General features: G+C 44.7%; 5 protein-coding genes and 2 pseudogenes across 8 annotated transcripts in view; 3 read left to right on the top strand and 4 right to left on the bottom strand.

Annotated features, from left to right (window-relative positions):
* Positions 1-1,637, bottom strand: part of LOC125540174 (uncharacterized) — a 2,541-nt gene extending 904 nt beyond the window's left edge. For both annotated transcript variants that reach the window (XM_048703762.2, XM_048703763.2), the window contains exons 1-5: positions 1,396-1,637; positions 1,023-1,135; positions 903-944; positions 127-294; positions 1-46 (exon numbers count right to left, since the gene is read on the bottom strand). The exon at positions 1-46 is cut by the window's left edge and continues 131 nt beyond it. In XM_048703762.2, the coding sequence (XP_048559719.1) occupies positions 1-46; positions 127-294; positions 903-944; positions 1,023-1,135; positions 1,396-1,573 (547 nt within the window). In that variant the 5' untranslated portion in view covers positions 1,574-1,637. The remainder of the gene's footprint in view (positions 47-126; positions 295-902; positions 945-1,022; positions 1,136-1,395) is intronic.
* Positions 1,638-5,780: 4,143 nt separating this feature from the next.
* LOC125540172 (uncharacterized) lies at positions 5,781-9,770 on the top strand. 2 transcript variants are annotated; one of them, XM_087545224.1, is made up of 3 exons: positions 5,882-6,045; positions 6,521-8,757; positions 9,247-9,770. In XM_087545224.1, exon 2 carries the CDS (start codon positions 6,769-6,771, stop codon positions 8,482-8,484), a length of 1,716 nt encoding a protein of 571 aa, XP_087401350.1. In that variant the 5' UTR covers positions 5,882-6,045; positions 6,521-6,768; the 3' UTR covers positions 8,485-8,757; positions 9,247-9,770. The 2 variants fall into 2 exon arrangements, with proteins under 2 accessions (XP_087401349.1, XP_087401350.1); XM_087545223.1 differs by having other exon boundaries at positions 5,781-8,757.
* A 12,641-nt stretch (positions 9,771-22,411) lies between these two features.
* On the top strand, positions 22,412-25,616 carry LOC125540173 (uncharacterized; annotated as a pseudogene).
* A 5,234-nt stretch (positions 25,617-30,850) lies between these two features.
* Positions 30,851-33,529, top strand: LOC125540170 (glucomannan 4-beta-mannosyltransferase 1-like). Its single transcript, XM_048703758.2, has 2 exons — positions 30,851-31,476; positions 31,951-33,529. Exons 1-2 carry the CDS (start codon positions 31,174-31,176, stop codon positions 33,229-33,231), a joined length of 1,584 nt encoding a protein of 527 aa, XP_048559715.1. The 5' UTR covers positions 30,851-31,173; the 3' UTR covers positions 33,232-33,529.
* LOC125540171 (histidine--tRNA ligase, chloroplastic/mitochondrial) lies at positions 33,378-37,032 on the bottom strand. The gene is made up of 9 exons (XM_048703759.2): positions 36,495-37,032; positions 36,152-36,281; positions 35,974-36,066; positions 35,752-35,826; positions 34,963-35,080; positions 34,622-34,764; positions 34,405-34,533; positions 33,921-34,081; positions 33,378-33,828 (listed from the first exon to the last, which is right to left on the bottom strand). Exons 1-9 carry the CDS (start codon positions 36,938-36,940, stop codon positions 33,690-33,692), a joined length of 1,434 nt encoding a protein of 477 aa, XP_048559716.1. The 5' UTR covers positions 36,941-37,032; the 3' UTR covers positions 33,378-33,689.
* Positions 37,033-38,092: 1,060 nt separating this feature from the next.
* LOC125540169 (uncharacterized) lies at positions 38,093-41,024 on the bottom strand. 2 transcript variants are annotated; one of them, XM_087545222.1, is made up of 2 exons: positions 40,133-40,312; positions 38,093-40,052 (listed from the first exon to the last, which is right to left on the bottom strand). In XM_087545222.1, exons 1-2 carry the CDS (start codon positions 40,171-40,173, stop codon positions 38,279-38,281), a joined length of 1,815 nt encoding a protein of 604 aa, XP_087401348.1. In that variant the 5' UTR covers positions 40,174-40,312; the 3' UTR covers positions 38,093-38,278. The 2 variants fall into 2 exon arrangements, with proteins under 2 accessions (XP_087401348.1, XP_048559713.1); XM_048703756.2 differs by having other exon boundaries at positions 38,093-41,024.
* A 29,796-nt stretch (positions 41,025-70,820) lies between these two features.
* LOC147987314 (uncharacterized) overlaps positions 70,821-70,940 on the bottom strand; it is an 897-nt pseudogene continuing 777 nt past the window's right edge.

Here is a 70,940-nt window from a genome sequence, read left to right as displayed (position 1 = left end):
CCCACATTACCTCCATCACAAGTTCATCATGCCGGCAGGGTATTCCCTGAAAAGAAGTAACATATATGAAAAATGGCGCTCAAAGTTGTTCAGAAATAGTATAAGAAACAAGGAGCTTATACTTACCAAGCTTAATTCAATTATTGATTTATATTCCGGTTTTCCAACAAGTAGTTCCTGCCCAGGACGGCGCCACTTCAAGATCATTTCAGTGAGTTGTTTGTTAACACCAGTATCAACATTAATGGCGCTGGACTTGTCATCAAAAGTTTGAAATTCCTTCAGCCAAACAACCTGATAAAAGAGACAACCAAAGATAAGCAGGTTCAGGGGCAAGGAGAAACAATTAATTAAAAAGCATGCAATGTTTTAATTAGGAGAACTTAAGACATTGTAACAAAATTCGGTAGGTGCATCTCCATTGTAAATATGTACCCCTTTTCAAGCCCTCCTTTGTCAAAACTCTGCAGTGTAATTCAGAAAAGATTGGTGTTCTAAGGTAAAGCATTGTAATTTTGGAAATAAAGCTCAGTGACTTTATTCACTTCTTAACTAGTAGCGCCACGTCAAGGCCCAATAAATTGGTTCAAAGACACCCACCACCAGGTTGGGTGCATATCATCTACAAATCACCTTGCAGCCGTCATGTGACCATTTAGCAAAACAAATTTTGGAGCATCATGCTACATGGATTACAGACCCAGGGAAGTTTTCATCCTGTTAATTAGTAAAGAGCGGAATTGTGTTTATATGCCCCCGTCAACACAAACAGAAAAAAAATGTCAATCATAAACGATGCAAGGTTCCTAATCGAATCGATTTGGCGATAAGCATACAAAGAACGAAATAAGAAGCCGTGACAAATAAGAAGGGAAGGGAAGGGAAGGAAAGGAAAGACTCACCCGCCTTGCCCTATAATAGTTAGCAAATTTTACCCACATACTCTGGAGACAAGGATGAAATATAGGTTAGTTATTAGTATCGACGACTAGAGGAAGCCAAGCACATCAGTAATAATTAACCTGCATTGCATCTGGTAAGTAGAGGTAAATCCCACAGAAATTGAAAACCGCAAAGCCGGATGGCGTCTCTAGCAGCACCAAGAGCACCCCATTGTTGTTCGCAAAGTCATCGCCTATACCAACACACCAAAATTAAGCAAGCTGGATTAAGGAAGGGAAACAAAAACCTCATCCAGATATCAAAAGCGTGAAGCCTAGATCCGAGGTGAAAGGTCCTCCACGAACCCTAACACGCCGATCTATGGAGGGCAAGATGTGGGATCGGATGCATAGTAATTTGTTCCCTAGACGGAAAAACCTTTCTGCCGCCACGGTTTCCATTGGGGCAGATTGAGATAGAGGATAAGATAATGACGGCGGGCTGGTTGCTCACCTATACTTGCGGCTAGCTCCCCAAAAGTACCGGGTATAATCTTCCGTCGACGCGCCGGAGGAGGACGACGACCCGCCGGAGAAGGATCCGGCGCCGGAGTGGCAGGCCCGCGGCGCCGCACGACGGGAGGAGGCATTGGGATTTGCTGCCGCGTGAATGGGGGAACCGCCAATACCATATACTCCAACAAAATTCCACTGCCCGACAGCGGCCTAACGAAGCCCAGTGAATGGAGGGGGCAATTGGGCCAGCTAAGGTAGGGGGCTATACCAACATGAGAGGAAACTTCCGAAATCACTAATTAAGGAGTACTTGTTGCAAAGAACACTCCACTTTCCCATGTCGCGACAAGTGGCGCACATGCAGCGCGCCACTTGTCGCAACATGGGAGTTTTCCCTTTTTTTCGTAGATCCGCTTATTCAAAACGTTTTATCTCTTAAACCGTGCGTCCAAATCTTGAACCGTTTTCACCATTGGATTTCTCGCGTCGAGATCTTCAAAACTAGATCCCATGTTGATAGGTTTTGAAAAACCTTTTTTCACGAAAAAACCGGACAAAAAAACAGGGCGAAAAAACCGAACCGGGAGCACGGTTTTTTTCCCTTTCCGAAAGAGGCACGCCCATGCCTCTCGCGAAATCACAACCGTGCCTCTCGTGGAAGCAAAACCGTGACTCTCGTGGAAGGAAAAAAAATAGAAAACGCGTTTTTTTCCGTTTCCGAGAGGCACGGCCTTGACTCTCGCGAAAACAAAACCGTGACTCTCGCGAAAGAAAAAAAACAGAAAACACGTATTTTTTTCTCTTTCCAAGAGGCACGGCCGTGACTTTCGCGTAAGCACAACCGTGCCTCTCGCGGAAGCAAACCCGTGACTCTCATGAAAGAAAAAAAAAACCAGAAAACGCGTTTTGTTTTTCTCTTTCCGAGAGGCACGGCCGTGACTCTCGCGAAAGCACAACCATGCCTCTCGCGGAAGCAAAACCGTGACTCTCACGAAAGAAAAATAAATAGAAAACACGTTTTTTTTTCGTTTCCGAAAGGCACGGCCGTGACTCTCGATAAAGCACAACCGTGCCTCTCACGGAAGAAAAACCGTGACTTTTGCGAAAGGAAAAAAAGAAAACGCGTTTTTTCGTGCAAAAAGTTTTTTTTTCGAAAAATATTTTTGATCGAAAAGTTAAGAAAGACTGGGAGAAAACCAAAACGTCGAAAAAACCGTTTAAAAAGCCGAAAACGCGTGCGGGAAAATAAAAAACAAAATCCGAAGGAAACGTCCAGAGCGCGACACGTGGCGAATGGCTAAGAGCGCGCCAAGTGGCGCTGATCGTTGCAAGGCTCCCGAAGGAGAAGGAGCGCTCGTTAACTAGTTGCTCCCGGAAACTTCCACCCCGTGAAGGAAAAACCAGGCATTGCACCTTCCCCGCCTAAAACAAAGGCATTGCACCTTCCTCGGTTTCGAAACAGTGTACTTTTTTTTAACATAAATTACATGATTCCTAATTAAAAAATCTTCATGCATGTTTTTTTCATCGTACACCAAAAAACAAGTCCTCAAAATGTCTTTACTTTTTTTCCTATTTCTGTAAGAGAAAAGATTCATCATGAGGAAAACTAGATAATATCTCCGCACATTGTTGTGGAAATTAATAGCCATAAATTTGTCACCAATAAAATTAGAAAATATGAGAATAATGCCCCTCTACATTCTCGTCATATATGAACGGTACATACCTAGCAGTAAATGGAAGTTGGCTGCACATTGTAGTACATCGTGACCTTGTGACTTCAGCGGGAGGAGGGGAGGAGGCGGGCTTGTTTTGTTGTTGAAAAAATTCATGCCTAATAATAAATGGGCTATTGCTTCTGGAGGAACGTCACCGAAATTGCTCCAAAAGTTGCAAAACATTATCCATCGATGCCACCTATAAGTGATAAAAATGTTTCACTCCGCCTGGGCGGCCCATGCAGTAGGAACCTTCTATACTACGTTATGCACGCTGGCAGAAAACAAAGTGCGCCTGTTTGGACCAGCCCATGTCCGGGTGGCCTGTTTTTAAATTTTGTTTTTTTCGTCTTTGTTTTTCCTACTCTAAATAATTTGGCACTTCAAAAAGTTCCGAAAATTAAAAAAATAGAAATTTGAAATAAAATATTTCATAATTCATAATTTTTTGTCGATTCAGAAACATTTGACGATTTTCTAAAAAAATCACAATTTTGAAAACAAATGTTCGGCAAGTTTAAAAATGGTCATGATTTTTTAAAAGTTTGTGTATTAAACAATGTTCATAAAATTGAATAAACAATCACCAAATCAAAAAATGTTCATCAATTGAAAAATAATCTAAAATGTAAAAACTGATCGTGACTTACAAAATAGGTTATTCATTCGTAAAATGTTCAGTGATTCAAAAAATGATAATGCATTCTAGAAAATGTTTGTTAAATCAAAAAAATATTCGTTAATTTAAAAAATTGTTCCACCAATTTCCAAAAAATGCTCGTTAATTCAAGAAAATTGTTTTAAAAATTTGCTAATACAATAAAAAAGTTCATGAATTATGATTATAGAAAATGTTCACGAGTTTAGAAAAATGTTCATGATTTTCAAAAATTGTTCACAATTTCATGAATATGAGAGTGATAGTGTATCTTGCTGTTGCAGCAAAATGTGATCATGGTCGTTGGAGATTATGAATTTTTTTTCTCCCGTTGTAACGCATTGGCCGTTTTGCTAGTAAAACTTAATGATGTGAAGGCTTTATATGTGCTTGATGACATTGATGACTCATCTCCTACATAAAGGTATATAAAGGATTGCATGTAATTGATGGCGTGGACGACTAGGTGTCATGTGTGACGAGGTCGGATTTGTGCATGTCGAAAGAAATAGAACTAAATAATGGGGATAAACTATTTAGGCATATGCAACATAACCATGTTTATGTAGGTGTGGCCTTTTAAGTTTTTTACACCAATTTAACCGAAGAGTCTTACCATGCTCTCCTTCGATGATCGGTGACAGTGAGAACACAAACTACAAATATTGGAGAAGACAAGGAAAACCGGAGGCTAGGGACACGGTTCCCATCATACCAAAGGCCACATGCTTCATTTCTGCATTGAAAAACTACAGAAAGATGAATTCTAGTGGATGTGTCGTATTCATAGGCTCCAAAACGATTTTATGCCGGGCTTCATAATTTTTTGAGGATTGTGCGTGAACACAGAGTTTCATAACTCAAAACTCCATATTTTGTGGACCCACATGTAAGTGTCTTTATTTGTTCGTCAGTATTTACTGTTCGGCACATTCTTATTTCGTCTTGCCCGAGAAGGACTCACGAGGAGGGCTTGGACACTACATGGCTTAGGCGAGGTGGTCGTGGAGAAAAATAGTGGGTGGGGAAGAGAAAGATGGATGAGCATGGCTGCGTGGTGGCGAGCGGGGAACTCGATTTGAAAAAATGTGACCCACGGAACACTAGCATCCCAGTCATTAACTATAAGAAATGTCAATTTATATAACCATGCTCTGGCGGGAAAAACGGTTCGAAAAGAACACTCTAACAGGAAACAAAGGGGGATAGGGCGCAGATGGACAAGACACACAGGGCTGCCCACTAATGGGCATTTTGTTTTCATGGAAACTGCACATGCGAAAGTTGTACTCGTGGCTGTGCCATTGGTAGGAGAATGAGAGGGATGGAGAGGGAGAAGAAAGAAATGGCTAAAGTTTCACAGAAATTTTTGTCTGTAGTTATTTTTTTCAGCTTGCAAACTAACCCAGAATTTTTATAAAATTTTAAAATATAAGATTTTTCCGATAGGCTTTCTTTACATTGTAAGATAGACTAGCAAAATTTCTGTGAGCTACTTTGCTACACTCTAATTCATGCACGCCTCAACTCAAGAAAAAAAATCAGGCACACCTAAGTCTCTATGGATTATACAGCTATCGTGCCAGTTTGTGTTAGCGCTAGCTTCAAGTGGCATATTGACATGGTGATCTTGTAAGTTTGGGTTTGTTGCATAATTTTGTTTGGCTTGCAATAAAGCCAGGTTTCATCTGTTTGCTAAATTACAAGATCATGTTTACAAGCTGCCAGTGCTGAAAGAGCAGAATTTTCCTGGGACATAACTAAGAAGTAAGGCCTGGTGTTCATTGGTCATGCTGTTGATCAGGCAGTATAAATAATATACCATGTTGCACCAACAAAACAAGCAAATCAGAGTGGCGCAGCGGAAGCGTGGTGGGCCCATAACCCACAGGTCCCAGGATCGAAACCTGGCTCTGATAATTTGTTGCTTCGTTTTTTGTTTATCTATTTATTTTTTTGCTCTGCAAGTCTGCATCATCGGGAATTAGCTCTGAAAAAATTTAGAAGCGCCCATCGGAGTAGCAGAGTGAGCCAAATGCAGAACTTGCACCGTTGAATAAAGCTTGCCATCCTCCGTAAAGAAAAGAGAATACTGAATCATGAAGTGCCTGTCTAGGCCAGAGGAAGGATCCAACGGCACAGATTCATCTCCCCCAGGCCTCCCTCCTCTCCCGTCCAGACTCCAGACTCGTCAGCCGACTCCGGGGCCGCTCGCCGGCGGCCAGACCCACCGGTCCTGCCTCCTGCGCCCCCGTCCTCATTGACGAAGGTGAGCTGCTCCTCCCGCGCTTTCCGCTCCTCTTCGTCGCCGCTGCCGAGCGCGGTCGGCATTGATTGCAACCCGCAGCACTTGCGCGCCGAGCTCGGCTGGAGACGGCCAGCAATGCCAACCGCCCGTCTGTCCTCCGTCTTCGCCTCCTCCTTCAAGGCTTCTTTACGGAAGCCACGAGCTCCCGTCGCCGCTTTGGCTGCTGCCACGGAGCGTGTGCGCGCGGGAACGCTGAGCCAGGAGGACGCGCACCACCTGTTCGACGAATTGCTTGGCCAAGCCGCCGCCGTCCCGGAACGCGGGCTCAACAACTTTCTTGCCGCACTCGCCCGTGCTCCACCCTCAGCTGCCTGCCGCGATGGCCCCGGCCTTGCCATCGCCCTCTTCAACCGCATGTCCCGAGGCACTGGTGCACGGGTGGTGTCGCCCACGCTCTGTACCTATTCCATCCTCATGGACTTCTGCTGCCGCGCAGGCCGCCCGGACTTGGTGCTTGCCTTCTTCGCTCGCCTCATCAGGTTGGGGCTGCGCTTGGAGGTCATCTCCTTCAGCAATCTCCTCAAGGGGCTCTGCCAGGCCAAGCATACAAATGAGGCGGTGGACTTGCTGCTCCACCGGACACCTGAACTGGACTGTGTGCCTAATGTCTTCTCCTACAGCATCGTAATCAACGGCTGTTTTAAACAAGGTGAAGTAGACAAAGCGTGCAATCTCTTCCATGGGATGATCCAACTGGGAGTTCAACCTAATGTGGTCATCTACACCTCAATTATCAACGCACTAAGCAAGTGCGGAGCCATGGACAAGGCAGAAGTGGTCCTTCAGCAAATGGTTGATCAAGGCATTGAACCCAACATCAGGACATATACTAGCCTGGCACATGGATATTCCGCTTCGGGTCAGTGGAAGGCGGCAGTTAGAGTATTCAAGGAAATGGTAAGTGTTGGTGTTCTACCAAATGCTGTCACTTTGAACTCATTTATGGATTCACTTTGCAAGCATAGAAGGACAACGGAAGCTAGAGTTATTTTTGACTCCATGGCTGCAAAGGGCCAAAAACCTGATATCGTCTCCTACTCTACTATGCTTAGTGGGTATGCGAAAGAAGGATGCTTCGATGATATGACTTGTCTCTTCAATTCGATGCTACAGAATGGTGTTGTACCTAACCACCATATTTTCAACATACTGATCAATGCATATGCTAAACGTGGACTGATGGATGAGGCTATGCACATGTTCGAAGTAATGAGGCAACAAGGAGTAAACCCAGATGTATTTAGCTATCAAATTATAATGGATTCACTTTGCAAAATGGGCAGGATGGATGCTGCTTTGGACAAATTTAATCAGATGGTCAATCAAGGAGTTTCACCTGACATAGTTGTTTACCGATGCCTAGTTCTGGGTTCTTGCTCTCATGGTGATTTTGTGAAAGCCAAGGAATTGATTTCTGAAGCAGTTAATAGAGGTCTGTGTTCTAACAGTGTGTTCTTCTATCCTGTAATAAACGACCTGTGCAAAGAAGGAAAGGTGAAGGAGGCACAGGATATGTTTGACTTCATTCTAGGTATTGGTCAGCGGGCTGATGTTATTATGTACAATTCACTGATGGATGGATATTGCCTTGTTGGCAAGGTGGAGGAAGCACTGAGAGTACTTGATGCTATGAAGTCTGCTGGCCTCCAACCTACTGCTGTTACGTATGGTATACTTCTTAATGGCTACTGTAAAATTGGAAGGATCGCCGCTGGATTGAGTCTTTTCATGGAAATGTCACTCAGCGGGGTTAAGCCCACTACTATTATGTACAACATTATACTTGATGGGCTGTTTTGCTCTGGGAGAACAGTTTGTGCAAAGGAAAAATTCCATACGATGAATGAAAGTGGCATACCAGTGGGCGTTGACACATACAACATAGTTCTTAGTGGACTTTGTAAAAACAATTGCACTGATGAAGCAATAGAGCTGTTCAAGGAATTACGTGCTAAGAACGTGAAGATTAATGTCATGATACTCAATACTATGATTTCTGCAATGTTTAAAACTAGGAGAATTGAAGAAGCCAAGGATTTGTTTGATACTATATCAGCCATTGGGTTGGTGCCTTCTGTTGTGACTTACAGTGTAATGATGACGAATTTCATAAAAGAAGGGTTGCTGGCAGATGCTGATGATATGTTTTTAGCAATGGAGAAGGCTGGCTGTGCTCCCAACTTCAGTCTGCTAAATCAAGTGGTCAGGGCGTTGCTGGAAAAAGGTGCAGTTGTGAAGGCTGCAACTTATCTCGCTAAACTTGATGCTAAACAGCTGTCAGTTGAAGCTTCAACGATTTCGTTAATAGTATCTCTCTTCTCAGGGGAAGGGAAACTAAGGGAGCACGTAGAGTTGCTTCCAGTAAAGTACCAGCCTCCTGAGAGTTCGACTGACAATTGAAAGAGTATACTTGAAACTTGCTACTGAAAAACGAGGTGGTAAATTGAAATAACAAGCCTGACTCCTGAGGGTCATATGAGTTTCCCCCTTTTTGTGATGAAGAAAGTGTAACTCTGATCTGGAATGTTTGGATATCTGTCACACATTACATATTTATCAGCATCCAAGTTTGTGGCAAAGTACTTAGCTACTTGCCTCTGGGAATACCCAATCTCTGGCGTTTATGCATTCCTGCCGCAAGAAGGCGTGACGCAGCAGTGCAACACAAACCAGGTATAAAATAGTCTGTTTAATAACTGTGTGATGGTTGATGCACTGCTTTTGCTCTCTGTTGATGATACTTACTATTATGTTCACTCTTAAAGCTCCAACTAAGCTATGATCTCTGTCTTCATAATGTTACAGAAAGTTAGGTTGCTCTACATTAAATGCTTGCATTTTTGAAATTTCAGCAACCATTGCATGTCACCAGTGATATCCTGGTTACTTTCGGTTATGCCTCTCTCAACAGTAGTGCTAATTTTTTCTGTGAAGCGTTAAGTGTGTTATGAACTGTGTTTTCATCTAAAATCTAGTTGCCTGTGCTAGTGCACTTTAGTTAGTAATTTGATGTTCTGTGCTAAGCATGTTTTGAAGATGAGAAGCATTAAGCTACTCCCAGGAACTGCTGACCGTAAAAATACATTACAGACGCCTAGGTCTCTCCGGTAAGAAATATTTACGTTTATTCATTGTATTGACTAACTGACTAATCATGAACAGAGCATGAAGGATCAGCGCTGTACTGCCATTGGGATTCTCATCTCAGAAATATTTGTCATGGTGCATTCTACGGTGTTGACTGTTGAGCGATTACCTTGAAGACATTTTTTAGATAAAAAGTTGTGCAATACGGAGGCCTCCAAAGGAAGCACACATTTACACATATTCTGTATGGTCATGATCAGCCAGTCAGTCAATACCAGTAGGTGTAAAAGTAGCTCCTTTGGTTGAAACACAATGCTTGTATCTGAAACCAAATAAATACTGCATTATTCTTTGGCTTTCTGTTGTGGAAAGCGCAGGAGTTGATTATTTTGTTAGTCTTGTGACCTTCTGGTCAACCTGTATCTCAACCTGGAAGGGGTAGACAATATCTTCTCAACAATGGAGAAGACTAGCTGTGCTCTCAACTCTCAGTTGCAAAAAAACATGTGGTCAGGGTGTTACTGGAGAAAGGTGATGTAATCAGGGCCGGAGGTTATCTTTCTAAAATTGATGAGAAGAATTTACTACTTGAAGCTTCAGCCATTGACTTTGCAGTTGCTGACCTCTCTCTTCAAAAGGAAGGAGACATGCCAGAAAATAGTCGGTTTTTTTTCCTTTGGACGTTTATAAGGAAGCTGTAAAAATTTGTCTCGAGCCTGAGGTTCTCTGGACGGTTTAATTTGTGTGTATGCTACCGGACAAGAACCGACTCCAACCAATAATCTTCCAGAAGAATCTGAAGCGGACATACTGGTTCGGGGCGCACTGTGAACGTTTTTTCTGGAGCAGGGCAATGTGAATTCGAATTGGGGAAGCTTTCATCATCATCGCTTGTCGCAACACACATATTTACAATTAATAAGTAAAGATTAATTAATTCTGGCCAAGATTCAATAAACATAACTAAATTTGATTTGAAAATATATATCATTTCTTTCCATAGATTGTTACTCATGTGAATTATCTATACAGTATGGAAAAATGTTACATGCAAAGTGTCGGGCTCTTTGCCGAGTGATTTTTCACGGGGTTCTCGGCAAACTGCACACAAGGCCTTTGCTGAGTATCTCACACAAAAATTTAAAAAAAAGTAAAAAAGAAAGATTTGCACGATGTATGTAAAAAAAAGCAGTATCAGAAAATTGCTATCTTATACGAAACAACTTTGCCCCTGATCTGAATTATGAAATGTCATGCTACTTTATAAAACTGCCATTACTCTAATTTATAAATTTACAATAAGTATGATAAAAAATAAAGAAGGTCGTGTGATCTATGAAAAATATAATTGCCATGCTAAACTTTAAAACTGCCATTCTGTAGAGAAAAATGTATTATTTGGAAAACAAAAACTTAGAAAAATGCCATCTCTTAATAAAAATGCAACCTCTTAATATTAAGAATGGCAATACTTAATAATAAAAAATGCCATCTCTTAATAATAAAAATGTAATCTCCTAATAATAAAAATACCATCTCTTAATAATAATAAATAATATCTCTTAATAACTAAAAACAAATAAAAATGACATCTCTTAATAATAAAAAATGTTATCTCTTAATAATAAAATGCCATCTCTTAATAATAAAAATTGCCATGTACCAAAAAAAATTGACTGTGAAAATAATGTTTAAAATGCCATGTTACGTATTTCAAGAAATTATAAACTGCCATGTAGATTCTTTTTCTAGAAAAAATGACATGTACCTAAGCCAAAAAACCATAAATTTTCATCATGGTAAAAGAAGGGAGGGCAAAAAAGGAGGGTCTGGGATTCGAACCCAAGTCTTCCATGTGCAAGCTCACGCGGCTAGCGAGTGTAGTGTGCATGGGTGTTTTGAGAAAAATACCCAAGTCTTCCATGTGCAAGCTCACGCGGCTAGCGAGTGTAGTGTGCATGGGTGTTTTGAGAAAAATAAAACATTCTCTTGCTTTTATCTTATAGCGAACTAGTTTCAAAATTTGAAGTGTGATCGGCCTTGTGCTGAGATCCATGTGCAGGGGTGTTGCCGGACCCGACATATGGGCCCAAGTTGCCAATTTTGGTGTCAGCTAGGTCTCAACTTGTTAGCCCAAAACATGTGGCTATGTGTTGTACAACACAAAACCGATGGTAAAGTGTTATAAGGTCCCCGGTGGTTTTGAGAAAATTTCACAATTAAGAATGAATACTAAAATTGCAAAAATCGAAAGGCGACAAATCTAAGTGCCATATTCAAATCCACTTGTGCTTCCTCTCTACAAAAATGCCGCCACTTCTAGTTTTTTTTTTGCTTTTCTTGCAACGCACAGACATCTAACTTGTTCTCTAAAAACATGATGAACACTTTCCAAAGTAGGTGATAACCATTTGATAAAAAGTATGAACATTTTATAAAACATGATGAACATTATTTTAAACGTGACAAACATTTTTAAAGATACACGATGAGTACTTGCACGACAGACATTTTATAAAATAGGTGATGAATAACTTTTAAATCACAATGCAATTTTAGAAAATAGACAAAGAACATTATTTAATACATGATATATATTTGCTAAATGCATGTTGAACATTTTTTATATACGCGATGAACAATTTTTAAATGCATGATAGACCTTTTAAAAAACATGATAATTTTTTTATATAGGATGAACATTTTTTAAATACCAGGTGAAATATAGTTTCTAAATACACAATGAACCTTTTTGAAAATCATGATGAATATATTTGAAATACACAATAAATAAGTTTGAAGATACATGACAGCCATTTTTAAATACATTATGCGTTTAAATGTATGATAAATCATGGAACCAGACTCGTTCCAAGAGTGCTCAAAACAAAGTATGACCCCAAATGTCATATTCTTAAGGCGTGTCCTGAAAAGGGTTCTTCTTTCACCTGGTAACGCATGTATGCATGCATTCAAACATTCAAGCGGGGCTATATTTGGAGGATTGAAGATGGTAGTATAGTAGTATAAACATTGGTTGGATCCTTGGATTCCTTCTAGCCCGATCAGGAAGGAAATGATGAGACGAGGCACAAGTGTCATTCAGAAAGTTTCTAATCTTATCATGCCTGAGACCGGGACATGGGATGAAGGCCTTGTTCGTAGTATATTTAAAACGTTGGATGCATGTCGCATCATGCAGATCACGAACTGCTTTGAAGATTTCATAGCATGGTACTTTACGAGAATTGGCACATTTAGTGTCAGGTCGGCCTGCTAGGTGGAGTGTCACCACCAGTTCGAAAATCTGATAATGCTTTCAAGTGGAGTTGGTTCGTCGGTGTCGAACCTTGTTCAAAACAGAGAATGTACCACAGGCAAAAGTGAAAATCTTCTGTTGGAAGGTGTTACATAGAGCTATTCCGGACTTCTGGTCAAGGTGATCTTGGCAAATCCTCATATGGCTAAATGATAGTTGTACTATTTGTAATCAATGCTTCACAAGATATCAAACATCTCATGTTCTTATGTCAGCCAGCACAAGAGGTTTGGAAGCGACTCCAAAAATTCGATGTTATCAAACATCTCATGTTCTTAGTGAACGTGTCTCAGTGACGGCAAACATGTCGTTTTCCATATTCACTTTTGCATCAAACTGTGTACTGGTGTATCATAGAACTCCTAGACCAACTAACCAGGAATGGAGTAAACATGATGCGAGATTCCTGAAGTTGGTCGATGCAACATTCTATGAAGAGAAAGGGGTCAGAGCGACGAGAGGCATTCTATGGGACTCAAATGGGAATTTTATTGCGGCCACCTGCTCTCACATGGTCGTGCATCGTGTGCCTTAACAACAAATGCGACTGCAATGCAATGGGACTTCTACTGGTTAGTTCCATGGGGTGCAAGAACATGCAAGCTGAAGCTGATTCTTTATGTGTAATCAGGGCATGCACTGGTGAAGAAGTGTGGTGGAGTGAATCAACTAGTAATTTTGCCAACATTGGTCATTGTCCATTGGGAACATAGTTATTAGCCACTGCGTCCAAGAAGCAAATCAATTCATCCACAGTTAGCTAAGTTTATTTACTAACCTATATTATTTCTTGTATTTGGGACGATTATCCTTTAGATTTATTCTCGCAAGCGTCGTGGACGATGTGACTATATTTACAAATGAACAAAGCTGGCTATTTTCGCTCCAGGCAAGCGACCGCAGCTACTTATTCAATCCCTTCTGGCTCCACTGATCCGCCCGTGAATTCTCCTACCCTCTGTCTGCCACTCTGGCAGCCGATGGCAGGGAGGGAAATCCCAATACCTTAGCTCCAGGTAGTAATTTAGGTTAGGCTATTTTCTCATAGGGATGATGTACTGGCGGATGACGGTGTCTCACCTTCGAGTTGGTTTTTCGAGTTTCGTGTTGGGGAACGTAGCATAAATTCAAAATTTTCCTACGTGTCACCAAGATCTATCTATGGAGAAACCAGCAACGAGGGGAAGGAGAGTGCATCTACATACCCTTGTAGATCGCTAAGCGGAAGCGTTCAAGTGAACGGGGTTGATGGAGTCGTACTCGTCGTGATTCAAATCACCGATGATCCTAGCGCCGAACGGACGGCACCTCCGCGTTCAACACACGTACGGAACGGAGACGTCTCCCACGCCTTGATCCAGCAAGGAGGAGGGAGAGGTTGATGAAGATCCAGCAGCACGACGGCGTGGTGGAAGTAGCGGGATTCCAACAGGGCTTCGCTAAGCGCTGCGGGAGGAGGGAGATGTGTCACGGGAGGGAGAGGGAGGCGCCAGGCCTTAGGTATGGTTGCTCCTCCTTTTCCCCACTATATATAGGGCCAAGGAAGAGGGGGGAGGCGCAGCCCTTGCCCCTTCCTCCAAGGAAGGGTGCGGCCAAGGGGGGGAAGGAGTCCATCCTCCCCAAGGCACCTCGGAGGTGCCTTCCCCCTTTAGGACTCTCCCCTTTTTTCTCTCTCTTGGCGCATGGGCCTCTTGGGGCTGGTGCCCTTGGCCCATATAGGCCAAGGCACACCCCCTACAGCCCATGTGGCCCCCCGGGGCAGGTGGCCCCACCCGGTGGACCCCCTGGACCCTTCCGGTGGTCCCGGTACAATACCGGTGACCCCGAAACTTGTCCCGATGGCCGAAATAGCACTTCCTATATATGATTCTTTACCTCCGGACCATTCCGCAACTCCTCGTGACGTCCGGGATCTCATCCGGGACTCCGAACAACTTTCGGGTTACCGCATACTAATATCTCTATAACCCTAGCGTCACCGAACCTTAAGTGTGTAGACCCTACGGGTTCGGGAGACATGCAGACATGACCGAGATGACTCTCCGGCCAATAACCAACAGCGGGATCTGGATACCCATGTTGGCTCCCACATGTTCCACGATGATCTCATCGGATGAACCACGATGTCAAGGACTTAATCAATCCCGTATACAATTCCCTTTGTCTAGCGGTATTGTACTTGCCCGAGATTCGATCGTCGGTATCCCTATACCTTGTTCAATCTCGTTACCGGCAAGTCTCTTTACTCGTTCCGTAACACATCATCTCGTGATCAACTCCTTGGTCACATTGCGCATATGATGATGTCCTACCGAGTGGGCCCAGAGATACCTCTCCGCTTACACGGAGTGACAAATCCCAGTCTCGATTCGTGCCAACCCAACAGACACTTTCAGAGATACCTGTAATGTACCTTTATAGCCACCCAGTTACGTTGTGACGTTTGGCACACCCAAAGCACTCCTACGGTATCCGGGAGTTGCACAATCTCATGGTCTAAGGAAATGATACTTGACATTAGAAAAGCTTTAGCATACGAACTACACGATCTAGTGCTATGCTTAGGATTGGGTCTTGTCCATCACATCATTCTCCTAATGATGTGATCCCGTTATCAACGACATCCAATGTCCATGGTCAGGAAACCGTAACCATCTATTGATCAACGAGCTAGTCAACTAGAGGCTTACTAGGGACATGGTGTTGTCTATGTATCCACACATGTATCTGAGTTTCCTATCAATACAATTATAGCATGGATAATAAACGATTATCATGAACAAGGAAATATATAATAATAACCAATTTATTATTGCCTCTAGGGCATATTTCCAACAGTCTCCCACTTGCACTAGAGTCAATAATCTAGTTCACATCGCCATGTGATTAACACTCACAAGTCACATCGCCATGTGACTAACACCCAAGAGTTTACTAGAGTCAGTAGTCTAGTTCACATCACTATGTGATTAACACTCAATGAGTTTTAGGTTTGATCATGTTGCTTGTGAGAGAGGTTTTAGTCAACGGGTCCGAACCTTTCAGATCCGTGTGTGCTTTACAAATCTCTATGTCATCTCCTAGATGTAGCTACCACGCTCTATTTGGAGCTTATTCCAAATAACTGTTCTACTTGGAGCTATTCTAAATTGTTGCTCCATTATATGCATCCGGTATCTCTACTCAGAGCTATCCGGATAGGTGTTAAGCTTGCATCGACGTAACCCTTTACGACGAACTCTTTTTACCACCTCCATAACCGAGAAACTTCCTTAGTCCACTAGTTACTAAGGATAACTTTGACCGCTGTCCTGTGATCCGTTCATGGATCACTCTTGTACCCCTTGACTGACTCATGGCAAGGCACACTTCAGGTGCGGTACACAGCATAGCATACTGTAGAGCCTATGTCTTAAGCATAGGGGACGACCTTTGTCCTTTCTCTCTGTTCTGCCGCGGTCGAGCTTTAAGTCTTAACTTCATACCTTACAACTCAGGCAAGAACTCCTTCTTTGACTGATCCATCTTGAACACCTTCAAGATCACGTCAAGGCATGTGCTCATTTGAAAGTACTATTAAGCGTTTTGATCTATCCTTATAGATCTTGATGCTCAATGCTCAAGTAGCTTAATCCAGGCTTTCCATTGAAAAACACTTTCCAAATAACCCTATATGCTTTCCAGAAATTCTACGTCATTTCCGATCAACAACATATATTCATCAGAAATTCTATAGTGCTCCCACTCACTTCTTTGGAAATACCAGTTTCTCATAAACTTTGTATACACCCAAAATCTTTGATCATCTCATCAAAGCATACATTCCAACTCCGAGATGCTTACTCCAGTCCTTGGAAGGATTGCTGGAGCTTTGCATACTTATTAGCATCTTTCAGGATTGACAAAACCTTCCGGTTGTATCACATACAACCTTTCCTCAAGAAAATCGTCGAGGAAACAATGTTTTGACATCCTATCTGCAAGATTTCATAAATAATGCAGTAATCGCTAATATAATTCCAACAGACTCTTAGCATCGCTACGAGTGAGAAAGTCTCACCGTAGTCAACTCCTTGAACTTGTCGGAAAACATCTTAACGACAAGTCGAGCTTTCTTAATGGTGACATTTACCATCATTGTCCGTCTTCCTTTTAAAATCCATATGTACCTAACAGCCTTACGACCATCAAGTAGTTCTTCCAAAGTCTACACTTTGTTTTCATATATGGATCCTCTCTCGGATTACATGGTCTCGAGCCATTTATCGGAATCCGGGCCCACTATCGCTTCTCCATAGCTCGTAGGTTCATTGTTGTCTAGCAACATGACTTCCACGACAGGGTTACGTACCACTCTGAAGTAGTACGCATCCTTGTCATCCTACGATGTTTGGTAGTGACTTGATCTGAAGTCTCATGATCAATATCATAAGCTTCCACTTCAATTGGTGTAGGTGCCACAGGAACAACTCTTTGTGCCCTGCTATACACTAGTTGAAGTAACGGTTCAATAACCTCATCAAGTCTCCACCATCCTCCCACTCAATTCTTTCGAGAGAAACTTTTCCTCGAGAAAGGACCTGATTCTAGAAACAATCCCTTATTGCTTTCGAATCTGAGACAGGAGGTATACCCAACTGTTTCGGGTGTCCTATGAAGATGCATTTATCCGCTTTGGGTTCGAGCTTATCAGCCTGAAACTTTTTCACATAAGCGTCGCAGCCCCAAACTTTTAAGAAATGACAGCTTAGGTTTCTCTAAACCATAGTTCATACGGTGTCACCTCATCGGAATTACGTGGTGCCCCTTTTTAAAGTGAATGTGGTTGTCTCTAATGCCTAACCCATAAACTATTGTGGTAATTCGATAAGAGACATCATGGTATGCATCATATCCAATAGGGTGCAGTTATGATGTTCGGACACACCATCACACTATGGTGTTCCAGGCTGTATTAGTTGTGAAACAATTTCCACAATGTCTTAATTCTGTGCCAAACTTGTAACTCAGATATTCATCTCTATGATCATATCATAGATCTTTTATCCTCTTGCCACGACGATCTTTCAACTTCACCCTGAAATTACTTGAACCTTTCAATAATTCAGACTCGTGATTCATCCAGTAAATATACCCAACATCTACTCAAATCATCTGTGAAGTAAGAACATAACGATATCCACTACATGCCTCAGCACTCATTGGACTGCACACATCAAAATGTATTACTTCCAACAAGTTGCTTTCTAGTTCCATTTTACTGAAACCGAGGCTTTCAGTCATCTTGCCCATGTGGTATGATTTGCATGTCTCAAGTGATTCAAAATCAAGTGAGTACAAAACGGTCCATTTGCATGGAGTTTCTTCATGCATATATACCAATAGACATGGTTCGCATGTCCCAAACTTTTCAAAAACGAGTGAGCCCAAAGATCCATCAACATGGAGCTTCTTCATGCGTTTTATACCGATATGACTTACGTGGCAGTGCCACAAGTGGGTGGTACTATCATTACTATCTTATATCTTTTGGCATGAACATGTGTATCACTACGATCGAGATTCAATGAACCATTCATTTTAGGCGTAAGACCATTGAAGGTATTATTCAAATAAATAGAGTAACCATTATTCTCCTTAAATAAATAACCGTATTGCGATAGACATAATCCAATCATGTCTATGCTCAACGCAAACACCAATCTCGATGGTAGAGGGAGCGTGCGATACTTGATCACATCAAGCTCGGAAACACTTCCAACACATATCGTCATCTCACCTTTAGCTAGTCTCCGTTTGTTCCGTAGCTTTTATTTCGAGTTACTAACACTTAGCAACCGAACCGGTATCTAATACCCTGGTGCTACTAGGAGTACTAGTAAAGTACACATTAACATAATGTATATCCAATATACTTCTATCGACTTTGCCAGCCTTCTAATCTACCAAGTATCTAGGGTAATTCTGCTCCAGTGGCTGTTCCCTTTATTATAGAAGCACTTAGTCTCGGGTTTGGGTTCAACCTTGGGTTTCTTCACTAGAGCAGCAGCTGAATTGCCGTTTTATGAAGTATCCCTTCGTGCCCTTGCCCTTCTTGAAACTAGTGGTTTCACCAACCATCAACAATTGATGCTCCTTCTTGATTTCTACTTTTGTGGTGTCAAACATCACGAACATCTCAAGGATCATCATACATGTCCCCAATATATTATAGTTCATCACGAAGCTCTAGCAGCTTGGTGGTAATGACTTCGGAGAAACATCACTATCTTATCTGGAAGATCAACTCCCACTTGATTCAAGCGATTGTTGTACTCAGGCAATCTAAGCACAAGCACAACAATTGAGCTTTTCTCCTTAGTTTGCAGGCTAAGAAAATCGTCGGAGGTCTTATACCTCTTGACGTGGGCACGAGCCTGAAATCCCAATTTCAACCCTCGAAACATCTCATATGTTTCGCGACGTTTCAAAACATCTTTGGTGCCTCAATTCTAAACCATTTAACTGAACTATCACGTAGTTATCAAAACGTGTATGTCAGATGTTCGCAACATCCACAGACGACGTTCGAGGTTCAACACACCGAGCGGTGCATTAAGGACATAAGCCTTCTATGAAGCAATGAGGACAATCCTCAGTTTACGGACCTAGTCCGCATAATTGCTACTATCAACTTTCAACTAATTTTTCTCTAGGAACATATCTAAACAGTAGAACCATAGCGTGAGCTACGACATAATTTGCGAAGATCTTTTGACTATGTTCAGGATAATTAAGTTCATCTTATGAACTCCCACTCAGATAGACATCCCTCTAGTCATCTAAGTGATTACATGATCCGAGTCAACTAGGCCGTGTCCGATCATCACGTGAGACGGACTAGCCAACGTCGGTGAACATCTTCATGTTGATCGTATCTTCTATACGACTCATGCTCGACCTTTCGGTCTTCTGTGTTCCGAGGCCATGTCTATGCACATGCTAGGCTCGTCAAGTTAACCCTAAGTGTTTTGCATGTGTAAAACTGTCTTACACCCGTTGTATGTGAACGTAAGGATCTATCACACCCGATCATCACGTGGTGCTTCGAAACGACGAACTGTAGCAACGGTGCACAGTTAGGGGAGAACACTTCTTGAAATTTTAATGAGGGATCATCTTATTTACTACCGTCGTTCTAAGCAAATAAGATGTATAAACATGATAAACATCACATGCAATCAAATAATAGTGACATGATATGGCCAATATCATGTAGCTCCTTTGATCTCCATCTTGGGGCTCCATGATCATCTATTACAAGAACATGATCAATCTCATACATCACATATATCATTCATCACATCCTTTTGGCCATATCACATCACATAGCATACCCTGCAAAAACAAGTTAGACGTCCTCTAATTGTTGTTTGCATGTTTTATGTGGCTGCTATGGGTTTCTAGCAAGAACGTTTCTTACCTACGCAAAACCACAACGTGATATGCCAATTGCTATTTACCCTTCATAAGGACCCTTTTCATCGAATCCGATCCGACTAAAGTAGGAGAGACAGACACCCGCTAGCCACCTTATGCAACTAGTGCATGTCAGTCGGTGGAACCAGTCTCACGTAAGAATACGTGTAAGGTCGGTCCGGGCCGCTTCATCCCACGATGCCGCCGAATCAAGGTAAGACTAGTAACGGCAAGCATATTGAACAAAATCAACGCCCACAACTACTTTGTGTTCTACTCGTGCATAGAATCTACGCATAGACCTAGCTCATGATGCCATTGTTGGGGAACGTAGCATAAATTCAAAATTTTCCTACGTGTCACCAAGATCTATCTATGGAGAAACCAGCAACGAGGGGAAGGAGAGTGCATCTACATACCCTTGTAGATCGCTAAGCGGAAGCGTTCAAGTGAACGGGGTTGATGGAGTCGTACTCGTCGTGATTCAAATCACCGATGATCCTAGCGCCGAACGGACGGCACCTCCGCGTTCAACACACGTACGGAACGGAGACGTCTCCCACGCCTTGATCCAGCAAGGAGGAGGGAGAGGTTGATGGAGATCCAGCAGCACGACGGCGTGGTGGAAGTAGCGGGATTCCAACAGGGCTTCGCTAAGCGCTGCGGGAGGAGAGAGATGTGTCACGGGAGGGAGAGGGAGGCGTCAGGCCTTAGGTATGGTTGCTCCTCCTTTTCCCCACTATATATAGGGCCAAGGGAGAGGGGGGAGGCGCAGCCCTTGCCCCTTCCTCCAAGGAAGGGTGCGGCCAAGGGGGGGAGGAGTCCATCCTCCCCAAGGCACCTCGGAGGTGCCTTCCCCCTTTAGGACTCTCCCCTTTTTCTCTCTCTTGGCGCATGGGCCTCTTGGGGCTGGTGCCCTTGGCCCATATAGGCCAAGGCACATCCCCTACAGCCCATGTGGCCCCCCGGGGCAGGTGGCCCCACCCGGTGGACCCCCGGGACCCTTCCAGTGGTCCCGGTACAATACCGGTGACCCCGAAACTTGTCCCGATGGCCGAAATAGCACTTCCTATATATGATTCTTTACCTCCGGACCATTCCGCAACTCCTCGTGACGTCCAGGAACTCATCCGGGACTCTGAACAACTTTCGGGTTACCGCATACTAATATCTCTATAACCCTAGCGTCACCGAACCTTAAGTGTGTAGACCCTACGGGTTCGGGAGACATGCAGACATGACCGAGATGACTCTCCGGCCAATAACCAACAGCGGGATCTGGATACCCATGTCTGCTCCCACATGTTCCATGATGATCTCATCGGATGAACCACGATGTCAAGGACTTAATCAATCCCGTATACAATTCCCTTTGTCTAGCGGTATTGTACTTGCCCGAGATTCGATCGTCGGTATCCCTATACCTTGTTCAATCTCGTTACCGGCAAGTCTCTTTACTCGTTCCGTAACACATCATCTCGTGATCAACTCCTTGGTCACATTGCGCATATGATGATGTCCTACCGAGTGGGCCCAGAGATACCTCTCCGCTTACACGGAGTGACAAATCCCAGTCTCGATTCGTGCCAACCCAACAGACACTTTCAGAGATACCTGTAATGTACCTTTATAGCCAACCAGTTACGTTGTGACGTTTGGCACACCCAAAGCACTCCTACGGTATCCGGGAGTTGCACAATCTCATGGTCTAAGGAAATGATACTTGACATTAGAAAAGCTTTAGCATACGAACTACACGATCTAGTGCTATGCTTAGGATTGGGTCTTGTCCATCACATCATTCTCCTAATGATGTGATCCCGTTATCAACGACATCCAATGTCCATGGTCAGGAAACCGTAACCATCTATTGATCAACGAGCTAGTCAACTAAAGGCTTACTAGGGACATGGTGTTGTCTATGTATCCACACATGTATCTGAGTTTCCTATCAATACAGTTATAGCATGGATAATAAACGATTATCCTGAACAAGGAAATATATAATAATAACCAATTTATTATTGCCTCTAGGGCATATTTCCAACATTTCGATCCTCCTCAAGTTCATCCATGAGAACAGATACGACGAGTCCGATGTAGATTCTGGCAGCTCTTTGGTACTGCGAGGTTAGCGTTTCTCGCCCCACATTCGTGACAGTCAGACACTTCAGACCGATTCAAGGGTTCAACGATGAAGACCGTGGTTTTCGGGTGTTAGTTTTTAGGGGATTGTGTACTAAGACTTTTCGGCTGCCATCGACAAGGTCAGGCCGACTCTGACACGTCAATGACTCATTCGATGGTCCCGGGACCTCGGTATAATTTTTATTTTTTGACTGTGTATGTATAATTTTTGCTATCTTGACGTGTCTGGATCCTTTTCGAAGGGAAAAAATTGAACGAAGCTTGCCATCCGTGAAGAGAAAAGAATACTGAATCATGAAGTGCCGTCTAGACTGAGGAATGATCCAACGGCATAGAGATTCATCTCCCCACTCCCCAGTCCTCCCTCCTCCTCTCCAGTCCACACTCGTCAGCCGCTCGCCGGCGGCCAGACCCACCAGTCCGGCCTCCTGCGTTCCCGTCCTCGTCGACGGAGGAGCAGTGGAGGTGCGCTGCTCCTCCCGTGCTTTCCGCTCGGGCGCCGGGGCCTCCTCTTCGTCACCGCTGCTGAGCGCGTTCGGCAGTGATTGAAACCCGCGCCGGCGGCGGCGACCGGTTCCCCCGAGAGGCTGGTTGCTGCGCGCGCGCCGAGTGACACCACCCGAGCGCGGAGCGCCTCGTCAGGGGACGCACGCACGGTCTCTCAGCCTCCCCATAGGGCGAGATCCGCGGCACTGGCGCGCCGAGCTCCGCTGGAGACGGCCAGCAATGCCAACCGCCCGCCTGTCCTACTCCTTCAAGGCTTATTCAGGAAAACCACGAGCCCCTATCGCCGCCTTGGCTGCTGCCACGGAGCGTGTGCGCGCCGGAACACTAAGCCAGGAGGACGCGCACCACCTGTTCGACGAATTGCTAGGCCAAGCTGCCGCCTTCCCAGTAGGCGGGCTGAATAACTTTCTTGCCACACTCGCCCGTGCACGGCCCTCAGCTGCCTGCAGCAATGGCCCTTGCTGTCGCCCTCTTCAACCGCATGTCCCGAGGCGCTGGTGCACGGGTGGTGTCGCCCACGTGCTGTACCTATTCCATCCTCATGGACTGCTGCTGCCGCGCAGGCCGCCCGGACATGGTGCTTGCCTTCTTCTGCCGCCTCCTCTGGTTGGGGCTGAGCTTGAATGTCACCTCCTTCAACAACCTCCTCAAGGGGCTCTGCCAGTCCAAGCGTACAAATGAGGCTTTGGACGTGCTGCTCCACCGTACGCCCGAACTAGACTGTGCGCCTGATGTCGTCTCGTACAACATAGTAATCAACGGCTGTTTGAAACAAGGTGAAGTGGAGAAAGCGTGCAATCTCTACCGTGAGATGATCAACCTGGGAGTTCAACCTGATGTGGTGACCTACAGCTCATTTATCAACGCACTAAGCAAGTCCGGAGCAATGGACAAGGCAGAAGTGGTCCTTCGGCAAATGGTTGATCAAGGCATTGTACCCAATATCATTACGTATACTAGTCTGATCCATGGATATTCCACTTCGGGTCAGTGGAAAGCAGCAGTTAGGATATTCAAACAAATGGCAAGTGCTGGTGTTCGACCAAATTCTGTCACGTTGAACTCATTTATTGATTCCCTTTGCAAGCATAGAAAGACAAAGGAAGCTAGAGATATTTTTGACTCCATGGCCGCAAAGGGCCACAAACCTGATATTTTCTCCCACTCTACTATGCTTAATGGGTATGCGAAAGAAGGATGCTTCGATGATATGACTGATCTCTTCAATTCGATGGTACGGAATAGTATCGTACCTGACCACCATGTTTTCAACATACTGATCAATGCATATGCTAAACGTGGACTGATGGATAAGGCTATGCACATGTTCGAAGTAATGAGGCAACAAAGAGTAAACCCAAATGTAGTTGACTATGTAGTAGTAATGGATTCACTTTGCAAAATGGGTAAGATGGCTGCTGCTATGGATATATTTAATCAGATGGTCAATCAAGGAGTTTCACCTAACAAAGCTGTTTACCAATGCCTGGTTCTGGGTTCTTGCTCTCATGGTGATTTTGTGAAAGCCAAGGAATTGATCTCTGAAGCAATTAATAGAGGTCTGTGTTCTAACAGTGTGTTCTTCTATCCTGTAATAAACAACCTGTGCAAAGAAGGAAAGGTAATGGAGGCACAAGATATGTTTGACTTCATTGTCGGTATTGGTCAGCGGCCTGATGTTATTATGTACACTTCACTTATGGATGGATATTGCCTTGTTGGCAAGGTGGAGAAAGCACTGAGAGTACTCGATGCTATGAAATCTGCTGGCCTCCAACCTACTGCTGTTACGTATGGTACACTTCTTAATGGCTACTGTAAAATTGGAAGGATCGCCGATGGATTGAGTCTTTTCAGGGAAATGTCACTCAGCGGGGTTAAGCCCACTACTATTATGTACAACATTATACTTGATGGGCTGTTTTGCTCTGGGAGACCAGTTTCTGCAAAGCAAAAATTCGATACGATGATTAAAAGTGGCATACCAGTGGGCGTTGACACATACAACATAGTTCTTAGTGGACTTTGTAAAAACAATTGCACTGATGAAGCAATAGAGCTGTTCAAGGAATTACGTGCTAAGAACGTGAAGATTAATGTCATGATACTCAATACTATGATTTCTGCAATGTTTAAAACTAGGAGAATTGAAGAAGCCAAGGATTTGTTTGCTACTATATCAGCCATCGGATTGGTGCCTTGTGTTGTGACTTACAGTTTAATGATGACAAATTTCATAAAAGAAGGGTTGTTGGCAGACGCTGATGATACCTTTTTGGTAATGGAGAAAGCTGGCTGTGCTCCCAACTCCAGTCTGCTAAATCAGGTGGTCAGGGCGTTGCTGGAAAAAGGTGCAGTTGTAAAGGCTGCAACTTATCTCGCTAAACTTGATGCTAAACAGCTGTCAGTTGAAGCTTCAACGATTTCGTTAATAGTATCTCTCTTCTCAGGGGAAGGGAAACTAAGAGAGCATGTAGAGTTGCTTCCAGTAAAGTACCAGCCTCCTCAGAGTTAGGCTGACAATTGATACAGTCTACTTGAAACTTCCTACTGAAAAACAAGGTGGTAAATTAAAATAACAAGCCTGAGGCCTGAGGGTCATATGAGTTCCCCCCTTTTTGTGATGAAGAAAGCGTAACTCTGATCTGGAAAGTTTGGATATGTGTCACACATTACATATTTATGAGCATCCAAGTTTGTGGCAAAGTACTTGGCTACTTGCCTCTGGGAATAGCCAACCTCGGTGTTTATGCATTTATGCAACAAGAAGGCATGACCAAGGAGTGCAACACAAACCGGATATAAAACAGTCTGTTTAACAACTGTCAGATGGTTGATGCACTGCATTTTCTCTCTGTTGATGATAGTTACTATTATGTTCACTCTTAAAACTTCAACTAACCTATGATCTCTCTCTTTGTAATGTTACGGAAAGCTAGGTTCCTCTAGGTTAATTGCTTGCATTTGTAAATTTCAGCAACCATTGCATTTAAACCCAATTTCTCAGCAGTGATATCCTGGTTACGTTCAGGCTAAGCATGTTTTGAAGATGAGAAGCGCTAAGCTAGTCCCAGGAAATGCTGACTGTAAAAATACATTGCAGATGCCTGGACCTCTCCAGTAAGAAATATTTACCTTAATTCATTGTCTATGCTTTTTTTCTGCTCCAGCTAGAGGTATCAAAGGGAAGATGAACAGAGCATGAAGGATCAGTTTTGTACTGCCATTGAGATTCTCATCTCAAAAACATTTATCATGGCGCCTTCTAGGGCGTTATGTGATTATTGTGAAGGCAAAATTTTAGATAAAAAGTTCTGCAATCTGGAGGCCAACAATGGATGCACACATCGCACGTATTCTGTATGGTCATGGTCAGTCAATGCGCGAAAGTAGCTCCGTTGGTTGAAACACAATGCTTGTCTCTGAAATCAAATAAATAGTGTATTATTTGGAAGGAGCGCAAGGAACTATCTGGCAAAATATGCATTTCCAAGAGAACATGAGAGCTTCTTGTTCAGGTTCGCTGTTGTGGAAATCACAGGAATTAAGTATTTATTATACTTGTGACCATCTCATTGGAGGAGGGTTGCTGGAAAGGGCAGGCAATATCTTCTCAAGAATGGAGAAGACTGGCTGTGCTCTCAACTCTCAGTTGCGAAATCTTGTGGCCACGGTGTTACTGGAGAAAGGTGTGATAATCAGGGCCGGAGGTTATCTTTCTGAAATTGATGATAAGAATTTTGTACTTGAAGCTTCAGTCATTGAGTTTGCAGTTGCTGACCCTCTTCCCAGGGAAGGAGGCATGCCAGAAAGTAGAGTTTTTGCTGTTAATCAGCAAGCGTTGAAATACAAGAGCGGTGCAACTGAAAATCAAACAAATCAGAGTGGCGCAGCGGAAGCGTGGTGGGCCCATAACCCACAGGTCCCAGGATCGAAACCTGGCTCTGATAAATGTTTTCTGGATCTTTGGTTTCCTTTTTCTTTTTTGCTTTACAACGCTGCATAAACTAGAGTTTTCTCTGAAAAAAAAAGTTAACAGTCTCTGTGTACTTCTTGTAAACCAGCTACATCATGCTGTTGTTTCTGGTTGCAGTAAATGACAGTGGAGTTTTTCCTGTATACAATTATGCTTGATCCACTCTTGTTAGAGTTATGATTGTCGTGTGTACAAACTGGAAGAAGAACATGGTTCAGAAGGTGTTTAAACGTGGTTCAAAAGGGTGATCCGAAAAAAATACTCTCTTATCACTCTTGAGCCTTACAGATGTCGGTCAGCAAAGTGCAGAACTTGTTACAAGCTTAAAGCTAGTAATCCTTGATAGTAAACTTCAAACCAAATGGAGGCAATGCAAATTTCCTTCTGGAGCAAGGGCATTGTAATTTTTGAACTCAAGTGTCAGCAGTTTTCATCGTCATCATCATGATACCTATTTACAAAATTTACATTGTAATTGATTCATGCCAAAACCTCTACAGATTATACAACCATCCGTTGACCATAGGCTTCATTTACAGTCTTGCTTCTCATCTCAAACACCGGTGCATCATGCGCTTCTTTCGCTTTCTTTACCAAGACAGAGCGTGAAGGATCAGTGCTGTACTGCCATCGGGATTCTCATCTCAAACATTGGTGCATTCTAGGGTGTTGTGCGATTACCTTGAAGAAATTTTTTAGATAAAAAGTTGTGCAATCTGGAGGCCTCCAATGGATGCACACATTACACATAGTCTGTAGCTCCTTTGGTTGAAACACAATGCTTGTCTCTGAAACCAAATAAATACTGCATTATTCTTTGGCTTTCTGTTGTGGAAATCGCATAAGTTGATTATTTTGTTAGTCTTGTGACCTTCTGGTCAACCTGTATCTCAACCTGGAAGGGGTAGGCAATATCTTGTCAACAATGGAGAAGACTAGCTGTGCTCTCAACTCTCAGTTGCCAAAAAACATGTGGTCAGGGTGTTACTGGATCTCATAAAGGGAGGGTTGCTGGAAGGGGCAGACAATATCTTGTCAACAATGGAGAAGACTGGCTGTGCTCCAACTCTCAGTTGCAAAAAAAACAGGGTGTTACTGGAGAAAGGTGAAGTAATCTTTCTAAAATTGACGAGAAAAAGTTAGTACTCGAAGCTTCAACCATTGAGCTGCAGTTGCTGATCTCTCTCTTCCAAAGGAAAGAGACATGCCAGAGAATGCAGTATTTTTTCCTCTAGACTAGACGTTTAAGGATGCTGAAATAATCTGTGCCGGGCCTGAGGTTCTTTGGATGGTTTCATTTGAACGAAACTGGAAGCGGAATAATTCGAAGGAATAAAATGAAATCATGTGTGTATGCGCTACCGGGACGAGAAGCAACTCGAAGCAATAATCTTCCAGAAGAATCCTAAGCGGGCATACTGGTTTGGGGTGCACTGTGAACATTTTTTCTGGAGCAGGGCAATGTGAATTCGAATTGGGGAAGCTTTCATCATCAGCGTTTATTGCAACACACATATTTACAATCAAGAGGGGATTAGTTGGCCGGTCGAGTCAATTACTTCTGGCCAAGATTCAATGAGCATAACTAAATTTAATTTTACAAAATATATCATCTCTTTCCATAGATTGTCACTCATGTGAATTATGTATACACTATGGCAAAAATGTTATATGTAGAGTGTTGGGCTGTTTGCCGAGTGATTTTTCACGGGGTTCTTGGCAAACAAGGTCTTTGCTGAGTATCTCACGGCAAATAGAAACTTCACGTCACTTTGCTGAGTACTACACTCAACAAAGTAGGGACTTTGAAAACACTCGGAAAATAGGTATTTGCCAAGTCTTTTTTTACAAGACACTCAGTAAACAAATAAAAAGAAATAAAAAGCATGTGTTTATTTGGATTTAGAACCAAGCTTCATCCACTGGCCCTGAAATTTTGTTACCTCTCTGGTGTTCATTGTACTATCATGATTGATTATCAATAGATCGACAGTTTTACCCTTAAAAAAATAAAGAGTCAAACAACATTATACTAAAATAGTGCATTATTACCTCCGTCCGGGTTTATTAGACCCATTTGTATTTTTGTCTAAACTTTGACCATCGATTTAATTTACAAAATATAAGTTTTATGTCATAAAATTATATTGTTATATTTCATATTCGAATGATTTTTTCAATAATACCATTTATTTGATGTATAACTTATATTTTATTATGCAAATGTATGGTTAGGTCAAACTTTGTCTCAAAATATGAGGAGGCCTAATAAATCCGGACAGAGGGAATAGACGGCAAATGACACATAAGAGGAGGCCACGATAGATTCCTACAACAGTTAGGGATCAAAAATTATACTCTCTTTTCTATAAACAAAGTAGGCTTGTGATTGTCTGCATCCATCACTACTCTTTTTTTTTGAGGGGTATCACTACTCAATCATGCAACAAGTATCGAGCGAACCAGCCCACAAAGGCCCTCTTTAGCTTCCCCCATGGGCCTCTAGGCCTCCATGCCCAATGACCGTTTTATTTTCTACAAAAAAATAAAAAAATGTCAAAAAGAAAGATGTGTATGATGTATGTAAAAGAAATTAATATAAAAAATGCCATCTTGTAGAGAACAATTTTGCCCCTGATACAAATTACGGAAAATGTCATGCTACTTTATAAAACTGACATTACTCTAATTTATAAATTTACAATAAGTATGATAAAACGTAAAGAGGTCGTGTGATCTAGGAAACATATCATTGCCTTGTTGCTAAACTTTAAAACTACCATCCTGTAGATAAATTTTTTTTATTTGGATAATAATATTTAGAAAATGCCATCACTTATTAGTATAAATGTCACCTCTTAATAACAAGAATGACATCTCTTAATATTAAAAAATGTCATATCTTAATAATAAAAATGACATATCTTAATAATAAAAAATTCCATCTCTTCATAATAAAAAATACCGTCTCCTAATTATAAAAATGACGTCTATTAATAATAAAAATGCCGTCTTTTAATAATAAAAATGCCATCTTTTAATAATAAAAATGCCATCTCTTAATAATAAAAAATGTCGTCTCTTAATAATAAACATGTCATATCTTAAAATAAAAAATGCCATGTACAAAAACAAACTTGACTTGTGAAAAAAATGTTTAATTGCAATGTGACGTATTTCTAAAATTTATAAACTGCAATGTTGCTTTTTTTTCTAGAAAATTTGCCATGTACCTAAGCCAAAAAAACATAAAATTCCATCATGGTAAAAAAAGTCAAAAAAGGAGGGCTTGGGATTCAAACCCAAGTCTTCCATGTGCAAGCTCACGCCGCTAGCAAGTGTAGTGCACAGGGGCGTTTGAGAAATAAAATGTTCGCTTGGTTTTATCTTATAGCAAACTAGTTTCAAAATCTGAACTTGGCATTGGCCCTGCGCTGAGATCCGTGCAATGGTGGGGACGGCGTTCACTGGCAGATGCCAAAAATCTGATGGACGCCAGATAACATGGTTCACAAATATAAGATGTTTTATTCTACTGTGTATTACATACAGACTGAAATGAGTGAATAATAAACACACTAAAACGTGTCGTGTCCGATTCTGGAAAAAGTTAAAACATCTTATAGTATGTGAACTGAGGGAGTAGCATATTAAAAACCTAGCTCCCTCCCTCCCTCCCTCCAAATAAGGCAGGCAGTGAGGAATCCACAGCTAGCTTAGCACACAACTATAGATGGATGGATGGTGTGCATGCCTGCTGCCATTGCCATGGAATGGATGCAGCACGACACGGGTGGCAACTCCAATCCATATAGATGGATCCCACACGCACGCACGCACGCACACGGTTTTATTTATTAATTTCTCTGCTTAATTCCCAGTGCGTATATATGGTATATCTCCTGGCTAGCTAAGCTTAGCGTGTTCATATGCATAAATGTGCATAAATAAATAAATATAGGTTCAATCATGCACAACAGAAAGAGATGGATGTATGCCATGCAACATAGTACAAACTCAGTTGAATTTGCTTTTCTTCTGTTTTGTGTTGGTAGTATGTGAATGCGAAACACACTTGATTCACCATGAAGGAGCTTGTTTGTTTGTTTCTTCACCGATCAATCAATATACTTACAAAGACAGTGGTTCGCTCGGCTAGCTTAGCTTGCACGTATATGTGGCAATTTGTACACGTGGCGTTTCCAGTAGTGATGCATGTCTTCACTCTTTGTGGCTGGCTGCACCGCTGCACCCACCCACCCCCTGTATTAGTACAGATAGCAAGCACTAATGCTGGTACTAATCTTGCCCTCAACTGTGCCAGATAGTGCTTTCTGGCTGTCCCCAGGTCAATGCCATGCCCCAAGTTTATAACCTCCCCCTTTGGGTCCTAATCTAGCCTGGCCCCCAATTTCATGCAATTTATATAAGAGATTAGCCTCCACCAATCTATCTATATACGCACCTACCAAGATCTGTTTAGCAAAACTCTACAATCCAACCTTTCGAATTAATCAGGAGAAGAAGAAGAAGAAGCTCAATCTCTTTCTTCCTCTCTCTCTCTCTCTCTATTGGAGGAGGAGGAAGAAGAAGGATGAAGGGGGTGAGCATGTTGACGATGGCGCGCGCGGCGTGGGCGGCGGTGCGGCACGCGGTGGTGGTGCCGCTGCTGCAGCTGGCCGTGTACCTCTGCGCCGCCATGTCCCTCATGCTCTTCGCCGAGCGCCTCTACATGGGGCTCGTCGTCGCGGCGCTATGGCTCCGCCGCCGGCGCCGTCAGCGCCGCAACCCTGGCAGGAACAAGGGGGGCGACGACGACGTCGGCGACCTGGAGTCCGGCGCCGCAGAGGACCTGCCCGTGGTCCTGGTCCAGATCCCCATGTTCAACGAGAAGCAGGTCAGTACGTACGTACTCTATGATCGATCGATTGCTCATCTACGATGATATATGATATGATATGCATGCCCACTGTGATGGCTGTTGCTTGCCGCACGCATGACCCATCACTCGTATACTGCACTGCTGCTGCCTGCGATCGAGCAGTGCACTGCTGCTGGTAACGCTAGCTGCATGTGTACTCGATTTTGTTGCCTTCTTCAACCATCATCATGCAAAAGCCGCTGCTTTACAGCTCCATTTCCACAACATATGCATGCATGCATGCACGCACGCACAACAAATATTGCCATTGTTGTTGCACTCCTGTACGTCCATCCAAATTCATCATCAAGATAATAAAAGAGAAACAGCTAGCGCTATGCTTTACTGCACGCAAAGACAAGAGTCAACTCTCTCTGCTACCTACGGTGGTACTTTGTCCGATGTGGGGAGTGACAACATACTTACGAAAGAATGGTGGCATGCATGCAGGTGTACCGCCTGTCCATCGGCGCGGCGTGCGGGCTGTGGTGGCCGGCGGACAAGCTGGTGATCCAGGTGCTGGACGACTCGACGGACGCCGGCATCCGGGCGATGGTGGAGGCGGAGTGCCGGCGGTGGGCGGGCAAGGGGGTGCACATCCGGTACGAGAACCGCAGCAACCGGAGCGGCTACAAGGCGGGCGCCATGCGGGAGGGCCTCAAGAAGGGGTACGCCAAGGACTGCGAGCTGGTGGCCGTGTTCGACGCCGACTTCCAGCCCGACGCCGACTTCCTGCGGCGCACGGTGCCGGTCCTCCAGGCCGATCCGGCGGTGGCGCTGGTGCAGGCGCGGTGGCGGTTCGTGAACGCGGACGAGTGCATCCTGACCCGCATCCAGGAGATGTCGCTGGACTACCACTTCTCGGTGGAGCAGGAGGTGGGGTCGGCCTGCCACGGCTTCTTCGGCTTCAACGGCACGGCGGGGGTGTGGCGCGTGCAGGCGCTGGCGGACGCGGGGGGCTGGAAGGACCGCACCACCGTGGAGGACATGGACCTCGCCGTGAGGGCGTCGATGCGGGGCTGGAGGTTCGTCTACGCCGGCGACGTGCAGGTGCGCAACGAGCTGCCCAGCAGCTTCAAGGCGTACCGGTACCAGCAGCACCGGTGGTCGTGCGGGCCGGCGAACCTGATGCGCAAGATGTTCTGGGAGATCGTGGCGAGCCGGCAGGTGTCGGCGTGGAAGAAGGTGCACGTGCTCTACGGCTTCTTCTTCGTGAGGAAGGTGGTGGCGCACCTCGTCACCTTCCTCTTCTACTGCGTCGTCATCCCGGCCTACGTGCTCGTCGGCGGCCAGGACGTGCGCCTGCCCAAGTACGTGGCCATGTACGTGCCCGCCATCATCACCCTGCTCAACGCCGTCTGCACCCCGAGGTCCTGGCACCTGCTCGTCTTCTGGATCCTCTTCGAGAACGTCATGTCCATGCACCGCTCCAAGGCCACCATCATCGGGCTCGTCGAGGCCAGCCGCGCAAACGAGTGGGTCGTCACGGAGAAGCTCGGCTCGGTGACCTCCACCCCTGCCGCGACGACCACCATGGCCACCAACAAGGGGGCAATGAAGAAGAAGAAGAGCCAGAGCAGCATCCTGGCGCCCGAGATCGTCATGGGGCTATGCCTGCTCTACTGCGCCGTCTACGACATCTTCTTCGGCCACGATCACTTCTATGTCTACCTCCTCATGCAGTCCGCCGCCGCCTTCGTCATCGGATTCGGCTACGTCGGCTCCCAATGAAGTGATACCAACAAAACAAATTAAAATCCCGTACCTGCCGGCCGCCTCTCCCTAGTGAATAAGCTACTATCAGCTTAATTTGCATTGCATACTAGCTTTGCTGTTTTGCAGGACCGACCGAACAATCCATACATATACCAGCTTAATTTCCAGGGCAAGACAATTACTTGCTTCATTATATTCATTCATCTATTTCGCATCATGTACAGAACCAAAAATAATCGCTTCAGAACAGCACTAGTTCGAAGCAGATGAGCATTCTCAATACATGTTGGTGAATGGCAAAACCTACAATTTCTTTGTTTGTTGCAAGATGAATGATCCGAAAGAAGATAGCAATAGCCTTCAAAGCCACCCAATTGTTTGTATACACAACGTGTATTGCAAAACCTACAGTGTTGAAGATGATCAAAGAAGGGGACAAGTCAAACCTTCAAATCGACCAGATCAGTTAACAGCTACTGCAATTCGCCCGCCTTGACCTCGAACTCTTCTCTGGTTGATAGTATCTTCACACGAACCATGCCTCGCTCCCACTCGGATTTCCCAACCAAGATCAGCCTGCTAGCGTTTATCCTCTCAGCGTGTTTGAACACCCTGCGGCGTAGTAAAAAGTAATTACAGATACACCCACCCACATAAGTATTCAACACAATGAAAAAACAGTAGAAATTCAGGAAAGGCAATACCATTTCAGACGCTTGTCTTCTACAAGGTCTACAGATCTGCCCTTCTTCCGCAGAGAGGATGCAACACTAGATGCTGGCCCCTCAAGCTCCTCGTCCAATGGGAACACAATGTCATCTATTTGACGTGGCAGGTCAGGCAAAAGACCCTTTTCTTTCAACAGCTGCCAGAAAATGTGTAAATTATAGAGTTGGTATTACTGCCACTCAAACTGCATCACAAATTCATAATGACATGTAAACAACGACAATCTTTTCCACATGAATTTATGTTCTCACCACTACTCAACTTGATAAAATCTTGGCCCAACCTTGTGCAATGCTGTGCTTCTGAATTTTATACTGTTACTTTTTTTACTTAATATTAGCAAGTGTTTCTCATATCTTTATCAAAATATCAATTTTACAGGAACTTTAATCTTCGACCAAGCAGCATCGCTCGACACGGGAAAAGGAACCAGAGAAAGGGGGGAAAATAGTATCATACCTCCACTATAACAGCATCTCCAAATCCAAAGCCACAGGCTGGTACATCTTCAGTTCCAAATGTTGACAGTAGCCTGTCATACCTCCCCCCACCACAAATCGCTCTCAGTTCCCCTTCCCTATCAAAAGCCTGAAAACATGGATCAAGAGAGTTCGGCATGAAACAATAGTTGGTGACAAAACATAAAATAAAAGATGGAATGCCACTTGATTAGGACCTCAAAAACAATCCCTGTGTAGTATGCAAGGCCACGAACAACAGATGCATCGAAACAGATCCAATCAGCATAACCATATTGCTCAGCAAGCGAGAAGAGCTTCTTCAAGTCAGCAACGGCTTCAACACCGGAGCCTAGCACCTCTGCATGGGAATATCAAAATGAGCGATCCTTTTCTGGATAAAAGGGTCGACTTTGATTTCTTTTTCCAAAAAGTTGCACAAATATGGATGCCATAAGAAAAAGAGTTTGGACAGTATCAACAAGAAGTTTAACACGAAGGTACCACAGTACAGCCCAATAGTTTAAGCACATGTCGAATGCTAAAGCCAGTAACAGACCTTCAAGTTTGGACAGTGACTTGAGAGAGAGCACTTCAATGATACCCTGTACAGCTTCAGATGACAGACCAGTTGAAATCAATTCCTTCTCAATTTCTTCCCTACTCAGTTTCCCCAGCTGCACAATATTGTAAATTCATGATGCAATAAACAATTACATAGTGCATGTAAATTCATCTAGTAGTTATGAACAGAGTAAATATGCAACACAGAAACAACTATGATGTGCTTAACTTTAAAATCAGTAGACAAACAGGATTGTGGTTTTGTAATGACTATTTTACTAGTTATTTACAATATAGAGGGTTAGATGAAAACGGGTTTTAATCACAAATTGAGAAACAAGCATGGGGAAATTGGCCCATGTGATATGTATTAGCTACCAAGTTCTGAGTCATACAAAGAACACTCAGTGATCATTTCCAAAATTTCTAGATGGACTGCATAGTAAAGGATAAACAGAACGAAGTCCAACAAAAATCAACATCTTGATTTTTTAGCAATCTTATCCTAGGTCTCCACCCGGACAGCATAGCTAAGAAGAAAGTGCGTACAAATAAATAAAAACATAAAGATCTTACTATGTTTTTTTAATGAGCAGTGGAAAGAGGTGAACATGAACCTTTTTAACATCAGCATACGAACAAAAGCAGTTTAGGAGCAAACTTCCAAACTATACCATTATTCAGAATGCCATCGCTGATAAAGTTAGGCTTGAAACAAAGTAGGATGTGCATGAAGGCATCATGGTACAACAAATCGGAAGGTGGAAGGAGGATTTGGATGTACCTTGTCAACAATAACACAAACTTGAGTAAACAAGTTTTGTGGTACGGAGTACATATCCAACACGGCCTGAAGAACCTGGAGATAAGAGAGAACAGTGAGGCACAAAACAGAGAGATTGGTACTAGTAAACCCATGCATGGGACATGTATGCCATCGAACGAAAAGGGACAGCATGATTTTTTACTAGTAATTAGAGGGCAAATAGTGAAGTGAAAGGGCTACCTTTCGGCTGGACAGTCTGATCCCCACATCCGAAGACGTAATCCCAAGACGCTCGAACAAGAGAACGATGGCTTGAATGAGCTCAGCCTCAGCCTGAATTTGAACAAGGTGGAGAAGTGAAGTGAGTGTGAATCATAGAGAACAAGGTGAATCAGAATGGGCATAGATACATACATACCCGGACTTTAGGCATACCAAAAATGTCCATGTTCCACTGATAATGCTCGCGGCGCCTTCCTCTTGTCATACGCTCGTATCGCCAGCATTGTCCTATGGTGAACCACTTGAGTGGGAGGGAGACCGACTTTCTAGAGAGAGACATTCACAATAAGTAGATGAAGAAATGCACTTAGTAGGCGTCAATTGGGACAAACTGAATGAAGTGAGATTGGTATCTAGTATCCTAGGTTGGGCAAAATCAACCAACCAAACAAATCTAATGGTTGAATTAACTGAGATTGGCATCCAATCCAGCCATCATTTATCATACAGTACATAGATAGGAGTAGATAGATACATACCCTTGCTTGATGACAAGGCGCGCGAGGGAAGGCGTGATCTCCGGCCGGAGCACGACGCGGCGGCCGCCCTTGTCCTCGAAGTTGTAGAGCTGCTGCGTGATCTCCTCCCCTGCCTTGCGGATGAAGAGCGCCTCGGACTCGAGCACGGGGAAGTCCACCTCCTCGAAGGCCATGGAGCGGGACACCTCCCTGAAGTTGTCGAAGAGCCAGGAGCGGAGCCGCATCTCCTCCGGCGGGAAGTCCCTGGTGCCGCGCGGCGGGTTCACGTCCACCACCGCCGGCTGCGCCATGGAAGCAGAAGAAGCAGGGGAGGAGTCGCCGTCGGTGGCCAGCGCGGCCGTGGGGGAGGCGACGCAGAGGAGGCGGCGGGCGGGGCGAAGGGGGGCGAGGCCGATAGGGCGGCGGAGGAGGCGGAGCGACGCCGCCGCCGACGATGCGGAGGCCATCGCCGTCGCCGAAGAGGGGAGGGAGGTGGGGAGGAGCTCCGCTCTGCCTCGCCGAAGATGAGATAACTTCCTTCCTTCCTCTGGGCCTGCTTCTCCGGCCCATTCATTCAAGGCCAGGCCCGACCCCGGTCTAGTTCAGTTCAGCGCCCACTCCCTTTTTTTTTTTTGCATCGATTCAGCGCCCACTCCCTGACGAGGAAAGGAAGAAGGGAAGGGAAGGTCGTCGGTCAATGTGACAAAATGTCGCCGCCGGCCGGCCGTGGCAGAGCAAGCATCTCATTTTCCTTCCTAACACTTGTAACCACGCACTCATCATGTCATCAGCACACAAGAAATGGCTTTCGTTTCTGTCATCAGCAACCCAAATAAAACTGGAGAACCCTAACAGCAAATGCACAGCGCCATCGAATGCGCCGCCCTACATGTTCCTGGGATGAGAATCCCAACGGCAGTAGTACAGCAAACTGATCGTTCACGCTCTCTCCATCTCCCCTCTGATAGCTCTAGCTGCACCAGAAAAAAGAAACATAGACAATGAACAGATGTATTAAATGTTTCTGGTAGTGTGAGAATCCCAGCGGCGGTACAACACTGATCCTTCATGCTCTGTTCGTCTCTCCCCTTGATAGCTCTAGCTGGAGCAGAAAGAAAAAAAAAACATATACGATGAATTAAGGTAAATACCTCTTACTGGGGAGACTGCAATGTAGTATTTTGACAGTCAGCAGTTGCTGGGAGTAGCACAAAACATGCTTAATAGCCCTCAAGTAACATCATATTACTAACTAAGGTGCACTAGCGCTGGCAACTAGATTTTAGATGACAACACAGTTCAATCCTGTTTACCAGTATGCAACCCATGAATACCGCGCACTTAACGCTTTCCCAAAAAAAAACACTACTGTTGAGAGAGGCATTACTGAAAAATATCACAGCTGTTAAACAAAATATTTTATATCGTGTTTGTGTTGCACTCCTTGTCCTTGGTCAAGCATAAATGCGTAAACACCGAGATTGGGTATTCCCAGAGGTAGGCAGCCAAGTACCCTGCCACAAATTTGGATACCCTGAATAGGCCTAAATGTGTGACATATCCAAACTTTCCAGATCAGAGTTACGCCTTCTTCATCACAGAAAATAGGGAAACTCATATGACTCTCAGGCCACAGGCTTGTTATATTAACTAGAACGTGACATCAAACATCAGGCAACAACAGAATGGATGAATTTTCTGCATTTTCCAAAAAAGGAAGGTAGGGGGCTATGCCATTGTGTCAGCTATGAGTGAATACCACCTTGTTTTTCAGTAGGAAGTTCCAAGTAATAATGCATCAATTGTCAGTCCAACATCTCAGGAGGTTGGTACTTTACCGGAAGCAATTTTACATGCTCCCTTAATTTCCCTTTCCTTGAGAAGAGAGATAGTATTAACGAAACCGTCGAAGCTTCAAGTGACAGCTGTTTTGCATCAAGTTTAGCGAGATAAGTTGCAGCCTTTACAACTGCACCATTCTCCAGCAACACTCTGACCACGTGATTTAGCAGTCTCGAGTCAGGAGCACAGCCAGCCTTCTCCATTGCTAAAAACATATCATCAGCCTCTGCCAGCAACCCTTCTTTTATGAAATTCGTCATCATTACACTGTAACTCACAACAGAAGGCACCAACCCAATGGCTGATATAGTAGCAAACAAATCCTTGGCTTCTTCAATTCTCCTAGTTTTAAACATTGCAGAAATCATGGTAGTGAGTGTTATGACATCAATCTTCACATTCATTCCACGTAGTTTCTTGAACAGCTCTATTGCTTCATCAGTGCAATTGTTTCTACAAAATCCATGAAGAACTATGTTGTATGTGACAATGCCCACTGGTATGCCACTTTCGCTCATCGTACGGAATTTTTCCTTTGCAGAAACTGCTCTCCCGGAGCGAAACAGCCCATCAAGTATAATGTTGTACATAAAAGTCGTGGGTTTAACCCCGCTGAGTGACATTTCCCTGAAAAGACTCAATCCATCGGCGATCCTGCCAATTTTACAGTAGCCATTAAGAAGTATAGCATACGTAACAGCAGTAGGTTGGAGGCCAGCAGACTTCATAGCATCAAGTACTCTCAGTGCTTCCTCCACCTTGCCAACAAGGCAATATCCATCCATCAGTGAATTGTACATAATCACATCAGGCCGCCGACCAATACCTAGAATGAAGTCAAACATATCCTGTGCCTCCTTCACCTTTCCTTCTTTGCATAGGTCGTTTATTACAGGATAGAAGAACACACTGTTAGAAAACAGACCTCTATTAATTGCTTCAGAGATCAATTCCTTGGCTTTCACAAAATGACCATGAGAGCAAGAACCCAGAACCAGGCATTGGTAAACAGCTTTGTTAGGTGAAACTCCTTGATTGACCATCTGAGTAAATTTGTCCAGAGCAGCATCCATCCTACCCATTTTGCAAAGTGAATCCATTACTACTACATAGTCAACTACATTTGGGTTTACTCCTTGTTGCCTCATTACTTCGAACATGTGCATAGCCTCATCCATCAGTCCACGTTTAGCATATGCATTGATCAGTATGTTGAAAATATGGTGGTTAGGTACAATACCATTCAGTACCATCAAATTGAAGAGATCAGTCATATCCTCGAAGTATCCTTCTTTAGCATACCCATTTAGCATAATAGAGTAGGAGAAAATATCAGGTTTTTGGCCCTTTGCAGCCATGGAGTCAAAAATATCTCTAGCATCCTTTGTCCTTCTATGCTTGCAAAGTGAATCCATAAATGAGTTCAAAGTGACAGCATTTGGTAGAACACCAACACTTACCATTTCCTTGAATACTCTAGCTGCCGCCTTCCACTGACCCGAAGCGGAATATCCATGTATCAGGCTAGTATATGTCCTGATGTTGGGTTCAATGCCTTGATCAACCATTTGCTGAAGGACCACTTCTGCCTTGTCCATGGCTCCGCACTTGCTTAGTGCATCGATAATTGAGGTGTAGATGACCACATTAGGTTGAACTCCCAGTTGGGGCATCTCATGGAAGAGATTGCACGCTTTGTCTACTTCACCTTCTTTAAAACAGCCGTTGATTACGATGCTGTACGAGAAGACATTAGGCACACAGTCCAGTTCAGGTGTCCGGTGGAGCAACAAGTCCACAGCCTCATTTGTACTGACCTGGCAGAGCCCCTTGAGGAGGTTGTTGAAGGAGATGACATTCAAGCGCAGCCCCAATCTGAGGAGGCGGCCAAAGAAGGCAACCACCAAGTCCGGGCGGCCTGCACGGCAGCAGCAGTCCATGAGAATGGAATAGGTACAGAGCGTGGGCGACACCACCTGTGCACCAGCGCCTCGGGACATGCGGTTGAAGAGGGTGATGGCAAGGCCGGGGCCATCGCTGCAGGCAGCTGAGGGTGGAGCACGGGCTAGTGCGGCAAGAAAGTTGTTCAGCCCGCGTTCCGGGACGGCGGCGGCTTGGCTCAGCAATTCGTCGAACAGGTGGTGCGCCTCCTCCGGTCTTAGCGTTCCGGCACACACGCGCTCTGTGGTGGCAGCCAAGGCGGCGAGGGGGGCTCGTGGCTGTGGCGAAGGAGCCCTGAAGGAGGAGGTTGCATTGCTGGTGAAGATGGAGGACAGCCGGCCGGTTGGCATTGCTGGCCGTCTCCAGCGGAGCTCGGCCCGCCACAGCCGCGGGTCTTGCCCTCCGGGAAGGCTGACCGTGCGTGCGCCGCCGCACCGCGCTCTAGTGGCGTCACCTGCGATGCTCGGCGCGCGCGCGCACTAACCAAGCTCTCGGGGGAACCGCTCGCCGCCGCCGCGGGTTGCAATCGATGCCCTCAACAGTGGCGATGAAGAGGAGCGGCAAGCGCAGGACGAGCAGCGCACCTCCGTCAGAGAGAAAGGGGACTCAGAAACTCCGGTGGTCCTGGCCGCCGGCGAGCGGCCTAGGAGGCGGTTGACGAATCTAAGACTGTGAACGGAGAGGGGTGAGGTTGCCGGCGGAGTGGGGGAGTTGGATTTACGCCGTTGAATCCTTCGTCCAATCCAATCGGGGAAATACGGAGTATCAAGTACTCCCATCCTCCTTGAGTGCTTCCCATGCTCCAAGTTCAAAAATAATAATTTTAAATGTTTCAAAAAATTCTGAAAAAATATGAATGTTTACAAGAAATGTGACTACAACTCCTAATAATTTCTGGCCCAAACTTCAAATACACATTGAGAAACAAAAATGTGAAATCTAGCATGAATAGTGTCATAAGAAGACAAAAGCAACATTTGACACTATTCACATCTGAATTTATCTTTTTTGTTTCTCAATGTACATTTTGAATTTGGGCCTAAAATTTTTATGGGGTGTAGTTACATTCTTGTGAACATTAACAATTTTTTTTTCAGAATTTTTGAAACATTTAAAATTGATGTTTTAGCCTTGGAGCATAGGGAGCATCCCAAGGATGGGAGCACCTGATATTTCCCTCAATCCAATCATAGGCGGTACCCAAACATTTTTTTTCTAAGAAACATCTGCAATTTTATTCATTTCTCCTATAAAACCAGCTACACTACCCGCCCATCTTGGCTATCTGCGTCGTGCGGTCGTTTTCGTGCCTACGATCTACTTCGTTCGTACCTTTTTACGCCGCTGGCCAAAATCCACCGGTTGGTTACTCTGCACAACAGCACGCACAAAGAAGGTATCCACATCAATGTGCTTGGTGAGCTCATGCTTCACCCGGTCACGAGCAATACTGATAGCACCGATATTGTTTGACAATAAGGGAGTCGGTGTAGTAGCAGACACATCAAAATCCTCAAGTAACCATCGTAACCAGATTACCTCATCCGTTAATATAGCCATAGCTCGCAACTCAGCCTCTGTACTCAAGCAAGAAACTACAGTTTGTTTCTTTGTCTTCCAGGCAATGAGAGAGCCGCCAAGAAAGACACAATAAACAGAGAGCGAGCGCCGATCAGAGGGATCACTAGCTCACGTAGCATCGGAGTAGGCCTGGAGCTGGAGAGAGCTGGAGTGGGGAAAGAAAAGGCGGTGAGAGATCGTGCCACGATGATATCGTAGAACACGAAGGAGGTGACTATAGTGGACAGAGGTGGGGGCTGAAACGAACTGACTGAGAATGTGGACAGGATAAGATATGTCAGGACGAGTAACAACTAGATAGACAAGGCTCCCAATGAGGTGGCGATAGCGAGTGGGATTAGGAAGTGGATCACCGTCAGAAGCACGAAGTTGAACGTTGAGCTCCATAGGAGTCACAACAGTGCGCTCATCACCAAGAGCAGCTCGAGCAAGAAGATCCTGAATATAATTTTCCTACGAGATGAAGAAGCCATCAGAGGTTGAAGAAACCTCAATCCCAATAAAATAGCTAAGTGGACCAAGATCAGACATGAGGAACTGGTCGCGAAGGCAGGCCTTAACAAAGGCAATATAGTCAGAGTCGTCGTTGGTGATGATCATGGCATCACCGACCAATACCTAGAATTGCAACTAATGAGTTAGTTGCGGGATGATGTATTACAGAACGAGTAAAGAGACTTGCCGGTAACGAGATTGAACTAGGTATAGGATACCGACAATCGAATCTCGGGCAAGTAACATACCGATGACAAAGGGAACAACGTATGTTGTTATGCGGTCTGACCGATAAAAGATCTTCGTAGAATATGTAGGAACCAATATGGGCATCCAGGTCCCGCTATTGGTTATTGACCGGAGACGTGTCTCGGTCATGTCTACATTGTTCTCGAACCCGTAGGGTCCGCACGCTTAAGGTTTCGATGACAGTTATATTATGAGTTTATGCGTTTTGATGTACCGAAGGTTGTTCGGAGTCCCGGATGTGATCACGGACATGACGAGGAGTCTCGAAATGGTCGAGACATAAAGATTGATATATTGGAAGCCTATGTTTGGATATCGGAAGTGTTCCGGGTGAAATCGGGATTTTACCGGATTACCAGGAGGTTACCGGAACCCCCCGGGAGGTATATGGGCCTTAGTGGAAGAGAGGAGAGGTGGCCAGAGATGGGCCGCGCGCCCCTCCCCCCCTTGGTCCGAATAGGACAAGGAGAGGGGGCCGGCCCCCCTTCCTCCTCTCTCTCATCTTTCCCCCCCTCCGCGAATCCTATTCCAACTAGGAAAGGAGGGGAGTCCTACTCCCGGAGGGAGTAGGAGAGTAGGACTCCTCCTGGCGCGCCTCCTCTTGGCCGCCCCCCCCCTTTGAACCTTTATATACGGAGGCAAGGGGCACCCCTAAGGACACAAGTTGATCCACGTGATCATATTCTTAGCCGTGTGCGGTGCCCCCTTCCACCATAGTCCTCGATAATATTGTAGCGGTGCTTAGGCGAAGCCCTGCGACAGTAGTACATCAAGATCGTCACCACGCCGTCGTGCTGACGGAACTCTTCCCCGACACTTTGCTGGATCGGATTCCGGGGATCGTCATCGAGCTGAACGTGTGCTAGAACTCGGAGGTGCCGTAGTTTCGGTGCTTGATCGGTCGGGCCGTGAAGACGTACGGCTACATCAACCAAGTTAACGCTTCCGTTGTCGATCTACAAGGGTACGTAGATCACACTCTCCCCTCTCGTTGCTATGCATCACCATGATCTTGTGTGTGCGTAGGAAATTTTTTGAAATTACTACGTTCCCCAACAGTGGCATCCGAGCCTAGGTTTTATATGTTGATGTTATATGCACGAGTAGAACACAAGTGAGTTGTGGGCGATATAAGTCATACTGCTTACCAGCATGTCATACTTTGGTTCGGCGGCATTGTTGGACGAAGCGGCCCGGACCGACATTACGCGTACGCTTATGCGAGACCGGTTCTCCCGACGTGCTTTGCACATAGGTGGCTTGCGGGTGACAATTTCTCCAACTTTAGTTGAACCGAGTGTGGCTACGCCCGGTCCTTGTGAAGGTTAAAACAGCACCAACTTGACAAACTATCGTTGTGGTTTTGATGCTTAGGTAAGATTGGTTCTTGCTTAAGCCCGTAGCAGCCACGTAAAACATGCAACAGCAAAGTAGAGGACATCTAACTTGTTTTTGCAGGGCATGTTGTGATGTGATATGGTCAAGACATGATGCTAAATTTTATTGTATGAGATGATCATGTTTTGTAACCGAGTTATCGGCAACTGGCAGGAGCCATATGGTTGTCGCTTTATTGTATGCAATACAATCGCGCTGTAATGCTTTACTTTATCACTAAGCGGTAGCGATAGTCGTGGAAGCATAAGATTGGCGAGATGAAAACGATGCTACGATGGAGATCAAGGTGTCGCGCCGGTGATGATGATGATCATGACGGTGCTTCGGAGATGGAGATCACAAGCACAAGATGATGATGGCCATATCATATCACTTATATTGATTGCATGTGATGTTTATCTTTTATGCATCTTATCTTGCTTTGATTGACGGTAGCACTATAAGATGATCTCTCACTAATTATCAAGAAGTGTTCTCCCTGAGTATGCACCGTTGCGAAAGTTCTTCGTGCTGAGACACCACGTGAAGATCGGGTGTGATAGGCTCTACGTTCAAATACAACGGGTGCAAAACAGTTGCACACGCGGAATACTCAGGTTATACTTGACGAGCCAAGCATATACAGATATGGCCTCGGAACACGGAGACCGAAAGGTCGAGCGTGAATCATATAGTAGATATGATCAACATAGTGATGTTCACCAATGAAACTACTCTATCTCACGTGATGATCGGACATGGTTTAGTTGATCTGGATCACGTGATCACTTAGAGGATTAGAGGGATGTCTATCTAAGTGGGATTTCTTAAGTAATATGATTAAATTGAACTTAAATTTATCATGAACTTAGTCCTGGTAGTATTTTGCAAATCATGTTGTAGATCAATAGCTCGCGTTGTTGCTTCCCTGTGTTTATTTTGATACGTTCCTAGAGAAAATTGTGTTGAAAAATGTTAGTAGCAAAAATGCGGATTGGATCCGTAATCTGAGGTTTATCCTCATTGCTGCACAGAAGAATTATGTCCTTAATGCACCGCTAGGTGACAGACCTATTGCAGGAGCAGATGCAGACGTTATGAACGTTTGGCTAGCTCAATATGATGACTACTTGATAGTTTAGTGCACCATGCTTAACGGCTTAGAATCGGGACTTCAAAGACGTTTTTGAACGTCATGGACCATATGAGATGTTCCAGGAGTTGAAGTTAATATTTCAAGCAAATACCCGAGTTGAGAGATATGAAGTCTCCAACAAGTTCTATAGCTAAAAGATGGAGGAGAATCGCTCAACTAGTGAGCATGTGCTCAGATTGTCTGGGTACTACAATCGCTTGAATCAAGTGGGAGTTAATCTTCCAGATAAAATAGTGATTGACAGAATTCTCTAGTCACCATCACCAAGTTAGTAGAACTTCATGATGAACTATATTATGCAAGGGATGACGAAAACGACTCCCAAGCTTTTCATGAGGATGAAATCAATGAAGGTAGAAATCAAGAAAGAGCATCAAGTGTTGATGGTTGACAAGACCACTAGTTTCAAGAAAAAGGGCAAAGGGAAGAAGGGGAACTTCAAGAAGAATGGCAAGCAAGTTGCTGCTCAAGTGAAGAAGCCCAAGTCTGGTCCTAAGCCTGAGACTAAGTGCTTCTACTGCAAAGGGACTGGTCACGGGAAGCAGAACTACCCCAAGTGATTGGCGGATAAGAAGGATGGCAAAGTGAACATAAGTATATTTGATATACATGTTATTGATGTGTACTTTACTAGTGTTTATAGCAACCCCTCAGTATTTGATACTAGTTCAGTTGCTAAGAGTAGTAACTCGAAACGGGAGTTGCAAAATGAACAGAGACTAGTTAAGGGTGAAGTGACGATGTGTGTTGGAAGTGGTTCCAAGATTGATATGATCATCATCACACACTCCCTATACTTTCGGGATTAGTGTTGAACCTAAATAAGTGTTTTTTGGTGTTTGCGTTGAGCATGAATATGATTTGATCATGTTTATTGCAATACAGTTATTCATTTAAGTTAGAGAATAATTGATGTTCTGTTTACATGAATAAAACCTTATATGGTTACACACCCAATGAAAATGGTTCATTGGATCTCGATCGTAGTGATACACATAATCATAATATTGAAACCAAAAGATGCAAAGTTAATAATGATAGTGCAACTTATTTGTGGCACTGCCATTTAGGTCATATTGGTGTAAAGCGCATGAAGAAACTCCATGCTGATGGGCTTTTGGGATCACTTGATTATGAATCAGTTGATGCTTGCGAACCATGCCTCATGGGCAAGATGACTAAGACTCTGTTCTTCGGAACAATGGAGCGAGAAACAGATTTGTTGGAAATCATACATACTGATGTATGTGGTCCGATGAATATTGAGGCTCGCGACAGGTATCATTATTTTCTGATCTTCACAGATGATTTGAGCAGATATGAGCATATCTACTTGATGAAACACAAGTCTGAAACATTTGAAAAGTTCAAAGAATTTCAGAGTGAAGTGGAGAATCATCGTAACAAAAATAAAAGTTTCTATGATATAATCGCAGAAGTAAAATATTTGAGTTACGAGTTTGGCCTTCAGTTAAAAACAATGTGAAATAGTTTCACTACTCACGCCACCTGGAACACCACAGTGTAATGGTGTGTCCGAACATCATAACCGTACTTTATTAGATATGGTGCGATCTATGATATCTCTTACCGATCTACCACTATCGTTTTGGGGTTATGCATTAAAGACAACTGCATTCACGTTTAAAAGGGCACCATCTAAGTCCGTTGAGACGACACAATCTGAACTGTGGTTTGGCAAGAAACCAAAGTTGTCGTTTCTTAAAGTTTGGGATTGTGATGCTTATATGAAAAAGTTTCATCCTAATAAGCTCAAACCCAAATCGGAGAAATATGTCTTCATAGGATACCCAAAGGAGACTATTGGGTATACCTTCTATCACAGATCCGAAGGCAAGACATTCGTTGCTAAGAATGGATCCTTTCTAGAGAAGGAGTTTTTCTCGAAAGAAGTGAGTGGGAGGAAAGTAGAAAACTTGATAAGGTAATTGTACCTTCTCCCTTATTGGAAAATAGTTCATCACAGAAATCTATTCTTGTGACTACTACACCAATTAGTGAGGAAGCTAATGATGATGATCATGTAACTTCAGATCAAGTTACTACCGAATCTCGTAGGTAAACCAGAGTGAGATCCGCACCAGAGTGGTACGGTAGTCCTGTTCTGGAAGTCATGTTACTAGACCATGATGAACTTGCAAACTATGAGGAAGCGATGATGAGCCCAGATTCCGCAAAATGGCTTGAGGCCATGAAATCTGAGATGGGATCCATGTATGAGAACAAAGTATGGACTTTGGTTGACTTGCCCGATGATCGGCAAGCCATAGAAAATAAATGGATTTTCAAGAGGAAGACAGACGGTGATAGTAGTGTTACTGTCTATAAAGCTAGAATTGTCGCAAAAGGTTTTCGACAAGTTCAAGGTGTTGACTACGATGAGAGTTTCTCATTCGTATCTATGCTTAAATCTATCCGAATCATGTTAGCAATTGCCGCATTTTATGAAATCTGGCAAATGGATAACAAAACTGCAATCCTTAATGGATTTCTTAAAGAAGAGTTGTATATGATGCAACCAGAAGTTTTTGTCAATCCTAAAGGTGTTAACAAAATATGCAAACTCCGGCGATCCATCTATGGACTGGTGTAAGCATCTCGGAGTTAGAATATACGCTTTGATAAGTTGATCAAAGCATATAGTTTTATACAGACTTGCGGTGAAGCCTGTATTTACAAGAAAGTGAGTGGGAGCACTACAACATTTCTGATAACTATATGTGAATGACATATTGTTGATCGGAAATAATATAGAATTATTCTGCAAAGCATAAAAGAGTGTTTAAAGGAGTTTTTTAAAGAAAGACCTCGGTGAAGTTGCTTACATATTGAGCATCAAGATCTATAGAGATAGATCAAGACACTTGATAAGGTTTTTCAATAAATACATACCTTGACAAGATTTTGAAGTAGTTCAAAATGGAACAGTCAAAGAAAGAGTTTCTTGCCTATGTTACAAGGTGTGAAATTGAGTAAGACTCAAAGCCCGACCACGGCAGAAGATAGAAAGAGAATGAATGTCATTCCCTATGCCTTGGTCATAGGTTCTATAAAGTATGCCATGCTGTGTACCAGATCTATTGTATACCCTACCACTGAGTTTGGCAAGGGAGTACAATAGTGATCTAGGAGTAGATCACTGGACAGCGGTCAAAATTATCCTTAGTGGAATAAGGATATGTTTCTCAATTATGGAAGTGAAAAAAGGTTCGTCGTAAAGGGTTATGCCGATGCAAGTTTTGACACTAATCTAGATGAATCTAAGTCTCAATCTAGATACATATTAAAAGTGGGAGCAATTAGCTAGAGTAGCTCCATGCAGAGCATTGTTGACATAAATATTTGCAAAATACTTACTGATCTGAATATAACAGACCCGGTGACTAAAAGTATCTCACAAGCAAAACATGATCACACCTTAGTACTCTTTGGGTGTTAATCACATAGCGATGTGAACTAGATTACTGACTCTAGTAAACCCTTTGGGTGTTGGTCACATATCGATGTGGACTATGGGTCTTAATCACATGGTGATGTGAACTATTGCTATTAAATCACATGGCGATGTGAACTAGATTATTGACTCTAGTGCAAGTGGGAGACTGAAGGAAATATGCCCTAGAGGCAATAATAAAGTTATTATTTATTTCCTTATTTCATGATAAATGTTTATTATTCACGCTAGAATTGTATTAACCGGAAACATAATACATGTGTGAATACATAGACAAACAGAGTGTCACTAGTATGCCTCTACTTGACTAGCTCGTTAATCAAAGATGGTTATGTTTCCTAACCATGGACAAAGAGTTGTTATTTGATTAACAAGATCACATCATTAGTTGAATGATCTGATTGACATGACCCATTCCATTAGCTTAGCACCCGATCGTTTAGTATGTTGCTATTGCTTTCTTCATGACTTATACATGTTCCTATGACTATGAGATTATGCAACTCCCGTTTGCCGGAGGAACACTTTGTGTGCTACCAAACGTCACAACGTAACTGGGTGATTATAAAGGAGCTCTACAGGTGTCTCCAAAGGTACATGTTGGGTTGGCCTATTTCGAGATTAGGATTTGTCACTCCGATTGTCGGAGAGGTATCTCTGGGCCCTCTCGATAATGCACATCACTTAAGCCTTGCAAGCATTGCAACTAATGAGTTAGTTGCGGGATGATGTATTACAGAACGAGTAAAGAGACTTGCCGGTAACGAGATTGAACTAGGTATAGGATACCGACAATCGAATCTCGGGCAAGTAACATACCGATGACAAAGGGAACAACGTATGTTGTTATGCGGTCTGACTGATAAAAGATCTTCATAGAATATGTAGGAACCAATATGGGCATCCAGGTCCCGCTATTGGTTATTGACCGGAGACGTGTCTCGGTCATGTCTACATTGTTCTCGAACCCGTAGGGTCCGCACGCTTAAGGTTTCGATGACAGTTATATTATGAGTTTATGCGTTTTGATGTACCGAAGGTTGTACGGAGTCCCGGATGTGATCACGGACATGACGAGGAGTCTCGAAATGGTCGAGACATAAAGATTGATATATTGGAAGCCTATTTTTGGATATCGGAAGTGTTCCGGGTGAAATCGGGATTTTACCGGATTACCGGGAGGTTACCGGAACCCCCCCGGGAGGTATATGGGCCTTAGTGGGCCTTAGTGGAAGAGAGGAGAGGTGGCCAGAGATGGGCCGCGCGCCCCTCCCCCCTTGGTCCGAATAGGACAAGGAGAGGGGGCCGGCCCCCTTCCTCCTCTCTCTCCTCTTTCCCCCCCCCCCTCCGCGAATCCTATTCCAACTAGGAAAGGGGGGGAGTCCTACTCCCGGAGGGAGTAGGACTCCTCCTGGCGCGCCTCCTCTTGGCCGGCCGCCCCCCCCTTTGAACCTTTATATACGGAGGCAAGGGGCACCCCTAAGGACACAAGTTGATCCACGTGATCATATTCTTAGCCGTGTGCGGTGCCCCCTTCCACCATAGTCCTCGATAATATTGTAGCGGTGCTTAGGCGAAGCCCTGCGATAGTAGTACATCAAGATCGTCACCACGCCGTCGTGCTGACGTAACTCTTCCCCGACACTTTGCTGGATCGGAGTCCGGGGATCGTCATCGAGCTGAACGTGTGCTAGAACTCGGAAGTGCCGTAGTTTCGGTGCTTGATCGGTCGGGCCGTGAAGATGTACGACTACATCAACCAAGTTAACGCTTTCGTTGTCGATCTACAAGGGTACGTAGATCACACTCTCCCCTCTCTTTGCTATGCATCACCATGATCTTGCGTGTGCGTAGGGAATTTTTTGAAATTACTACGTTCCCCAACAATATTGTACCTCATAGGACCTACTACATTCTCTTAGGACCTACTATATTCTCTAAGGTAAAATAGCAAAAAACAAGATAGCCCCTCGCTCTCCATTATGGAGAATGCAGATTATCCTGTCTCCAATTCTTGCCTTTCGCTTAACGTTGCTTCCAAGAACCTCCTTACGAATGTCCAAACATTTTTCCACTCTTTGATTAGCATGTGTTCACCGGTTTCAGAAATTCGATATGCACAGGTGAGATCCGTAGGATGACCTGGCTGTAGGTTCAGAACTTCAAGGCGACCATTGTAATACATCAGATGAGGCACACAATCCATCGGGATTTTCTGTTGAAAAACATAGTAATAACTTCGTAGTTAGCAATGATGTACTAGTTTTAGAAGTATGCAAAAGATGCACGGATGTCGTAATAGTAAAATATCTTACCAGGGTATCTCGATAGAAGTTATCGTGGTTCAACACATGCACTAGTGGCACGTATTCACCATAATTTGGAGGAGTTCGATAATAGGTATTATAATTCTCAAAAAAGTACAATAAGCAATCAGATGATTTTTCTCCTTATAAGTTAATTCGGAGCCATCAGTGTAGTGGGTTTTGTCTACCATCTTCTGCACATTCTTTGAAAATTCAAAATAAGTTGTCAATGGAAATAAGCTGCCAACTATTTTGAAATAAACAATATAAATTAGTTAATAACTATGTTTGAGAAACTCACATTGCGGTAGAATCGGAAGCGTATCAACAAGGACCCAAATGTCCATATTGTCTTGCTCGATCTCAGGATGACCAAGATCCATGGTGACAATCATACCCTCATAAAAACCATACATTTTGCAAAGTGCTTCCCAATTTTGACAACCAAAATGGGTTACGCTCTGAGAATTATACATATTTACTTCAAAATCGATATCATGATGGGTCCTTAGGTGTATTTTCTTTGTTTGAAAATTTTTATGGTCTTCAAAACCCATCCTCTCCAAGACATAGCGTCTTGCATGGCATGGGATAAGCTAGTCGAATTGTAAAATATGAAAATTAGACGTTGAAATAGTTGAAGTCATGCTTAATTAGGAAAAAAACACTTGTCGTTGTTGTGTACCGTTTCAACATCGAAGGTCTCCTCGAGCTTAATGCTGAAGCGCCGATCTTCGTCCAGCTCAACGAACTTGTCGCACATACCTCGATCGTCGTGGCACCAGCTGCACTCCCCCGGAGACTGTCGTCGTCCGAGTACGACATTTCCTACGTTCATAATTCAAAGATTAAACTTGTACAATTAAATATATGTACTAAAAAACCTAAATTAGATCATTATTTTTCAAAAAAAATCCAGGCCACTCGATATTTCTCACATATTCTAGCACAAGTCATGCCAGAATTCATGGAAAAAATCCGGCATGACCTTTGCTAAAAAAGGACATATCGAGCGCCTGAAATTTGCCGGAACGGAAATTAATCAACACTCCGGCAAAACATAGGCCACTCGGAGGTGTAACCAAAACATGAAATAATTGCTTAAACTAAAAAATAACACCAAATATGGCATGTTCAACTAGTTCTATTAATTCAACTAGTTCTATTAATTCAACTAGTTCTTACTAAATATAAACTTAGTATAAAAAGAAAAAAACTAGTTCTTTCTAAAAATGAAGTAGTTCAACTAGTTATTAATTTACTTACTATACCAGTTCAACTAAAACTTAACTAGTTCAACTAAAACTAAACTAGTTCTATTAATTCAACTAGTTCTTACTAAATATAAACTTACTATAAATAGAAAGAAACTAGCACATCTACCACTACTAATTAACATCTAACTACTACATCTACTACTAATTAACATGTACTACTGCTAATTATACAACTAGTTTACCATCACTACTAGTAATTAATATCCACTACTTCTAAAAATCATTATCTATGAACCCTAAATTAACATCTACTACTACTAAAATCATCTACTAACTAAGCAAAGAGAGAGGGGGTTGGGGAGGGGTGGGGGGCTTACAGAGGGAGAGACGGTGGCGGGGGGGGGGGGGGGGTGCTCGGCGACGGAGGGGCGGCGAGGGCGGGCTCAGGATCGGGAGGGCGGCGGGCTCGGTCGAGGGCGGCGACAGTATGGTCGAGAGCGGCGGCGGTGAGGTTGAGGGCGGGCGGCGGCGGCGGTGGTGAGGGCGCAGGCGCGCTCGGGCTCGGGCGGTGGCGACAGGGAGTAGGGGAACATGCCGGTGGGGGGGGGGGGAAGGAGGACTTAGCGAAATTTTGATGCGGGGGGTGGTTAACTCGAACTAGCAGTAGCACACGTACAGAAAACACACTATAGCTAACTTATCTACAGCGCGTTTTGGGAAAAACCGCTACTGCTAATGGAAGCAGTTATTTCTTTTGTTTAGTAAAAACATCAAAAATATACATTGGTCATCATTGATCTTTTTGTGTATAATCTAAATAGTCAACATGAATCCTCACTGTACCTGTATAGGTACAGGTGAGGATTCATATTGCAACCACAAATCATACACATATAGTTCAATGAAGACCAAGTGCTCGAGATAGGTTGAGAAGCAACATATTTAAGGTGGTAAACACCTTGTTCGCTTAGCAGTATGGGACTAAACTTAATTAGTTGCGGTCATACTTACCAGCAGCGAGTTTTGAGCAAAACCGCTGGTACTAAGTTCTTTAGCAGTAGCGCGTCCACGGGAAGGGCGCTACTACTATATCTAGCCTGGAGGCAACACCGTGGCAATTATAGTAGTAGCGCTCTTTTCACCTAGAGCGCTACTGCTACTCAGTCATTAGCAGCGCTCTTTTCTAAAGCTCGTTGCTGCTAATTAGCAGAGCGTCTGTTTTTAGACCGCGCTGCTGCTAAGATTCTGTGTATAAGGTTTTCCCTAGTAGTGGGATGGGGGCGAGGGCCAAGCACGGAGGTTATGAACCGGTGAAGGCGTGTAAGGAGGCGTGCCGAAAGTGAAAGGCGTGTTAGTAGAATCATCCTCAACATGAGGGCGGCGAGTGTAGTGGAGAGGAAGAGGAGAGAGAGGCCGACATACTGGAGAGGATGGTGGAGAGGTGGATGATGAGGGTGGGGAGGAGGATGGAGGGGAAGGTGGTGTCAGTGGTGGATGAGGAAGAGTGAGACGTGCCAGAGAAAGGGGGAAATAGGAGGCACATAGGAGGGTGTATCGGGAAGGAGAAGGAAAGAAATATCATCCACAGAAAAGCTCGAGGAGGAAGGCCGCGGGTAGTAAGAACGAGACTCATCAAATGTCACATCATGTGAAATGCGCAGCCGACGAACAACAGGATCCCAACATTTATAGCCCTTGTGCTCATCACTGTAGCCAAGAAAAACACACTCAACCGACTGGGCAGTCAATTTGGTGCGTCTCGTGGGGCAAGAAGAACATAGCACACACATCTAAACATAAGAAGAGTTGAGTAGTCAGGAGAACAACCATTGAGACACTCCATAGGAATACCACCCTACAAGGCAGCCGATGGCTGAATGTTGATGAGATAGGTGGATGCGGAAACGGCCTCAGTCCAAAAGTGTGGTGGAAGAGAGGCGACGATCATTAGCGCAATAGCCGTCTCAAGTAGATGACGATGCTTACGTTCCACAACGCCATTCCGAGCATGGGCACCAGGACATGAGAACTGGGCAAGAGTACCCTGTTTCGCAAGAAAACCACACAACATTTGGGAGATATACTCTCCAATGGAGTCGACATGAAAAGTGCGAATGGGCGTGGAAAACTTGGTGTGAACCATGGCAGCAAATCGCTTGTATATATAGAGAACCTCGCTATGAGATTTCATAAAGTAGAGCCAAGTGTGACGAGAGAAATCATCAATAAACATAACATAATAGCGATGACCACCTTTCAAATCAAAGGGAGCACGACCCCAAACATCATAGTGAACTAAGTCAAAAGGACGCTGAGATACCAACTCATTGGGTCTGTTTGCCAAGTCTACAACCATCACAATGTAAAGAAACATCTCCAGAGACAGACCCTAAGAGGCCCTGACGCACTAACGATGACAAGCAGGAGCCACAGATATGACGAAGTCGACGATGCCACTGTTGAAAAGACGCAGAAGAGGAGGCATCAAGAGCATGAAAACTAGCAGAAGTGGTGGCAGCCGAAGGAATACGAAGCCAGTCAACCTCCCAAAGGCCCTCTAACTCACGACGCGGAGGGCCAGCACCAACCAGAGCCTTGGTGCGACGATCCTAAACAGAGGAATAATCAGTATCAAGAATGACACGGCAACCAGAATCAGTAAGCTGAGCAGCGGAAAAAAAATCATGGTAAGATGGGGAACATGAGAAACACTAGGAACAGAAAAAAAAGACGAAGTAGAAAGAGTGCCACGACTAGCAACATGAAGGAGTGTGCCATCGGCAATGAGAACATTAATAGGAGAATCAAGAGGTCGAAGAGAAGACAGTGAGGAAGAATGAGAAGACATATGAAAAGAAGCTCCAGAATCCAGGACCCACGAAGATGTACTTGATTGTGTAGGCGCCGGCAGTGATGGAGAGATGGAAGAAGTCACAACGGTAGCGGAACCCATTGATGAAGAGCTGGAGGAAGCCAGTATGCGCTTGAGTCGCACAATGTCCTGGTCAGTGAGTGACGGGGTCGAGGAAGACAGATGAGTCCCACTGGAAAGAAGAGCACCTCTAGTCTCGCTGCTTCTGGCGACAGTCTGACTCTGGGTGACCTGGCCTGGAGCAGTAGCCATAGAAAGAATCACGGAGCGACCGACCCTTCTCTACATAAGGAGGGCGACCCACCCCCATTAAGGTGTGGGCAGGAGCGATGGAGCGGTGAGGCGAGCAGGCGACACAGGAACTTGGGCAACCAGCACAGAGGGAACCGCAAGCAACCCAGTAGAATGAAGACGGGTCTCCTCAACACAAAGCTCAGAAAGCACCTCCGAGATATGAACACGGTCGCGAGCAAGCAGGTGAGCACGTCGAGGCTGAAACTCGAAGCGGAGGGGAGATAAGAACTCATGGACATGTTGAAACTCCAAGTATGATCGCATGGTATGGCAGCAACGGCAAGCACCACAAACAATTGTCCGGAGAGAGTCAAGCTGGCGCCAGATGGCAGAGCTCTGCGAGTAGAACTCATCAACAGAAGAGTCACCCTGCTGAAGAGCGTGCTCCTGATGCAGCACAGATAAGTAGAGAGCAGGCTGATAGCACTGACAGAGATAAGACCACATCGCTGCAACGGTGTTGAGGCCCATGAACTCCGAAGCAAACTGAGGAAGGACACTTGCAGTGAGAACAACAGCAGTCCGAGCATCATCATTGCACCACTGGTAGTAAGCAGATAGATCATCGTGGTAGACGGAAAGAGCATCAGAATAAGCTGAGACCTGCTGATCATAAGCATCAACCGCAGCAGCATCGAGAGCCTTGGCTGCATCCCGATCATCCTGAGAAGCATCAGCTGCAAGAACAGGTGGCATCAGAGGGGCAGGAGCCACGGGAGCAACAGGGCATGGCGGACAGGGAACCTTGCCAGAAAGAACGCCCCACAGGAGAAGACCGCGCATGTGAATAGGCATGAAACCCACAAACTCAGCATAGTTGGTGCCATCGAATATCACCGAGCACCGAGGAACAACGACATAGCCCGAAGAAGACATGCTGAGCTCTTTGTTTTTTTTTGAAGTCAACTATCACAAGAGGCCCGATCTGAATCGGGCTGAGGCACGCCCGAGCCCAGAGCACGAGCGGGGATCGGCCTGGACGCAGTGGCCAGGCGGCGGATAGCAACCAGCCGGCCTGGACGCAGCGTGGCGGCCGGACGAGGCAGGCGGCGGCGGCCGGGCGAGGAGGGGGCAGCAGCGGCCGGACGGACAGGCGGCGGCGACGTGACGAGGAGGGGGCGAATCCAGGCAGCGTGGGCGTCGGAGATTGCCAGCGACGGGCGGAGACAACCGGCGGCGGGCGGATCCAAGTAGGGGCGGCCGGAACGAGGCATACTAGAGACAGGGCCTAGCAGCGGCGGCGGCTGGGATGAAGCACACACGGAGTTGCATCGTGCGAGAGAGAGGCTAACCTAGCATCTGATACCATGTTGAATAATGAGCAACTAACATTCACAGAGGCCAAAGGCCAATATATGTACATGTGTGGTAAAGTGTAGAAAGTCTCTTATACAATACAATGGGGATATACAGAAAAGGAGACTATACACATCTAACAATGAGTCCTAATAGGAAATTTTGTATATAGTCATCAAGCCTTACTCAGACACATGTTTTTCTTGTCAGCAGGATTTCCCTTAGGAAAACAAGGTGGGGCAGGCGAGGCTGCAAGGCGACGGCCCAAGGTGGCGGTGCAGGGATACAGTCAATCTACTGTTGTGCCGCCAGCGGACCGAGGAGGCGCTCTCAGGTCGAGGTGGCAGCGCCGTCGGTAATGCCAAGGTGAGCTTTCTCTGAATCCTTAACCCCCCTTTGCTCCTGATCTCTATCACTCTCTCTCTCTCTCTCTCTCTCTCTCTCTCTCTCTCTCTCTCTCTCTTTCTGCCCATCAATGCAAGTTCTTGTATGCCTTTGGGCTTTGGTGAAACATAGGTGACCAACAAGGAAGCCGAGGCAAACTTCTCACCTCCTATCAGGTTATTATAATTCCAGTATGCATCTACGTATAAGCTAATTAGCACCGTATTTGTAGGGCTCCATTGCAAGTCAAATAAATGTGTAGTGTGACATACCGGTTGAATTGTCCATTTTGTATTTGGAATGAGGTTTAAGATTCAGTATGGGAATGAAGATGTTAATGACAGGTATGTCCATTTAAACTCAACTAAAATTCAGTTTTGTACAATGTTTACTGAGTTTTACCTCTTGTTTTGTAAGCGATTTCGAATGATTAAAGGTATTAGTGAAGTGGACCCCATTAGGTGGTCTGGTTCAAAGTGGAAAAGCCTGTTGGTAGGTCTTAGAAATGCAGAACGTCATTATCTTCAGGCTGCCTTGCAGTATTTTCGATAACTATATTTTTTCTGGACCTTTTATATTGGGTGACCATGAATATGACTTAAAAGAAACACTTGAAAATGTTCGCAATCCAGGTTATTCACCCTTAAAGTGGGACTTGCCAATCCACCTTATGTCCTTACCGAAAGAGAGTGTTTACATATACCCTGAAATGCAATTCTTAAGATTTTAAGTCTGCGTATTCTTTTATTAAGATTTTATCATTCAGGTAGGGGTAGTTTCTAAAACATAGAATGGTGATGAAAATGCCTTCTTAGAAAATGAATTGATGCCTTAAGAGTTAGTAATGGAATTGTATGTCCTAATTTGCTCTAGCTATAGAATCACTAAAGATACATTAAGAGTTATACCTTTTTATCAAGCATGAATTGCTCATTATATTTATCTTAGTCCCGTGATGGACCTTGCTCATGATGTGTTTTTTTACTTGATAATCTTCAGATTTCTAATTCATAACTCTGTGTAGTGGTGTTGTATAATGTATACACACTTCCCAATGGAAGATCACTATTTCAATTTCTTTTTTAAAATAATTATGAGTGAGTTGCTTTTGCAAAACTCCTTTCATTTTCCTTAAAAAAAAACTCCTCCTCCTCCCTCCTCTTCCCTAGCCGCCCCTCCTCCTCCTTCATCCCAACCCTAGCCGCCCCTCCTCCTCTTCCCTTCCTCGCCGCCGCCTGAGGCAGCCGCTGGGCAAGCCCGGGGCGCCAAGGATGGTGGCGGCGGGGCCTCGGTTGCCCTGCCTCTGCGTGGGGAATCACAGATCTGGAGCGGCGGCTTCATTGGCAAGGCACGACCAGCTAGTAGCCGTGCGGGCGGTGGATCTGGCGTCTCGGCCGCGCAGGCGGCAGGATCCGGTGGTCGTTGGCGGTCGGCGGCGGTTTTCTGTGATGGCCGGTGTGCGCGATCTGGCGCCTCCCCTCCTCCCTTGTTCGGCGTGCGGGCCAGCCTCGTCGGGCCGCGCTTCCTTGGATCGCCGGTTCTGTACACAAGGCGTTGCTGGTGGCGGGGATCTAGTTCGGGCAAAATCCCTGGCCGGCCGCGTCGACTGCGACGCCTGAGGGCGTCGTTCCCCTCCTTGGAGGCTTCGGTATGGACTGATCCCCTCACTTCCCCTTCCTCTAGGTCTCCCGAGCGAAAGCCCTAACTTTGTTGGGCGGCGACAGCGCTCACGGCGTCGTTCCCTTCTTGAAGGCGCCGCTTTGGGAACCTTGGGGCTGGGTGTGGCGCTTGTGGGTGGTGGGCGACGGCGGTGGTGCGGCCCTATCCTAGCATGGATCTGCGTCCATTGCTTGGAGATGGACTCGCATAGGTGGAGGTCATCGTTTGGCGTCATGTTGGCGTCGATGGCGGAGGCACCTGCCAAGGTTGGCACCTCAATCTGCTCTGAAGATGGACCAGTGGAAGATGGCGACGATGACACATGTGAGTGCGTCGGACCGGTTTGTGCCCCTGACCCGGTATGTGGCTCGGTCGGGGACTCCGGCTTTAGATGTTAGGCTTAGGTGAGAGGTCTGGGTATTTGGCCCAGCTTGCACCCTTTATCATATGGATTGGAGTAGCGGCAGATGTTGCTAAGATGGTGGATTCAGGCATATTGTTGTACTACTTTATAAGGTCCTCGAGAATAATCAATAAAATAGCCGTATGCATCTCCCAGATGCAAAGGCTAGGGATCATCCTTCTTTTCTAAAAAAATAAGTGAGTTGCTTTCTGTCGATTTACTAAACTCACCTTCATGATTGCTTCACTCACGGACATCACTCACAGAAACACACCTACGGACGGAGGTGGCAGCGACTAATTCATCCCACTCCCCTGAAATTCCGGGGTGGGGCTCCATTCCCTCCAATCTTTTAATGACATCCCTCTCCGTAAGCTTAAGTCTGTTGAAAAATGCCTGAAAGTGTAGCATTGCTCTTGTAGACATATACTGTTGTAACAATGCATGTTAGCTATAGATTTCATATGATTCTTGTTATAAATCTTGACTGAATCGAGATATCTTCTCTAGGAAAATCTTTTTTCAACCACCTCGGCCAGTGTTTCTCAGCTTTTTTTTGGAGCATGCTTTTTGTTTCTGTCAGTCAATGTCAGAAAATGTCGCCACGGGCCGGCGTGGTCGTGGACGAGGAAGCTCCTCCCCCTTCCCCTGCTCGCCGCCGGCCGTAGCAGAGCAAGCATCTCATTTTCCTTCCTGCTCTTCTAACTCCGCACTCATCAGGCTCGGGCTTGACTTTTTTATTTTATTTCAGCTCCTCCTACTTTGCCGGTGCCGCTGCAGAGATCAAGAAGAGATCGCCGGTGAGGAGGGTGGTGACTATCAGTATCGGGGCCATCAGCAACCCAAATAAACTGGAGAACCTTATCTATCACCTCACGCGCTTCCGGTGACTGGTGACAGTGAGACCACAAGTACTACGACAGCTGGTGAAGAAAACCAGAGGAGCAGGAGGACATTTGTTTCCTTGCTTCATTTCAGCGTTTGATTGCAAACAGCACGTGTATGACAGACGAATCCAAACGAGATGATGACGGCGGCTGGCTTGCATTGCATCCACCGCCTGCTGGGTCGCAGCTCATCGCCATGCCGGAGGCGATCCTCCTTTTCTAAACAATAATTTTAAAAAAAGCTCCTGAGTTCACCATTTGCAGCATCGCCTTGTTTGGCTTGTCGCGCCTGTTGACACCAGATTTTGGCATGGTCACGAATCCGGATTCGTATGCAAAAGTTAGAGGCAACACTTCACGGGCCGGCCCTGAGTAAGAAAGTATTCGGCCTTTGCCGGCTGAATGAAACCTTGCCGGGGTAAAACCTTGCCGATGTGAGGGTTTGCCGGCGGAGAAGCCTGCCGGCGTGGAAAGCTTGCCGGCGGAGAAGCTTGCCGGTATGAAATCTTGCCGAGGGAGAAAGCTTGCCGGCTGAAAAGCTTGCCGGATGAAGACCTTGCCGGGGGAAGAGCTTGCCGGGCGAAGACCTTGCCAGGGCTGAAAAGCTTGCCGGGAAAAAGCTTGCTGGGTGGAAACTATCAAGGCCAATCCGACCAGAAGCTGAAGATGGGCTCAAATGATTATCTAGATGGACTCGGATGAAGAAGTGTTCAACATGAAAGTTATTCGTAACGTCGAAACGGCCAACTTTGCTTTTGGAGTCATCATCATCCGACGTAGTATACGACCTGCAGAGACGCTACAAGAGTCGGATGGTCCAGTCAGCTACATGACCGAGTCCGACTTGAAATTAAAGATGACCCCGTGGAGTATTCAAGATGGCCTTATTTTGGAAAAGTGATCAACATACGGATTGTTGGCCTCATCGAAGCGTACAAAATTGATATTTGAACCGTCTCCATCGGAAGTCATATGCAGATTCCACGGCCCGCGCAAGGAGCAAGACAGAAGATTGGATCAGATTCGGGCTGAATCCAAGTGGGACCAGAACTAGGACTCTAGGTCGTGAATTGATATAATTTTCTTGTAAGGAAAGCCTAGATGAATCCTTTGCTTGTACGGGAAGTCCAGCCGCCTCTTATATATGTTGGGGGTGACGGCAGATTGAACAACACACAATCGAACCAATCAATATACTACTTTTTTATCTATGTTTTATCTCTCTACCGTTTTTCTCTCTCGTTCTTCGTTGTTCTTCGTGTTTGAGAGCTGCGAATTCCGAGGCTCTAGGGGCGAGCGAATCGACCTAGGGCAGCCCATAGCCACCGCAATCCCTGACGAGGTCCCTCCCGGGTGCGCGGGGTTTCGGGTCTGCAAAAGCGCCCGCCGACTGTCTTGCGTATCGCGCTGTCGGTTGGGTCTCCTTCGACGTGAGCTGCGGTGCATCACCCCCGGCGTCGAGGGTACACGTGACGTGTTCGTGTGTCAACACACTTTTTGGCGACTCCGCTGGGGAACAAAGATCAATCGTCATCATCCACCATGTCTGATATTCCCAAGCCATCTGAGGTAGACGCCGATAACATCATTAAGCCCAGTCTTGATGAGATATCGGCCGATCATCGCCAAGTTTATGAGGAGTACAAGAAGGCGCGCGAGGAGAAGGACTTGCAGGAGTTCCTTGCAAAGTTCAAGAAGGATCGCCAAGGCAACATCACTCCAATTGAAGAAATCAAGTTCCCTCCTCTTCAAGCCGAGCGGGTTAAACCCTCTGTAAGTACTGCCTTTTCTCCTGAGCAGTGGGCTGAGATTGAAAGTTGTATTGCTGATGGTAACAATCTAGTCTACCAAACTTTCATAGAAAATACTAATGCTCAGAATAATACATCTCACTCGTCTAGTGGTAATGATGGTGTAGCTGCTAGTGTGCAAAACCCTAATATGGCTCTATTGCATCGGCGCCTCCCGTGCCGATGGCTTATTATCCTACCCAAACAAATCAGATTGTGACTGCACCCATCAATCCTATTATGAGCATGCCAGGTTCGGTGGCAACGCTGAACCAAACCCTACCTACAGCTACAACCACTCGGCCATTACCGAACTATAGTTCGGCATACGTGCCACAGTTCATACCTACTGCTAGTAGTCCTACTCCTCCTATGCTGCTGCCACAAGTTGCATCGTCCACTGTGGATGATGGTCTAGCTAATCTTAGAGAGGAGATGGCTAAGATGCTTCGAGAGAATTTTGGAGTTGAGTTACCTCGGAATCGGATTTACCAAAAGCCGTACCCCGAGTACTTTGATGCCATCCAGTGCCCTCTGGGATATAAGATTCCAGATTTTGTTAAGTTCAATGGAGATGGCACAAAAACCACATGGGATCATGCTAGTCAATACTTGGCACAATTAGGTGAAGCAGGCTCACTAAATGAGTTGAAAGTGCGGTTATTTCCTCTATCATTAACTGGTATCGCATTTTCATGGTTTTCTTCTTTACCACATGGTTCCATTCAGGTTTGGTCGCAGCTAGAGCAGAAGTTTCATGATCACTTTTATAGCGGCGACAATGAACTCAAGTTGTCATATCTAACATCGGTTAAACAGAAGCATGATAAATCGGTCTCCGATTACGTCAAGAGATTCAGAGAAACAAAAAACCGGTGTTTTAGTTTGGTGATAACCGAGAGGGACTTGGCGGACCTAGTGCTGAGTGGTTTGAGAACTCCCATTAGAGAACAGCTAGAAGGCTACGAGTTCTTAAATATCAACCAAGTCTTACAAAGGGCTTTGGCTCAGGAAAGCCGAAGCAAAGACCTCAAAGAAGTGCATAGATACAAAGCCGATCGTCCAAAGATGAATATGGTGGAATATGATAGTGATCACTCGGACGATGAGGGTGATGTTTTTTCTACTGAATTTGTTTGGCCATCTAAGGCCAAACCCTTTACTTGCAATGATCTGAAATCGATTCATAAGAATCGTGATGAAGAGATAAAGTTTACTTTTAACATTGCTAAGTGTGATAGAATATTTGATGCTTTGCTGCAGGCTAAGATTATTAGAATATCTCATACTTTACCACCGTTTGAAGAGCTAAAACGGCGTGCTTATTGCAAGTATCATAATTCTTTTTCTCATGCTACTAACGATTGCAATGTTTTTCGATGACAGATACAATCGGCCATTAATGACGGATGATTGAACTTTTCTGAGATGCAAGTTGATAAACGGCCTTTTCCAATGAATACCATGGATTTGGAGGGAAAGAAGCTACTCATTCGGCTGGAGGTTGCTGAATCTGCTAATAAAGCTAATGTCATTATTGGTGAGCCCAGGAAAGACAAGGAGGGCGACAAGGTCTTGGGGAGACAGGTTGTGCTTGACAAGCAACCCTGTGGCAAGGAGACAATCAAAATCACCATCAAGAATCCTACACTCGGGGGGCAACTGCAAGCGCAAGAAAATACTCGTGTTAAATTTGTCAAGCCCAAAAGTCCAGAAGTCGGCAAGTGGAAGACGAATGAAGCTAAAGTGCAGCGCAAGAAAATCAAGCCAACTTTTGATATGTTGCTGTCCAAGTATGCCAATCATGTAGCCGGTTCTAGCTCTAACCGGTCACCAAATTTGAAGCGCTCAAGGTCACCTCCTCGGGAAGAATTTCAGCATCATGCAAGGCCATATGGGTCGTGGGCGCCGGGACCATGGGTACCGCCTCTCCCCTATGTACCATATTACATGGGAGACTTCAATGGAGGATGGTGGCAGCCCCCAATGGCCCCTTATGCTTTTCATCCGGGTTGGGCAGAACAAAGGAGGCCCGTTCATGAGAGACTTTCTTATCCCACACGAGGCCGTTTGAACAATAGTGTCAATCGGCCAGTGCAAGATAATCAAAAAAGGGTCGGCAAGCAAGAATGGCGTGTCAAGTCGCCGAGTGCTGTAACGGTCGAGTCAAGCAAAGGCAAGGAAAAAACCGATGCCGACTCACTCATCTTGGGCACCGAAACATTCACCATACAACAGCCGATTATGCATAGCAATCCGACTGAGCTGATACTTGCTATCGCACCAAAGCACTCGGCTAATGACCTTGAAGGAAACACCAGCCAAGTAAAGATGAGAGATCCTAAATACACTCAGCCAAAGTGGTGTCCTCCAGGGCTGACAAAAACACAAAAGAGGAAATTACAGAGGTTAAGGAGTCAAGAGATGACAGAACAAGAAGCCGAGAAGCAAAGAGATAAGTTGTTCAATGACACTCGGCGCATGGTGCCTACAAAAAAAGTGTGGAGGCCTAAGCAAATACCAGATGCAGTTGCTTCTACACCTATCACAGCAGCACCTGCGCCACCAAAGGAGGACAATGCGATAGCTATTACATCGTCTGCGACACTTCTTACTTCTCCTTCACTTGGACACATTTCAGAATCGGTGGATGCACTTGAAGAAGAGGATGATGTGTTGGACTATGAGTCTACGCCGGTTCATGAAGGTATGGATATCAATATGGTATATTACTTACCTACTGAGTTTCGTGCTGTCAATGAGGAAGGGGAGGCGGCTCAGCTGGATTTTGGCCCTAAAAATGCAATATTCGAGAAGCCAAAAGACCCAGTAACGCATCTGAAACCATTGTATCTCAGAAGTCATATCAATGGATCACCGCTCACTCGGATGCTGGTTGATGGTGGTGCTGTGGTGAATCTTATGCCGTATTCGGTCTTCAAAAAATTGGGGCTGCATGATGAAGAGTTGATAAAGACCAACATGGTGCTCAATGGATTTGAAGGCAAAGAGAAAACTGAAGCCAAAGGTGTGATGTATGTGGAGCTCATGGTGGGAAGTAAAACTTTGGCTACCGCATTCTTTGTCGCTGAGGTACAAGGTAACTACAATGTCATACTAGGCCGTGATTGGGTTCATGCAAACCAGTGCGTGCCATCCACTATGCACCAGTTTTTGATCCAGTGGGTTGATGATGAAGTGGACGTCATTCATGCGGATAACTCGGCCTGTGTTGCTTTGGCCGAGGCATCGGTGGATTGGCAACACCCAAATGCTACTTGCTTGATGGGACGTGACTTGTCAGAATTCGATTTTCTCAGTGCAACCAAGAATGGTTTCGTGCCCGTCTCTTTAAAGCCGACTGAATGCAATCGGCTCCAAGGTATGATATGTTTAAATGGATCCTAACTCAGAGTGGTTACAAAAGCGACTTGTAGAATATCGGTCCAATGAGAACGATATGTATGAGTCCATAGAAGAGTTAGATGATATGGATAAATTAGGACAAGGTTTTACATCGGCCGATCCATAAGAAGAGATAGATATAGGAGATGGTTCAACTCCTAGGCCGACATTTGTAAATGCAAATTTAAGAGCCGATCATAAAGCTAAGTTGATCGAGCTGTTGAAAGAATATGTCTGTTGCTTTGCGTGGGAATATCATGAGATGCCAGGTTTAAGCCGAGAGCTAGTGGAGCATCGGTTACCTATAAAGGCTGGTTTTAGACCATATAAACAATCGGCCAGAAAGTTTAATCAAAAAACATATGACCGGATCAAGGAAGAGATCGGTCGTTTGCTTAAAGCTAATTTTATTAGACCTTGCAGGTATGCCGAGTGGATTTCTAACATTGTCCCAGTGGAAAAGAAAGGATCCGACAAGTTGAGGGTGTGCATTGACTTCAGAGATCTGAATAGGGCTACACCCAAAGATGAGTATCCCATGCCAATAGCCGATATGCTTATTAACGATGCTTCTGGACAAAAAGTTATTAGCTTTCTAGATGGTAATGCCGGATACAATCAAATCTTTATGGCCGAAGAGGACATGTCCAAGACAGCTTTTCGTTGCCCTAGTTTTCTTGGTTTATTCGAGTGGACAGTGATGACATTCGGATTAAAAAATGCTGGCGCCACATATCAAAGGGCTATGAATTTGATTTTTTATTATTTACTTGGTGTCATACTTGAAGTCTATATTGATGATATTGTTGTCAAATCGGACGCTTTTGAATCTCACTTGGCTGATTTGCGTTTAGCTTTTGAAAGAATGAGAAACTATGGACTAAAGATGAATCCTTTGAAGTGTGCATTCGGTGTGTCAGCTGGTAAGTTTTTGGGCTTCATTATCCATGAAGATGGCATAGAGATTGATCCCAAAAAGATAGAGGCCATACAGAAAGTGGAAGCTCCAAGGTGCAAGAGAGATATGCAAAAGTTCCTTGGCAAGGTCAATTACTTGAGGAGGTTCATAGCTAATTTGTCAGGGAAGGTTGATGCGTTTACTCCTATCCTTTGGTTAAAGAATGATGTTGATTTCACTTGGGGGGCAAAACAGCAAGAAGCATTTGATATGATCAAGAATTATTTGTGCACTCCTCCGGTGATGAAAGCACCCAAGCATAGGGAACCTTTCAGGCTTTACATTGCAGCAGAAGAAGGAGTTATTGGTGCTATTTTGACTCAAGAAACCGAGGGAAAAGATCATGCTATTACATATTTGAGCAGACGCTTGTTGGACGCCGAGACAAGGTATACATTTATTGAGAAACTATGTCTATGCTTATATTATGCTTGCACAAAATTGAGACATTATTTAGTGCCGAGTGCTTGTATAGTAGCTTGTCAAACCGATGTCATTAAATACATGTTGCATAGGCCAATTCTTAGTGGTAGAATTGGCAAGTGGGCTTATGCTTTGATTGAATATGATTTGGCTTATGAATCTCTAAAATCTATGAAAGGCCAAATCGTTGCTAAATTTATTGTTGAACATCGGATTGATGACAAGTATGACATTGATATAAACCTTGTCTCATTAGTACCGTGGAGATTATATTTTGATGGTTCAGTTTGTAGCAATGGCCAAGGTGTTGGTATTGTTTACATATCTCCTCATGGTGCTGTTTTTGAAGCCTCATGCCGCTTAGAATATTTTTGCACAAATAATCAAGCCGAATATGAAGCATTTTTATTCGGTTTAGAGATGTTGCTTGCTATAGGTGTTACACATATTGAGGCTTATGGTGATTCGTTACTAGTGGTACAGCAAATATCCAAAGTCTTTCAGTGTTTGGACGAATCACTTAATGTTTATCTTAATAAATGTCTAGATATAATTTCTACTTTGGATTGTTTTAGCATTGCTCATATATCTAGACATGACAATTGGAAAGCAAATGAGTTGGCACAACAGGCATCCGGCTACCATGTTGATCATGGCGTGTTTCATATTTCTGAAAAGCCGATGTCTAGTCTTGCCGACGTAGGGGAGGCCGAACCGGAGCCCACCGTTTCGGCCACTAATGAAATATTCAATGCAGGAGAAAGTCAAGACTGGAGGAAACCCATTGTTGATTATTTGTGTGATCCTAGTAGAAGGGTGGACAGGGCTGTTTGGCGGATGGCTTTCAAGTATACAATGAGAGATGATGATCTCTATCGCCGAACGCTTGATGATGTTCTTCTAAAGTGCTTGGATGAGGACCAAGCGAGAGTTGCTATGGGGGAGGTCCATGAAGGTATTTGTGGCACTCATCAATCGGCTCCCAAGATGAAATGGTTGCTACGACGTGCTAGATTTTATTGGCCGACTATGATTAATGATTGCTTCAGATATTACAAAGGATGTGAAGCTTGTCAAAAATTTGGTGATATTCAGTTGGCTCCTGCTGCTATGTTACATCCCATTATCAAGCCGTGGCCTTTCAGAGGATGGGGTTTAGACTTTATTGGACAAATTCATCCGTCTTCCTCAAAGGGGCATCGGTTCGTATTGGTGGCAACCGGTTATTTCACTAAATGGTCTGAAGCAGTACCTCTCAAGAACATGACACACACGGAGGTGATTAAATTCATAACCGAGCACATTATTCATAGATTCGGCATTCCTCAAACATTGACTACAGATCAAGGCTCCTCTTTCATGTCACACCAAGTTAGAGAATTTGCCGAATCTTATAACATAAAATTGCTCAATTCCTCTCCATATTATGCCCAAGCCAATGGACAAGCTGAGTCTAGCAATAAAATTTTAATCAAGCTCATCAAGAAGAAGATGGAGGATAATCCAAGGAGATGGCATGAGTTGTTGTCTGAAGCTTTGTGGGCACATAGGATCTCAAGACATGGTGCTACAAAGGTGACTCCATATGAGCTAGTATACGGTCAAGAGGCTGTTTTACCGGTGGAAGTGAATTTGAATGCTTTGAGAATAGCCAAACAAAATGATTTATCGGTAGTAGACTTTTATAACTTGATGATGGACAATATTGATGAGGTTGCCGATAAACGTTTGGCTGCTTTGAAGGCCATAGAGAGGGACAAGTTGAGGGTAGCAAGGGCTTACAATAAGAAGGTTAAGTTGAAGAATTTTCAAGTTGGCGATCTCGTCTGGAAAGTAATTCTCCCGATTGGTTCAAGAGACAGAAAATTCGGGAAGTGGTCTCCAAGTTGGGAAGGTCCTTTTAGAATTGCAAGAATAGTTCCCGGAAACTCTTATTTGGTGGAATCCGTACAAGGGGCACTGTTACCTCGAGCTCTCAATGGCAAGTACTTGAAGAAATACCACCCAAGTGTGTGGCAAGAAGCCTAAGTGGGCAATGGCCGATATATGACTATCGCCCTTAGCACAAACATGGCCGATACCTGATTATCGTCCTGAGGAAAATAAATGGCCGATGGAGTGTTGACATCGTTCTTAGAACAAACACAATACAAGTTATTTTTTGGCACACAAGCTTTGCCGAAAAACAGGGGGCATGTGTTGACACCAGATTTTGGTATGGTCACGAATCCGGGTTCGTATGCAAAAGTTAGAGGCAACACTTCACGGGCCGGCCCTGAGTGAGAAAGTATTCGGCCTTTGCCGGCTGAATGAAACCTTGCGGGGGTAAAACCTTGCCGATGTGAGGGCTTGCCGGCGTGGAAAGCTTGCCGGCGGAGAAGCTTGCCGGCGTGGAAAGCTTGCCGGCGGAGAAGCTTGCCGGTATGAAATCTTGCTGAGGGAGAAAGCTTGCCGGCTGAAAAGCTTGCTGGGTGAAGACCTTGCCGGGGGAAGAGCTTGCCGGGCGAAGACCATGCCAGGGCTGAAAAACTTGCTGGGAAAAAGCTTGCTGGGTGGAAACTGTCAAGGCCAATCCGACCAGACGCTGAAGATGGGCTCAAATGATTATCTAGATGGACTCGGATGAAGAAGTGTTCAACATGAAAGTTATTCGTAACGTCGAAACGGTCAACTTTGCTTTTGGAGTCATCATCATCCAACGCAGTATACGACCTACAGAGACGCTACAAGAGTCGGATGGTCCAGTCAGCTACATGACCGAGTCCGACTCGAAATTAAAGATGACCCCGTGGAGTATTCAAGATGGCCTTATTTTGGAAAAGTGGTCAACATACGGATTGTTGGCCTCATCGAAGCGTACAAAATTGATATTTGAACCATCTCCATCGGAAGTCATATGCAGATTCCACGGCCCGCGCAAGGAGCAAGACAGAAGATGATTAGATTCGGGCTGAATCCAAGTGAGACCAGAACTAGGACTCTAGGTCGTGAATTGATGTAATTTTCTTGTAAGGAAAGCCTAGATGAATCCTTTGCTTGTACGGGAAGTCCAGCCGCCTCTTATATATGTTGGGGGTGTCGGCCGATTGAACAACACACAATCGAACCAATCAATATACTACTTTTTCATCTACGTTTTATCTCTCTACCGTTTTTCTCTCTCGTTCTTCGCTGTTCTTCGTGTTTGAGAGCTGCGAATTCCGAGGCTCTAGGGGCGAGCGAATCGACCTAGGGCAGCCCATAGCCGCCGCAATCCCTGACGGGGTCCCTCCCGGGTGCGCGGGGTTTCGGGTCTGCAAAAGCGCCCGCCGACTGTCTTGCGTATCGCGCTGTCGGTCGGGTCTCATTCGACGTGAGCTGCGGTGCATCACCCCCGACGTCGAGGGTACACGTGACGTGTTCGTGTGTCAACAGCGCCACCCGTCACCGGTCGCAACTTCTACGTTCACCAATTGCAGGACCGCCTCCTCTGGCTTGTCGCGCCAGCCAGTCACCTCCAGTCTGCAGAATTGTTTGTCTAAAATTTGATTTCAGAATAATTGCACAACGCCATCGAATGCACCATGGTAAGTGTTTTTGGGACGAGAATCCCAACGGCGGTACAACAAACTGACCCTAGAGCAGAGAAAATAACATAGACAGTGAATCAAGGTAAATATTTCCTACTGGAGAGATTGCAATGTATTTTTACAGTCAGTAAGCAGTTCCTGGGAGTAGCAAAAAAACATGCTTAATAGCCCTGAAGTAACATCAAATTACTAACTAAAGTGCACTACCGCTGGCAACTAGGAGTAGATTTTAGATGACTAACACAGTTCAATTCTGTTTACCAGTCTGCACCTCATGAATACAACGCAATTAACACTTTCCCCCCAAGAAATAGCACTACTGTTGAGAGAGGCATTACTGAAAAATATCACAGTTGTTAAACAAACTATTTTATATCATGTTTGTGTTGCACTCCTTGGTCAAGCCATCATACTGCATAAATGCGTGTAAAGACCAAGATTGGGTATTCCCAGAGGCAGGCAGCCAAGTACTTTGCCACAAATTTGGATACTCTGAAATCTGAATAGGCCTAAATGTGTGACATATTCAAACTTTCCAGTTAAGACTTGCGCCTTCTTAATCACAAAAAGGGGGACACTCATATGACCCTCAGAACTCAGGCTTGTTATTTTAATTTAGAACGTGACATCAAACATCAGGCAACAACAGAATGGATGAATTATCTGCATTTCCCAAAAGGGCAGGTGGGGGGCTATGCCATTGTGTCAGCTATAAGTGAATACCACCTTGTTTTTCAGTAGGTAGTTTCAAGTGTACTGTATCAATCCTCAGCCTAACATCTCAGGAGGCTGGTACTTTACCGGAAGCAATTTTACGTGCTCCCTTAATTTCCCTTTCCTTGAGAAGAGAGATAGTATTAAGGAAATCGTTGAAGCTTCAAGTGACAG

The sequence above is a fragment of the Triticum urartu genome, chromosome 2A (genome assembly GCF_056163025.1).
Source record: "Triticum urartu cultivar PI428250 chromosome 2A, HENAU_Tu73, whole genome shotgun sequence".
Lineage (NCBI taxonomy): Eukaryota > Viridiplantae > Streptophyta > Magnoliopsida > Poales > Poaceae > Triticum > Triticum urartu.
The sequence above is the reverse complement of the archived record's forward strand: the minus strand, read 5'-3'. Positions and strand labels throughout refer to the sequence as shown.

Bases quoted from the DNA above. Each gene is read 5' to 3' on its own strand.
- LOC125540169 (XM_048703756.2), bottom strand. From the start codon at position 40,606: ATGCCAACCGGCCGGCTGTCCTCCATCTTCACCAGCAATGCAACCTCC.
- LOC125540171 (XM_048703759.2), bottom strand. From the start codon at position 36,940: ATGGCCTCCGCATCGTCGGCGGCGGCGTCGCTCCGCCTCCTCCGCCGC. The intron at 35,081-35,751 runs GTACATCCAAAT...AATATTGTGCAG, and splicing joins TTTGTGTTATTGTTGACAAG to CTGGGGAAACTGAGTAGGGA. The intron at 34,534-34,621 runs GTCCTAATCAAG...CCATGTTTTCAG, and splicing joins ACACAGGGATTGTTTTTGAG to GCTTTTGATAGGGAAGGGGA.
- LOC125540172 (XM_087545223.1), top strand. From the start codon at position 6,160: ATGCCAACCGCCCGTCTGTCCTCCGTCTTCGCCTCCTCCTTCAAGGCT.
- LOC125540170 (XM_048703758.2), top strand. From the start codon at position 31,174: ATGAAGGGGGTGAGCATGTTGACGATGGCGCGCGCGGCGTGGGCGGCG. The intron at 31,477-31,950 runs GTCAGTACGTAC...GCATGCATGCAG, and splicing joins CCATGTTCAACGAGAAGCAG to GTGTACCGCCTGTCCATCGG.